At 41.5% G+C, this 72,089-nt stretch overlaps 1 protein-coding gene across 2 annotated transcripts; it reads right to left on the reverse strand.

The window, feature by feature from the left end:
- Positions 1-5,687: 5,687 nt before the first annotated feature.
- Positions 5,688-53,508, reverse strand: ppm1h (protein phosphatase, Mg2+/Mn2+ dependent, 1H). Of its 2 annotated transcripts, XM_004563837.5 has the most exons (11): positions 53,386-53,508; positions 52,887-53,294; positions 43,204-43,369; positions 41,053-41,409; positions 32,386-32,498; positions 31,301-31,385; positions 30,961-31,079; positions 18,471-18,534; positions 16,546-16,653; positions 8,165-8,316; positions 5,688-7,824 (listed from the first exon to the last, which is right to left on the reverse strand). In XM_004563837.5, the coding sequence occupies exons 2-11, from the start codon at positions 53,117-53,119 to the stop codon at positions 7,677-7,679; spliced, it is 1,545 nt and encodes a 514-aa protein (XP_004563894.1). In that variant the 5' UTR covers positions 53,120-53,294; positions 53,386-53,508; the 3' UTR covers positions 5,688-7,676. The 2 variants fall into 2 exon arrangements, with proteins under 2 accessions (XP_004563894.1, XP_076742148.1); XM_076886033.1 differs by having other exon boundaries at positions 52,887-53,486.
- Between the last annotated feature and the right edge of the window lie 18,581 nt (positions 53,509-72,089).

The raw sequence follows: 72,089 nt of genomic DNA on the forward strand, positions 1-72,089 counted from the left end.
GATAACGTCATGAAGCCTGTGATGGAAATCGTCAACTATATCTGCACACATGCGCTTAACCACAGGCAATTCAAGAATCTCATCGCTGAGCTGGACCAAGGGCTTCCAGGTGACCTGCCGCTGCACTGCACTGTGAGGTGGCTGTCAAAAGGCCAGGTACTCTCTCGCTTCTTTGAGCTTTTGGATGCCGTGAAACTGTTTACGGAAGAGAAGGACAAGGACTATCCCGAGCTCTCGGACCTCAAGTGGATTATGGATCTGGCCTTTTTGGTCGACATGCTGTGTCACTTGGACAGACTGAACCTGACCCTGCAGGGTAAGGTAAAAATGCTGCCTGACCTGGTGCAAAGTGTGTTTGCGTTTGTCAACAAACTGAAGCTGTTCAAGACACATATTCAAAAGGGAGATATAACGCATTTTCCCACTGCTAAAAGCCAGCGGGCAAGTCTCCAGCGCTGCCCTGAGTAAGCAAAGAGCCAGATATGCAATGCTGATTGAAAACTTGCACGAAAGCTTTGTGACCCGGTTCCGTGATCTACAACTGAAAAGGCCACAGATTACGTTCCTCATCGACCCATTTAATGCAGAGACCGGCTGTTTGAAAGTCCCGCTAGTCACAGATGAAGCTGCGGCTGAGTTGGAGATGATCGATCTTTGAGAGGAGGACCAATTGAAACCTGCTTTAAGGGAAGGGACCATTGAGTTCTGGAAAAGTGCGCCAATGGAAAAATACCCCAATGTCAAACGGGCTGCGCTTAAGATACTGTCAATGTTTGGGTCAACATATGTCTGCGAGTCTGTGTTCTCATGTGAAATCAAAGCATCGATCTGTTGTGACTGACACTCGTGAAAGAATTGCTCCGAGTGGCAACAACGGAATACAAGCCAGATTTGAAGAGGATTGTTCAAGGCAAGGGATGCCAGAAGTCCCACTAAACAACATGCATTGTAAAAGTAAATGCTATTGTAGATTATTATATTTTTGTTTCTGGACTTGGTTGAACTGAGAGTTTGTGTGTGTGAGACAGTGCACACAATGTTCATTGTTGAAAATGACTGGCCTGTGGTTTTAGTACTGTAGGAGTCCATTTCTGTCATCACGTTGGTGTGTGACATTTACAATAAATCTGGCTGAGCAGAGATGTGTGTGTGTGTGTGTGTGTGTGTGTGTGTGTGTGTGTGTGTGTGTGTGTGATAGAGAGGGAGGAAAGGATGGGTGATGTTCATGTGTGCCCATGCGTATGATGTGGCTCTTTGCGGTAACACAGTAAAAAAAAAAGTGGCTCTTGGTCTCTGACTGGTTGGCCACCCCTGTTTTACTTATTTAACATATCAATACAAATGCTTTAAATATATTTTTTTCTTTTCTTTTTGAGCATTGAGAGTCGTGATGTGTGTATTCTGTACAGCAGGTGGGGTTATAGTTTCTTGCAGAGGCATCTTAGACACAAAAATACTAAAACTGTTTCAGTCACCCACGAATTTACAAACCAAACCACCATTACATTAAAGGTGGACTCCACTGCTGTCTCTCAACGTGCTCCTGGGGGACCTCGAGCCCTAGCTTGGGATTATGCAGTGGGTCATATGAGGGGAAAGGACCTTTTTGTGGTTTGCACTGAACACGCGGAGGAAAAAGGAGGAGGAGAGAAAGGGGGAGTAAGTCTGCTTGGGCGGGGTTTCCCTCTTATTTCAAGTCTGCACAGAAGAAGAGCGAAGCGGGAGAGAGGACGGAGCGTCTTCGGCTGCGTGGGAATGTTGCTTTCGTCGGCGAAGCGGGGCATTTCTGTCCCTTTACGGCATTTTTGTACTGTTTCTTTCTTCGTTTTCGTCTTATTACCACGTACTGGCTGAGGTAGTAGTTTGTGCTGTTGGTTGGGTTGAGACACTGCCCGCTATGGAGATGACTGCGCAAGCTACTGCCTTGCTAGTGCTGGTGCCTCCACTCCAGCCGAAGGAGAGAGGGAGAGGAAAAAAGCCCAGCTCCCAGCGCTGTTAGACGGTTTTTCCAGGTAATGCACACCTAGCTATGTAGGCTAGCCTCTCGTGGTGTATTTGAAGCTGTAATTTAAACAAGGACATCTGCTTACTGTTGATTTCTAAGCTGAAGCAGTTTAATTGCTGTATCATGTTGTTTTTTCTTCTTCTTCTTCTTCTTCTAATAAAATAGTCAATGACTGTGGGGAGGGGGGGCACTTTTGTCAATGTATTTTTAATTTTTATTGTGTGAGATTTGAATTATTTTTGGAGAATGGGTGAGAAAGCTGGCATGTGTAGTAATATAATTAGCGAGTTTAAAAAAGAAAAAAAGCAATTTTTTTCCTTTCTTTTTTTAAAGATGCACGAGGAAGTGTGTATGCTATAGATTTGCAGTTTTCCGCCACCTCGGGCGGAGAGGGCTATGTAGGAAGCATGTAGGTCAACAGTACTGTTGCTATGAGGAGAGCAGTGACGTGGCTGCTGCTGCCCACAGAGGTGTCCTACAGTACATCTGCTCTGATGCACACAAGCTGGCTGTATGGCTCTCCCCGGACTTCTTTGTTAATAAGAATGCATACCATCATGCTGTGTGTGCTTCTCCTGCACATGAACATCTCTCATATATAAAAGCAGGGCATAAACGTGCACTGTGTTCTCCCTGTATTCTGCCTATCATGCTAACTCTGAATGGTGAACCTCTGTGGTGTCCACACACAGTCACACCACATGATCCGGACCCCCCCCCCCCCCCACACACACACACACAGTCTGTTGAGCAGCGGTGTCCTCGCGGGTGTCGGTCATGCCTTGCGAGTTAACCTTTGAAATCCTCCCTCAGCTGCCCAGCAGCATCTGGCTCTGCTCTGTAACACATCACCATGAGCCGTCAGGGGTCTCGTGATTGGGGTGTGACCCAGAATGGGTAATGAGCTTTGATTGGCTTGCAGCCTGGGTCGATTAACCCCCACCACCCTCTCCACACATCCTGAGATGAGAGCGAGCCACTCATTCAGTCGGCTGTCTGACTTGAAGATTGAATTCTGCTTTGACCTTCCAAGAAGACTCCCCATGAAATATTTATGAGTTCATGCTGGATCGTGTGCTATGATAGAGTTATGTTCTTCCTGGGCCACAGTTCTGCCCACTAGCATCTGTGCTGACATTACACAATAAATTCTACGCCGGCTACTTGCTGTAGACACATGTAGGTAGGTTGTAAAGTAGGAGCGCCTTGTGTTTGCAAAAGCCTCTGACTGGTAAATGTAGCACAGTGGAGAGGTGTAGTTATCAGGCCCATGGAGCGGAGGTCCTACAGGCGTTGCATATATTCAAATAACTCCCCCATGTAAGAAATGCAAGTAATCCAGCCTGGAGGGCAAAACCAAACATCATTTATCATATCCTGACTGTAAAGGGAGCCGGTCTATGGATCACTGAGCAACACAGAGGCGGCCTATAGTGTGTCCTTCTCATCCATCTTATGCTGAAGCTCTCATTTGCTGCAGATAAATCATACTTCAGGCAGCCGAAACCCTAAAGCAGTAAATTACAGTCCCCTTTGTGGAAAGTCTGCCAGCTCAGATGGGTATCACAGCTGCACAGATGAAGCGGTGCACCGACAGGACGGCCAACCCTCGCGTGTCCTTTGTGTTATCAGATCCCTCTGCATGATTGTAAAAGAGAGGGGGGCAAGACTGAGAAAACCAGCAGTTTGGCACGTTTAAGAAGGTGACGGAAGTGTTTGGCACCTTTGTAGACGTGTTCAAAAATAACTGAAATCAACACTTTCTGAAAGCTTATCTGTGTTGGTGTGTAGAGGGCTCGCATGATTATTAGATGGATTGTGAACAATGTTTTAAAAAATTTTTTTAACTAATAAATATATAGTTTAATGTATAATGTTGAAGTAATAAACACGGATATTTAGCAAAAACTATCTCTCCTTTTGCCTTTCATTGACACAAACTGGTTACATTCAGGCCTCTTTGGAAGGCAGCACTTTTATTTTTTTTCCTAAGGGCTGGGTTAATAAATAAAACTGTTATTTACTACCTTTATCCTCCTCCAAAAGGAGTGTTTCAAGGCCGTGCCCTCGACTGTCCCATGCGGCACTGCAGCGAGGTAACGCATCACCTTCTATTACAGCAAATGAGTATCGCACTCCGAGCCCACTCAGCATCTCCCTCAGATCTGTCCATGGGTGGGGTGGGAGTGCTGTGACCTTGGAAAAAACAAGCCACCCACAGGAATGACTGTGTCATCATTGTCGTCATCCAATCTGGACCACACACGCACACACGTGTGGAGAGTAGGAGTGGAGTGCCAGATCCGAGCTGGCCTGACTGGAGGAGGATGCGGTGCTGGCCTGTGGGGACCAGATGGCCCTCCAGCTCCTGCAGAGGACCCAAGAGTGTGAGATTCCCACGACAGCGCTTAAAAAAATCTTCTGAGCGCGTTCCACATGCTTTCATAAAGGTGATCAAGTATGCAATATCTTAATATTGACATGTTGGAAGGATAACATTGGTTATAACAGCAATTACAGCTCCATAAACATAATCCTAGGTATTTATTTACTGTCGAATTACCGAGAAACTATAAAGTACAAATTTTACCAATAAAAATTGAACATGGAAAAAGAACAAGTTTAAATAACAGCAAAGACCTGGCTGCAGGACCTTGCTCAACATTCCACACCCGTGTTAAACAGCATTATGCAGCAGTGCTTGTGAAAGGATGTCAGGAACAAATGGTCTTACTGATCACCGTCAGTGATGCAACTCTGATGTCTGAGAACTAAACGAAATCCAATCTCTCCAACTTCCTGTGCACAAGAACACAGTTATTACTAATGCTTCATTTGACACGATCCTCCTTTCATATTCCTGAATGTATATTTAAAGGCAGTTGTTTTCTTTTGTTTGTTCGGAGGTTATTTTAGCTACACATTGGGGACTTTTGAGTGTCACAGCTGGGGAGTGGGGGAAGAGTGGGGTGGGGGCACTATTAACCAATCCAAAAACTAACACTTTCACTTTAAACATTTAATTAGTTTAGCCAGGTTTACTTTCCCTCCTGACTCATATTGGATGTTTTATTCTCCTGACATGTTAATTTAATTTACATCCATGGTCTCTCAGGTATTTCAAGTATTCAGTATGACATCACCGGAGAAGGACTCAGCAAAAATGTTGCAGATATTCCTTTTAGCTCCACAGATGTTTGACTTGCATTGACAGAATTTTTGGGTGAAAGAAAATGGCCCACATTCGTACCTTTTTTTGGTCAAGCAATCAAGTACGTGTACGTACGTGTTTTTCAAAAAGTCAAGATTACTTTCCTTGCAGCAGCCTCCACCAGGAAATCTTCATTGAGTTTGGCTATCGTGTGAACTAATACCCTTCATCCACATTTTTGCTTCTGGACTGTCTTGACACAGTTTGTCAGAGCGGTGATGGTCTTATGTGGTGCAGATGCTGTCTCCATTAAAGTCTAAGTTCCAAGAAAATTTCTTGTTTGATGCAGAATCAGTTATATCCAGTATTCGATCGTATTTGATGAGTCATTTACATCAGCGCTATATCAGTTCACGTTTTTAAAAAAATCTTTTCTTTCATAAAGTTCATTTGATACAGTTACCAAAGAGGCCAGGCCGCTACTTTTCCCAATACTCTGAGCTGTCTGCCAAGTGCATTCCAGAGCCAGGATCAATCAACACCATTTATTTATTTTTTAAATCACTGAGGCAGCAGAGAATTGTCACAATTGTTGATCAACTACTTTAATAGAGCAGAAAAATGAACTTCTTCACATTTATTTTTTTTTTATTGTTCCTATGGGATTCTAAAACAGTACAAATCATGTGTGTTTTGGTTTCGGTAAGATATGCGTGACTTACAGTAAAAGGAAGGGAGAGTTTGTCTGCTGGAAAAGGTTATTTACATTTTTACATTTAAATAAATTTACTCAGTTTCACCATTTTCACCTTCAAAATAAAAAAAAAAAAAAGTACAATTTGAAATAAAATATGGAAACCCACTCCGTAACGTAAGAACTGTGTTGACTGCTCAGACACAAGTTTAGCAATGACGGGCCAGATTTATGCTCTGAGGGACATCTGTAACATCAGCGTCGTTACAGGTACCTGTTATTTATACATTTTGATGTATTTTTTTTTAAAATGAGAACAATAAATCTGAGAAAAGGTTCTATGAGGTAAAGCAGGGATGTCAAACTCCTTTTACATCATGGGCCACATGCGGCCCACTTTGATGTTAAGTTGGTCCGAACCAGCGATACTCCTCTCCTTCTGTCAGTGTAAAGACATTTGACTACACATTTAATCCCAATTACTATAAGAAAAAGAAGTGCAATTTTTAATTTTTCTACGTGATAAAGAACTGTAGCTGTTGGAAATGAGAGAAATCGGTCAGTGCAAATAAATAAATGTGTAAAAATTACAGAAAAAGCTTCTGGTGGCTCATTTACCCCCCGCGCCCTTGTAATTACAAAACTGAAGGTTTTTGTTAATTCATAGAAAATGCCTTGTTTTATTTTTATTTTTACTCATTTAAAAAAAAAAAGTTGAGTGAGAAAACAGGAACCTTTTTGTTTTGATCTTTGTTTATCTGTTACATTATTACCAGTGTCTTATAATTGGCAATAAGGGAGATCTTCATAAGGGGAAATACTATGTCCTCTTTCACATATCCCAAAGCCATCCAGTGGGCCAGATTGAGTCTTTGCTAGGCCAATTCTGGCCCCAGAGCCTTATATTTGATGCCCCTGCTGTAAAGGATGACTACGTAGCTTAATGATGGCACATGCAGCAGGTGAACGACAGCTTAAGGAGGAACATGTCTGAAACATGTTTGTTTTTCTTTGTAGATCTCAACTGATGTTCAAATAAATACAATAGTAAAGAAATAAGGAGTGTGAAATGTATTGGGCCAAAATCTTTTAAGTGTCACTCCACCTGGTAGTGTAGTCTTCATTTAAAAAAAATCTCTCCTTAATAGCAAACGCAGTATCGCAATGGTACAAATGAGCAAAAAAATGGCAACTGCAGTATTAGAAGTAACAGCCGAAAGTCAGCAGAAGGAAACCCATTTTTCCCACCCATTTCACTGGGAGGTGTGGAAAAGTGAATGGCTGAGTCTGGCTAAGTTAAAAGCGTGCGTGGAACAGAGCTGGAATGATTCATATTTACAGCAGCCTTTAGGTTTGGAGGGGGGGGGGGGGGGTAAACACTGTACAGGTGTTCAGCCAAACACACTTAACCAATGTCTTGTGTTTCAGATTATTTACATTTTCACATTATTAAATATTGTGCATTAGTTAGTAACAGCAGTCCTGAGATGTCGTCATCTCATTCGAGAGTCCAGGTTTACAGGGTTTGCCCCCCGAAACACAGCTAAGGATGGCTTCCACGAGAATTAAAAAAACAATAATAACAGTAATCATTAACAGCTACTCTTATGATTGTTTCCTTTTCAATATTTAAAAAAAGGGAGAGAGAGAGATCACCCTGATTGAGGATAATCAGGGTGAAACTGAGACAGATCAGGTTTTGATCTGAGCAGAAACAAAAGCACTTTTAAAAGGAGAACAAGGAATGAGGTAAAACTGCACATGTGAAGTTTTAAAAGGTCAAGGCAGGGTTGTGTTTCAGCGATGGCTGCGGTTTCGTAGCTTGGCTAGTTCTGCTTGTTTCCATACATGAGGGGAATGATGTAGACAGAGATGTCATCTCCGGAGCCTAATCTGTCGTTGGCTATCCTCCAGCCTCGATCCTTCAGCACCCCCCTCGCTCTCATTATGAGGTCTTGAGCTGCCATCGTGTACCTGAGGGAACGAAAGTGAGAAGTAGTTACGGTGTCAGCATCACACGGCGATATTCAATTAGATAATGATCAGAACAGGGAATAATGGCAACGTGCAGCCATTGAATAAATGCCTCTGCCCACAGTCAGAAGAAAACAAACAAAAATTAAAAAAGTAAAACCATTGAGGAAATAATCAGGGAATCCTGTTAATGAGCTGCTCTTTGACATCATTATCTGAATGTTTGGAAATTTGCGTAATCGTGAGAAGATAACCACGTTCACCCTCTCCAAACAAGACAGAGGTGAGAGGAAGTTCAGGCCTGTCTGCGACTGCAGCTGTGTGGGATGGGTGAACATGCCTGTGCTGATCGTCAGGGTCGCAGTTTGCCAGGAAACAGCCGACCGATTCAGCCACTTCCTGGTTGGAGAGGACGTCCCACAGTCCGTCAGTTCCCAGCACCAGAACGTCATCGGCTCCATGCTCACACTGTGCTAAAGGATAAACTCTGACCTGAAGTTAGAAAAAAAAAAAAGAGAAGCAAGAATTGTAAAACTTTGCTGTTTGTACAAACCTTGTACACCCGTTACATATTTATAGACAGAAAATATTGTATAGATGGATTGTGCATTTTAGCCGTGTTTAACCTGAAAAAGCTGCTGCAACGCACTTTATAATGTGCTGCACATTCATCTGTTCAACATGCTCACTCTGTAATTAATGGACAGCAGTCTTAAGCCTTAGCCATGGCCTCCTAGTGGTTATCTTTAATCTTGAAAGGGTACCGTATTTTTGCAACTATAAGGCGCACATAAAAGCCTTAGATTTTCTTTAAAAAGTGCGGCGCGCCCTATAGTGCAGTGCGCCCTGTGTGTTGTAAGGAGGACGTAGTAGAGAACACCATGAGAACGCTAAAGGGTGAAGTGTGGGCGTTGATCGTATATACCGGACAATCGCACATACCTGTATAAAAGGTCAGGTATGTGCGATTATGTGGAACATCGTTGTTTTAACAACCCTGAAAATGGCAAAGAGACACGCTTATGAAGCATAGTTTAAACTGAAGGCCATCAGCTACGCGGAGGAACATGGAAATCGAGCAGCCGCGAGAGAATTTAAGATTAATGAATCGATGGTTCGCAAGTGGAGGAAGCTGGAAAACAAGCTCCGACAGGTCAAGAAGACGCAGCTGAGTTTCCGCAGACATAAGGCGAGGTGGCCTGAGTTGGAGGAAAGACTCGAGCGGTGGATCATCGAGCAAAGAACGAGCGGGAGAAGCGTTTCGACGGTCACCATTCGACTAAAAGCAGTTTCGCTAGCAGAAGAAATGAAAATTGAACATTTCCGAGGAGGTCCGTCTTGGTGCTTTCGTTTTATGAAACGGTGCCATTTTTCCATCCGGACCAGGACTACGGTAGCGCAGCAACTTCCAGCGGATTATACCGGTAATGAAAAGCTGGCCATCTTCCGCTCCTACTGCAGCAAACACATCGCCGACAAAAACATCCAGTCCAGCCACATCACAAACATGGACGAGGTCCCGCTCACTTTTGACATCCCGGTGAGTCACACTGTGGAGAAGAAGGGGACCAGCACGCTAGCGATACGCACAACGGGGCACGAAAAGTCTTCTTTTACTGTTGTGCTTGGCTGCCATGCTAATGGACAGAAACTGCCGCCTATGGTGATTTTTAAGAGAAAGACTTTGCCTAAAGAGAAGTTTCCAGCAGGAATCATCATTAAGGCAAATGAAAAGGGCTGGATGGATGAGGAAATGATGAAAGACTGGCTGAGGGAGGTGTATGTAAGGAGACCAGGTGGTTTTTTCCACGCATCACCATCGCTGTTGATCTGTGACTCTATGCGTGCCCATCTCACAGCCAATGTGAAAAAGCTAGTGAAACAAATGAACTGTGAGCTTGCTGTCATTCCGGGAGGCCTGACAAAGGAACTCCAGCCGCTGGACATCGGTGTGAACCGCCCGTTCAAAGTAAGGCTGCGAGCGGCGTGGGAGCGATGGATGACCGATGGAGACCACAGTTTCACCAAGAGTGGAAGGCAGCGCCGGGCGATTTACGCCACAATTTGCCAATGGATTGTAGATGCTTGGGCTAACATGTCTGCTGGCACTGTTGTTCGAGCTTTCGCAAAAGCCGGCATCATTTCCGAGGAGCCGCACGGCACGGAAAGTGACTCTGACAGTGAAGAAAGTGAACTTGGCATGTTTGATGGAGATTTAGCGCAGCTGTTCAATTCAGACACAGAGGATGAGGACTTCGATGGGTTTGATTGATGACAATTACCGGTAATAAAAATGTGAGTACCAAACTCAGTTTTGCTCCCGCTTTATTTTTAAACACGCATACTTGTATGCGCCCTATAATCAGGTGCGCCTTATGTGTGTGTTAAATACAGTAATGGCACACATAACTGAGACTGCGCCTTTTAGTACGGTGAGTCTTATGGTCGTGAAAATACGGTAAACTGATCCAGATTATATTCTAATACCAGGGTGGTGAATCTGAATTACAGCAATAAGAGCATTTAATAATTTCAAGACGGGATGCAAGTTTAATACTTCAAAACTAACAGAGCAGAGGATTTGCTCTGTACACAAGGCTCAGAGTGAATCCTGGAAGTTCATCTCTGTAACTGATGGCTCAGCTGATACTCTATCACACAACATACTGCCTGTCAGAGGTGGGAAGCAATGAAGCACAGACACTTTATTACTGTACTCGAGCAAAATTGTCAGGTAACTGTATTTCAGTGTTTATTTTTCTGACAACTTTTTACTTTTACTCCCCACATTTTAACACAATTACCTCTGTTTTTTACTCCTTGCATATTCATGTACAGGCATGTTATTTTTTGGTTCATGCATTTTCGGGGAGTCATTGTTTTGTATTTGTCATTGGTGCTTATTGCATAGGATTCACTGCAAATCTTACTGTGCACATGATTCATTACATTATACTCAGGGGTTAATATGTTATAATATGTTAATAAGTTGTGATTGCAGAATACAGCACCTAAGTATGTATACTCCTGCTTAACTGACAAATGTATGTACTTCTGCCACCCGTCTTGGCTGTTTCATACAGGACATGTAGCTTCGGCACCTCTGCAGGCTGCTCTGCAACCCGCCTCAATCCCAGCTGTTTTTCTTTCTTCCTGTATCTGATTTAATCTGGGTTGTATCTGTTGTCACTGACGCCTCTCCTTTTCTGTGCTGCTACTCTCCCTGCTCCTGGCTTTCAGTGTTACAATGCTTTCCCACAATGCAATACAGAAGGCAAGCAGAGGAGAAGCTGGAAATGGCGTAATAATGAAACATCCGATTAAAGTACACCATCTTAGTGGTAAATGGACTGGTTTATCTATAGCACTTTTCTACTTTACTTGAGCACTCAAAGTGCTTCTTGCTTCAAGCCTCATCCACCCGCATTCATACAAGCAATTTTTCTACGCCTAAGTGCTTTCTATGTCTAACATTAACACTCAGAGGGTAACTCAGGATTTACTACCTTGCCCAAGGGTACTTTTTCCATGCAGAGTGGAGGAGTCAGGGATCAAACCACTAACCTTCTGATTAGAAGATGACCTGCTCCATCTCCTGAGTATACTATAATGTTTGCTAATGGGTCACTAACCAGTGACTTAAGAAAAAATGGATTACTGAACTGCTCCCGAGTGGAGCCACGCTGGCCATCTTTTACACAGTCACTGGTACTGTTCAAAGATTTGACAGCTTAGAAACCAAAATTTTCATCTATCATTAGCGCTACATGCCAAGTCAAGGAATTTCCAATTTCATTGTTGTGCTTCAAGCAATTCTGGACCAGAGTGCTGGACCACCCAACATTTTTATTGACATAAGCTACTGAGATTATAAGAAGAAGAAAAAAAAAATCAATGGCAGCCACAGAACACAATGTAAACTGTTTTGTGGATTACCTGTACTGTAACAAGTCTCTTAGTGTGGATATCTCTACATGAATCTCTCAAAATATCAGAAGAAAAATTACTAGGATGATCTTTCCATTTAATCTCTACTTTCTTAACACATCCGCCTCCATATACTTGTCTAAACAATGTTGATGGTCTCAATCCTTCAAAGATATTCTGAAGCAGGGAAACTCGTGTTACTGTGGCAACTCTGGTGAGGCACAGTCTTTTAAATTACTATGGGCGAACAGAAGCATACTCTGAAACAGCAGGCAAAAATAATACCCAGTGGCCTTGGATGGCTTTTGTTTGGTTGCTTCAAGTAATTCTTTTGCTACTGTGGAGGCGTTGCCTATTCACAGCAGGCACACCAACTTAGGCTACTTTAAAAACAGAACACCACACGCAAGCAGGGAGAGTCACTGTAAGATTATCAAAATGAGTTGTGTGTGGATCACAAGGCTCCATGTTGTGGGGAACCTTGAGATGAACAGTAAGTCAGGCTTTGAAAGAGAGAAACACAGCGAGACTATCAATCTATGAGGCAGCATTCCTATAGTATGTCAAGAAAAGGGAAGGACCTGATCCTCTGATTTTTACTCAAATACCCAAATTCTATGTCAAAATGACTCAAACTGCCAAGGTCAGCCTGTTTTATTTATTTTTTATTCACAACCTGAGAGAAGTCTGTAATTCTAACTTGACAGTGTGCAGGGAAAACATGTCCCCGCAGGACGTTTTCACATTCCCTGCAGGGCACTCTCCCACACATTTCTTTGAACATATAAACTAGTGGATGTCAAAATAAGTCAATATCAGGAAAAAATTCTTCTTTTTGAATGCTTGTATATCTCCTGTGAGAGGCCAGTGGTCTATCCAAGGTGTACCCTGCCTCTCACCCTATGACTGGGATAGGCTACCCTGAATTAGCTGAAAAACCTGAAGACGGCGAATGGGTTTATTAAAGCCTAAGTTACTTTGACAGTGACCTTCAGTTTGTGTGTATTTTGGGGTTCATCTTCCTATAATACACCACAGATTCTCTATGGGGTTGGGGGTCAGGTGATTTGGTTGGCCAGTCAAACGCAGTAATAATTAGTAGTAGTCCTGGCACTTTGGCAGAAACTTCACACTGGAGTTTAAACACCTTTTTTCTCCTCAAGACTGTAGGACCTTGATTTTCCCATAAAATGCTAATTTTACTTTCATCTGAAGAGACTTTGGACCTCTGAGCTACTGAAACGCTTCTTGCTTTCCTCAGCTCATGTCAGATGCTTCTCCGGTTCAGGCATGGCTTTTTATTAGCGTTTCAGTAGCCTCTTTCCTGAAGACCATCTGTATGTGGTGGCTCTTGATCCACTGACACCATTCACTCCTTGTGAAACTCTCCCAGTTTGTTGAATTTACTTTTCTTAACAATTCTCTGAAGGCTGCAGTCATCACTGTTCTTTGTGCACAGCACTCTGACAACAGTCATGCCTTTCATAGTGACCCTCTGTGACTTCACCCTTAAGCCGATGTTTAATTGTATTGTTATTATTTTTCTTCAAAAGAGGCTATTATGGCCCCTTAATGCTCAGGAATACCACGTCTTTCATATAGAAATCATGTTTTTATGCTCTATCTGGAAAAACCTTGACTTCACTCATCTTATAGGAACATCAAAAAAAGGAGGCTGAACTATGACTGAACTTTGAGTGCAATGAATTAAAGATCAAGAGAATGTGCAGGTTTTCATGACTACTGCAATCATTTGCAGTGGATTCCTTCTTGCAATCCACTGCACTGCAGGGACCATCAACGCACACGTTGACCACACAGTTCACAGTCCCTCCTGTTACTGGCTATCAGCGGTTACCTCTGCGCTCTCGTTATATCAGGCGGCTGACACAACGAGGGTAATATAAAACTAAAGAGCCCCTCTAAAACACTAATGTTAACATACTGCCACTCTTGTTCTGACTTTTCCTTTTATTCCGTTTTCTCTCCTCCCCTCCTGACACATGCTCAAATGCAAAGGATTTTAAACCCTAACCCAGACTTTGGCTCCCTTCCCCAGAATAACTTAACATATCTCTCAGATTTTAGTCATTCAGCAGCTACGCAGCAACAAGGCCAAAAAGGAGTAGGCACAGATTTCCTCACTAACAGTCCAAGCGATGTATGTGCCACAAGAGTGCTCTGCTTTCATCATTCTGTATTTGTGTACCCACACACCCACTGTTTTATAGCAACAACTTTATGTAACCTGACGGAGGATAGATGCTGTGAAGTGACCGATGAAGGTGACTCTTTGAGAAGAGTGAGAAGGTAAAAAACAATTACATTACAACTGCTAACATCCAGGTTTTTCTTCTTCTGCTTTGTGACAGACGATGTAATCATTGCATTTGATGCAGTCATGTGAAAAAGTGTAACCCACAGAAATTGTTCCTATTAAGGCAGGTTATAAACTCAAGTGAATAGCACACAAAATTCATATTTTGTAGACGATTTAGATTTTTTAAGTGGCTTTAAAAATAAGTAGGTACATTTTCAGATTTGTTGCCATAGATTCAAACATCCTAAAGTGTGGTAGATGAATCCAAGATACTGTCTGGCCACAGTAACATTAGACCTGATTGGTGAGACATGGGCAGCTCTGTGGGAGAAAAACCTCATACAAGCTATAAAGGACACTGACAGAAATGTTGTATTTTGGAAGTTGCTTCGCTGCCTCAGATACTGGGCACATTGCAGTCATTGATTCAAATATGTATTCCGCACCATATCTAAGAGTGTTAGGAGTAGGGGTGGGTTTTTATAATGATTCATCGATTAAAATCGATTCTGCCTTGGATGACGTAAAATCGATTCATTAAAATCCTGAATCGATTTTTTAATCTAAATTTATTTTGCCCAAAATGCCAGAATCTCTGGTGACATCTCACAAAATTTCAAGAACCACCAAACAGTTAAGACAGTAAATGAGAGCAGGAACACGGATTCTGCACATAGACTTAAACACACAGCGCAACCCGCGGATCAGAATCAGTTAGATGTCACCTTTCTCACGGTCGGGGCTGAAAGCCGACAGCTCGCTGATTCTGATCTGTCGGCGGGTCGGCGCTTTGTGTTCACGCCCTTTATGCGCCGATTCTAAAGCTGTTAGTTTGATCTCTCTCCAAACAATACTGACCGAACCAGCAGCAAAAGAAGATCCAAACGGTTCACATAAAATCGTCATGAATTCACTCTGACTTTTACTGTTTTGCTTCCACCGCGATGCACAGCTCTCTCTCTCTCTCTCTCTCTGTACTTCAAGAACAGTTTCCCTTTCTTCATTATTCGCTTGCTTGTTACGCACAAGTCTACTGTTGTTTACAGCGCTGTCGCACACAGTTTTTTCCCTTTTACATTCTTCCGAAAAGAAAACCTCATTTCTGCTGTTCAATACTGAACAAATTTAAACTTTTTAAAATTATTCAAAATGCAAAACGCTTAACGTGTCTCTAATAAAACTGCTGTAACTTCAGAGGTAATGTTCATATGTTGATTAATGGTTTTCTTTCGTTTTTGATGTACTGCAGAATATTTTTATAAATCCCAGGCCAGGAAAACCTTCATGTTTTTCTGTTTTATCTTCAGCTACTTTGACACAAAGGCATCTGCTGTGACGCTCACACCTTTGATAAAGTCTTGCGTGTGTCAGCTTCCTTTTTATTGATACAAAAATATGTAAATGTACTGATCTGAATTATAATATTTCTGACTGTCAAAATTTCCCAGATTTAAATCGAATCGAATTAAATCGAATCGTGGATCGAATCGATTCGGGACCTTGTGAATCGGAATTGAATCGATTCTAGAAATCAGTGACGATACCCAGCCCTAGTTAGGAGATAACACAAGGCCATGTGAAGAGCAAGGTTTGCAATTTCATTAAAAGAGCACCTCTCTAACTGTTGAGCACAAGGAGTGAGGATCGATAAAGCCTTCAACTTGTGCTGAGGCCAGTGGCCGGGGGAAGCGTTTTAGTTTAGGGAAGAATAGATTCAACTGAATAGCAGCTGTTTCAAAAAGAAAACCACCTGTGAAAAAAAGAGAGAAACTGAAGATGAAAGAGGATATGATGATGCAAAACAAACCTCAAATGCCACAAAAGCTTAAGGCATTCAAGTTTGAAGGTTTCACTGTGGCCCCATAGTCCTCCAAAACGCACATTATCGGAAACCTTTATATATGTCGTACATACAAAACGGCCCAAGAGTTTCAGAGAATTAGTATCCTATAGATAAGAACTGCAGGAGAAAATCCACAGAAAGAACTGAAAGACTGCTGTTTACAAAATGCTTTTGTAATCTGTAATAGTTTGCCAAAGGAGGCCGTGCAGTGTGTGGCCAGTCTTTGCTCTTACTTTCTTATTTTGAAACTAAAAACGATGGAAACAAAAGTAGTGCGCTCACCGTCTCGGCTATTTTTGCATATTTGCTGTGGTTGTGTTTGTTAATATCATCGTTATCTATAGTCAGTATTTCAACGATTGTCAAATGTCTGGTTGCTCAGACAAGCCATAAAAGCCAACAACCTCCCATGGGATGTACTTATTTTTTCACATGACTGCATATCCTTGAGAGCCTAGAGGGTGGTAGAGCCTGTTCTTGTCAATACTTGGCGAGAGGCCCAAACCCACTGGACAGGTCGAACAGAAAAGACTCTGAATCCTTTTTCCTTCTTTGCTGTAAGGCAAAAATTCTAACAACATGACCAAGGCAGACATAGAGAAGGACACAAAAATGTAAAACTGGAGCGTACCTCTGGGCAGCAGGACAGGAAGGGCTTAATGTAAATGTTGGAGTCGTGCACTTTGAGACTGTGGTCTCCGAGGCCTCTCGTTACCCCGATGGTCGCCAGCACGCGAGCCTGGAAAAGATCAGAGGCATTTAAAGCACAGCCTCCGTATGAGTCAAACAAAGCAGCAACAAACTCTACGAAAGGCATTTTCATTTCTGCCCATGACTGATCGTCTTATAATGAGTGAGAGCTTATGTAGATGTTATCTAGAAGGCCACCGTGGAAGCCTTTTTAAACTCGGGTCTCCATTTTGAAGCTTGGTCATCATTTCTGCTCTTCGTCACAGACTGCAGAGATCGGAGAACCTGACGACACCATGACTGGTGAACAGTTTAGAAACGAGCCAGAGGTTTTGATTATTTGAATCGCTTTGCTTTTAGGAAAATCTTACATCTAAAATCTTGCATAAACCACCATGTGTAGAGCAGGTCGCACATAAACCAGGAAGATAGATGTCAACAACATCAGCCTGTGGTAATAATTCTACCATTCATTTTAATTTTTCCAAATATTTGGAACATGTGGTTAACATTTGGGTTTGTTTAATTATGTCTGTGGGTTTTAGACTTCAGGCACTGACTGCAAAGTATTAAAAACAGCCCTTAGATTTTAAATTATGTTAGTTTGCTAAATTACTTTTGAGCCTCTGAAAATGTGGGATTCTGTATAAAAAGAGTAAATGTAGCACTTTGGATCAATCCACTGAGAGACAGACAGCCATTAGGCATCTAGAGCCAATTCAGAAAAACTAGTTAAACTAACTACATGTCAGAGAGAACATGCCTCACAGCAACAGATGGTGGGTTCAAACCCAGGACCTTGTTGCTGTGAGGTATCAGTGCTAACCACTGTACCACCGTGCTACGCTTTTCCCCCCCCTCTTTAAATCCTGCAATTAAAGCTGAAAGTCTGCACTTCAATCACATACTGATTGTTTGATCCTCCCTGAAGCTGATTCATATTGTCTGGAAATCTCTACTGTACAGAGAAAGAACTTTTAGGCACGAGCACAAGAGGAGCCGAGTAGGACTGAGCTTGGATCAGTATGCAGAACGACGCAGGGAGAGTGTTTTAAAGTGGTGGAAAGGTTCCTCCAGCAGAGAAAGGGGTAAAACATCCTGGGATTAATTGTAGAGTGCCGGTGCCCAGAGGGCGGCGCACCAGGGGCTTTGAAGTGTTCTGGCGTTCCTCTCTCTCACTCTATCTAGCCATCCATCTCCGCTCCTCACTTCAAAGGGAGAGGACACGACGTGGGCACCGGCAGCTGCGCCGGGGTGAGTCTGAATGTGGTTGTGGGCACATAGAATACTGTAGGGGTGACATCTTTCCCCTGCTGTCAGTCAAACTCAAATCTATTTTCTGTACGTATGGAAGTGAAAACTGGGGAAGAGCACGGCGAGAGCATATTCGGGTCTATCACACTGCTCCATTGACCTTTTCAAGTCAAAAAAAGAGAGAAAGGCTCCTACACACCACTGCATGTACAGTGTAACTGAACGAGGGGGAAACTCTTGACCTTTTGTTTTGTGTCATTTCCCTTTTTTCAGCGTTGACAAGATTTTGTTAGTACAAGTCAGTGTTTCAGTATTGATATATTCAGTTAGCATATGTTACCTTTCATCAGATCCATCTAACACACGACTCAGATAGGACCATCACATTAGACCTCTGCCTATTTTTTTTTTGTTTTTGTTTTTTAAATTGGCTGAAAAACATAATAATAAGTCCTTGGAGAGCTCGTTTGTGCTACAGGTTGTGCAGGATTCAAAAAGGCCAGGAATGTCTCTACACAGCGATTTGGGTGATGTGAGGTCGGGTGTACCAATGATGCCCCGGTGACCTTTGATTACATGCATGGCACATGAGGCTGTGGAAGCACTTCTTACCTTCTTCCCTTCACCGTAGATCAGGGGAAACTTTAGGTCATCTTCCTCTATGGTTTTATATGCCCTGTGCAAAGAATACAGAACACGTTAATGTTTTTTTTTCTTCCTGTTTATAGCAGGCTGCATACACACATACCCTAGAGATACTTCACTTCCATACCCCCACCCCCTCTCCTTCCCACAGGCCCTGCTGCTGACATGAGGGGACTGGCACAGAGAGAGAAAAGGCAGAGTTAAAAATTCACACAAACACACAGAGATCCTTAGCTTAATTCTCTCACTTTCTTTTCCCCCCCCCGTTTCTAACTGATCCTGTGAAGGTATCCCTAGCGACAAAGAAGACGCCTGCACGAGACAGTCTAGGTGCACTGTTGGTTTTCTGCAACTGTCTGTGGCGCCTGCGCATGTACGCCTCTGAAGGTCTGAAAGTAAAGCAGCTAAAATGATGCAAGAGAATCCACACTTTCCATTCTCCTGTTCTCAGAGCACTCTTTAAACTCCCCACGCGAACTAATGAATAATTTACCATCTTCACACTGGGACTAGACAGAGCTGCGCTGTGAGGAGGAAGACTGTACAATGCTCGCTGTATTCATCTCAGATCTAAGCGATACACTTTTCACCTTTACAATTCGGAAAGTCGAAGTGAAGAAACCCAGCACTCTTGCTCCTGGTGCGTGTGCTCCTATTCATCTGCGAGCAGCTGTACTTCACAGGAGCAGCTGTGTAACTTTACTGTACCAGATACATAACAAAACCCAGCCAATTTCCACGAGAGCTGCCAGGTCAGAGTTTTCCATTCAGAACTCGCACCAGGTGCTGTGAATAAAATTCTGGCTCTTGAGCGAGCGCTGACTTGGTTGAAAATACAATTAGAAACACAGGTTTCTCTTTATTTTAGCTGTCAGATCACAGGGAGCGAGGAAAAGAATATTCAGAATGGTCATAAAAGTGGCCTAACGTGGATCGGGGGATGCTTTTCATGTAGGGAAATTTCCTGAAAATAAATGTTTAGTTTGAAAAGCTGCTAAAAAGACAAATGTTTCATTTGTGAATGTGACCCAAGTCTGCCCAGCACACCACAGTCCATGTACTTCAGATTAGCGGGGACCAGGATGGTTTCTACATTACTGCTGGTTTCACTCAGAGAGACCATATGTTTCCACCTTAGGCGAGCGCTACACTGCTGCACTCAGCACTTTTTTTTTTTTTTTTTTTAACTGTGAAAGCAAGAACTATCACAGAGAACACAGCCCACAAACACAGGAATACAGTCTAGAGCCTCATCTAAGCGAGGAGAGCTGTATTACCAAATAAGAGCCTTCAGAAGGATTTCCTCATCAGTTTCTTAGATCTAAAATAGCACGACCGATGATACGAAACTTAAAACCATCTACCAAGACAGGGTTCACTGTTTTTGTTAGGAAAAAAAAAGAAAGAAAGAAGAAGAGGTGCTACTTCTGCTGAGAAGAGGGACGGGGGAGAAGGGCAAAAGACAAAAACCAACAGAACGGGCAGAGAAAAAAAATGCATATATCAATCACCTGGATCACCTGCTGAGAAAGAAAAAAGAAAGCAAGCAGAAGAGAACAAGAGTAATAGAATAAACAACATCACAATGATATATGGGAATATGACAGTAAATACTAAATATTAAACATTATTGTGCAGCACATAAGATCAACAGAACACAGTGTGCTTTGAGGTAGGAGCCAAAAAGGGTGTAGTTTGTGGGTGTGATCACCCGTGTGTACACCTGTGAGCATGGACGCGCTTGTTTTTTGTTTTTTTAAAAGGTTCCTTCATGTAATAATCTGCTAGAGGGTGTGGGGGGGCCACAGCCCCGTCCTCCAGGGCGTGAAGCAGGTGTGGAGGAGATCAAAACTCCAGACATCCAGAGGCCCCCAGAACACAAGAGACCAAGGAAGACCAACAGAGGGGCAGCCGCGCCACTGTCCCGGAAAGAGCTGAGGAGAGTCCCAGATGAGAGCTCACTCAGCAGCCGCGGAGCAGAAGCCAGGGGGAGTTGCAGTGACGCGCCCGTGAGCTCCGCCGGCAGCCAGCTGCGCCTGAGTGACCGAGCCCCAGGCCGAGAGGCCAGGGGCACCCCACCTCCGAAGTGGCCCGAGCGAGCCCCAGGCTCCAGGCCCCGATAAGCGGCCGCCAAGGAGTGAGCCGGTGTGTACCTGGACGCCCATCCCCGGACACAAAGAACCACCAACGCACCGATGTCTGAGGGGGTCCGCCACTGGCAGGGGAAGTGGTGGTAGGGGGAGATAGGCCTCCAAACCTTGGAGGGCCTGAGATGTCCCCAGAGAGGTGGCGTCTGATACCCAACCTGACATATAGACACAGACATACAGGCACACACAGACACAAACATCCATTCCCACCCTCATGCTCTCATATGCACTCACTCCACACTCAACCAACGTGGAGACAGACATAAAGAGACGCTGTACACACGATCACACTCCCCAAGCGTACTCTACAAACCGGGTCTAGGTGCCCTCGCCCCTGGAGGGGGGAACTGCACCCAGACCCAGGTGGTGTTTCCCTTTTCCCTGCGGTGGGGGGAGGCAGACCGCCCCGACTCCGCAGCAGCAGGAAGGCTCCACACTCCAGACCGCAGTCGGACGGCCAACTCCTCCTCCTAGCCCCCCTGCTCCAGCAGGTCGCAGAGAACGGGGGTGAGAGAAGACTCCAAACCTCCCTCCACCCGCTCATTGTAATGTTGATGCATGTGTGTTCTAAGGTGCATTTAAAACCCAGGAGGGCATGGAGCTACCTGCCAGAGAGCAGCAGGTAAGCGCATGGTCCCTCCTGCTAGCCCTCAATGTCTACGTGTATTTAAAATTGAGAGGTGGGCAACGATGCCAGGGGTGGGGTGTACACCCTGATGGTACTTTGGACTCCGTGTATCGTGCCCACCCCCAAGATCCTATATGTATGTGTAATGAGAGTGTGAGTAATGTGAATGTCTAAGTTGTGGGATAAAATTGAGGCAGAGGCAGCCAGAAGGGGACAGAGGGGGGGGGTAGCCTCCTCTGCACCCTGGTGACATACCCCTACTCCAAGGCCCTGCATGTGTGGGTGGTTGTGGTGGAGCGGGAAGAGGGAGGCAGCTGGAGATGGGGAGGGAAGGAAGGGAGGGGCAAGTGACCCCTCCCTGGGGCCAGCTCCCCCGCTGACCCCAGTAGGCACCCCCATACTCCGCGACCCGCCAGGGAAAGGGGGCCCAGGCCCATCCAGACCGGGCCCAGTGCAGCAGCGCCGCCCGGCCCCACAGAGCCCGGGACAGTCCACCCAACCCCACCACAGAGAAAACTGCACCCACCCCACCATCCACTCATCTTCCAGACTACATAAGACAATAAACACCCAGGCTGAGATCTTCCTCCACCTCTCCTGTATCTCCCCCTCCTGCAGAGGGAGCTCCTGAGGAGAGGAAAGCTCCTGCAAGATGTGACAATCTCCCCCACCAGTTGAAGAGCCCCCCAGGTGGCTCGACGCACCGGCGGCACCCTGCTCCAGGGCTGGGCCCCCATGCACCCACCCGCCCACAACCCCGGCAACACACCAACCAGGACCCAAGGCCCCGAGGCCCAGTCCGGGTCCCAGCCCAGAGACGGAGCGCCCCCAGAACCTCACGCCCATCCCGGACCCACCCAGGGCCAGCCAGGCTACCAGGTCAGTAACCCACGTCCGTCAGCACAGACCCTCCCCTAGCCCCGCTGCACGCAGCCGCGAGGAAACAGTCACCAGAGAGCCAACAGTGCCCCTAACCGGACATGACCGCTACCCCGGGTTGAGCCCCCCAAGGAAGATGCCTCCGGGGAACCCCCCGACGCCCTAAGCCTGTCCCTACCCCCACACCAATCACAACAGTGAAGGCGGGACCAAACTATGACCCCCCACCCCCACTAGGTGATGGAGCTGATCAAAGGAGCCCAGAGCAATTGATCTGATGTGGTGGCAGAGGCTGTATCAAGACTAATGTAATCTAATAGATAATTTCTATATTGGTTAGAATTAAGATTATTTTTATTTTTCCAGTTCATGAGGACTGTTTTCTTGGCTATGCATAGGGCAGTGAAAACCATATGGGCTATATTGTTTTCTGAAGTGACATTATCTAAGCTGCCCAACAAACACACTAAGGGGGAAGTTGGAATGTTACATTTCAGACACTTCGATAAGTCTTCACACATCTCGCGCCAAAACTTCTGAACTGGTGGACAGAACCAAAGAGCGTGGATATAATTGTCTGGTGAATTGGTTTGGCAGTGTGAGCAGTTGTTGGTAGACGTAAAGCCCATCTTGAACATCCGATGACCTGTATAGTGCACTCTATGTAATATTTTGTATTGAATTAATTGAAGACTGGGATTTCTAATTAGATGAAAGGTTTTTAAGCAAATCTGAGACCAGAAGTTTAGGTCTAAGTTAACTGATAAATCCGCTTCCCATTTTGCAATAGGAAGTGATATTGATTCATCTGTTTTAGAAAGCATTCTGTATATTTTGGATAGTAATTTGGGGGGTTTAAGAGTAAGAAATTGAACCACACTTGGTGGTGTTTGTAGTTCAACTTGACCCGGTTTAAATTTCTTTTTTACTATGGATTTAATTTGTTGATATTCTAAAAATCTTTTCTTGTTGATCCCATATTGTGTAACTAGTCCGTCAAATGAAATAAATTCTGTTCCTTCTAGTATATGTTCTAAATATTTGATTCCTTTATCACTCCAATCTGAAAAGTTTATCATATTATTGTTTTGTAATATGTCAGGGTTGTTCCAGATAGGTGTACGTTTGCATGGGATTAATGAAGACGCCGTCAATTTTAGAAACTCCCACCATGCTGTCAGAGAAGAGCTGATGTTGATGCTTTTAAAGCATTCATGTTGTTGGATGTTTGAGCTGATAAATGGTAGGTCTGAGATCTCTAGATTATTGCAGAGTGCTTGTTCTACATCTAGCCAAGGTTCATCTAAGAGGGTGTGTTTTAGCCATCCTGAGATAAACTGAAGCCTGTTGGCTAAGAAGTAGTGCTGAAAGTTAGGCAGTTCTAGTCCTCCTTTATCCTTGGTCTTTTGTAGTGTTTTTAAGCTTATACGTGGGGGTTTATTTTTCCAAAGGAATTTGGACATACATGAATCTAGAGATCTGAACCAATCTTGTGGCGGTTTAGTTGGGATCATTGAGAATAAATAATTTATTTTTGGTAAGACCATCATTTTTATAGCGGCAACCCTTCCCATGAGTGATATGGGTAGACATTTCCATCTAGCCAGATCATCTTCTACCTTCTTTAAAAGTGGGATATGGTTTAATTTAGTTAGATCTGCAAGCTTGGGAGAAACATTAATACCTAAATATTTTATATTTCCCGATTGCAGTGGTGTAGAAGAGGAATTATGGAAGGAGCAATTAATCGGTAGGACTGTAGATTTTGACCAGTTAATTGAGTAATCTGATATTCTTGCAAAAGAGTTTATCAATTCAATCACCCCAGAGATATTGGTTTGTGAATTTTGGAGAAAGAGTAACACATCATCCGCATAAAGGCTGATTTTATGTTCCACGTTCTTGCATTTTATGCCCTTAATTACTGAATTCTGTCTAATTGCTGCTGCTAGTGGTTCAATAAAAATTGCAAATAGTGAAGGGGAGAGTGGGCACCCCTGCCTGGTGCCCCTCAAGAGACAGAAGCTGGAGGATGTCTGGTCATTTGTTCTAACACAAGCTGTTGGGGAATTATATAATATTTTTAACCAGTTTATGAAAGAGGATCCAAAACCAAATTTGTGTAAAGTTGCAAATAGAAATTTCCAGTTAACTCTGTCGAATGCTTTTTCTGCGTCTAAAGAGAATATTGTAGTTTCTAGGTTTTTACTGTATGAGTAGTCTATCAAATTAAGTAATCTACATGTATTTGTTGATGAGTGCCTACCTTTTATGAAACCAGTTTGGTCAGGATGAATTAAGAGGGGGGTTATTTTCTCCAGTCTCTTTGAGAGAGCTTTGCAGATTATTTTAAGGTCTACATTTATAAGGGATATTGGACGATAGCTTGAGGGATATACAGGGTCTTTGCCTGGTTTTAGCAGGAGATTAATGTTTGCAGAATTCATATTTGATGGAAGTCTGCCCTTTTCTTTAATTTCCAACAACGTTCTGTAGAAAACTGGTTCTAGAATCGACCAGAATTCTTTGTAGAATTCTGCAGGAAAGCCGTCTGGACCTGGAGCCTTATTATTGTGCATACTTATCAGGGCTTCCTGGAGTTCACCTGGTGTCAGTGGTGAATCCAGTGCCATTGCTTGAGTGTCCAATAATTTTGGAAGAGTTATGTTGTCCAAAAACTGATCAATTTCTTTTTTAGATGGGTTTATTTGTGGTGAATACAACGTTTTATAGAAATCCCTGAAAATGTTGTTTATTTGTATCGGTTCATATAATGTGTTCCCAGATGAATCTTGAACAGCACATATAGTTGTTTTTTCTTTATTTATTTTTAGCTGGTTTGCTAGAAATTGACCGGATTTATTACCATGTTCATAATTTTGTAGGCGTAGTCTTTGTACTAAGAATTTTGTTTTTTTATCAATTATCTCATTTAATTCTAGTTTTGTTTTGCGTATTTTGTTCAATGTTTCCTGATCTTGGTGGGACGCGTAGGCTTCTTCTAGTGATTTGATGTTTTTTTCTAATTCCTGAATATTTTTGTTTTCTTTTTTCTTTTTATGTGATGAGAAAGAAATTATTTTACCTCTCATCACAGCTTTCCCTGCTTCCCATAGAACAGAAGCTGATGTTTCGGGAGTGTCATTATAGTTCAAATATGAAGTCCACTCTTTTTTAAAATATTTAATAAAGTCTTCATCTTTAAGTAGTGATATATTAAATCTCCAGTTTTTTCTTGGCGTAGTATTATTCTTGTGCATTAGTGTTAAAGATACAGGACCATGATCGCTGACAGCTATAGGGTGAATCTCAGTGTCTGAAATGTCGTTCAGCAGTGAGCTGCTGACCACAAAATAATCCAGACGAGAGTAGGAGTGATGGACATGTGAGAAAAAAGTATATTCCTTACTGGTGGGGTGAAGGGAGCGCCATGCATCGCAAAGACCAAAGTCGCTCATATATTGTTTGATTATATTTGTGGACTGCCAATTACGCTGAGTTCCCGCTGTATTGAGCCTATCCATGTCTTCATTTAGTCCAAGGTTGAGGTCACCTCCAAGAACAAGTGTGCCATCTAAGTGTTCAGAGAGTGCACTGAAAAAACCGTGAAAGAATGAGGGATCATCAACATTTGGACCATATACACTTGCAATACATAGCTTTTTATCACGTATAGATAGTTTAATGATTAAGAATCTGCCCTCTGGATCTATAACTGTATCGAGTACTGTGAAATTAATATTTTTATGTATTAAAATTGCTACTCCCCTTTGTCTAGAATTATAACAAGCTGAGAACACATTAGGAAACTCAGGTGTTTTAAGTTCATTCGAACCTCTAAGAGGTCTGTGGGTCTCTTGTAATAGGACAACATCTGCCTGTAGTTTTTTGAGTTGGTTAAATATTTTTAACCTCTTTTCTCTGGAGCCAGCTCCATTTATATTCCATGTAATGAACCTCAGTGTACCCATAGATGTTTGTGTATAACTAGGGATGTATGCTGTGTGCGTCGCTTAGACAGGTGGAGAGAATACGTCACTTGTTCATAAATAAAGAGAAGGAGAGAGAGAAAAAATGTGTGGCGAGATGCTCCCTGAGTCTGACTTTGTGTATGCATAGTTACTAATATGAGTAGGCTTGGCTTAAGTGTGTGTCATTATTTCAAAGATGTCTTGGATAAAATCCCCAGAGCCTGCTGTCAGGGACGGCCTCCCCCTCGAGACGAGTGTTTACAGCGAATCCAGCCTGTCTGACTCGAGATAACAAGAGTGTGACAGGATGAGAAAGATACACATTAATCCTGTTATGATACCTGCTCCTTGCTCTGGGACACTGAGTTCTAAAAACAGCAAAGAAAGTTGCTCAAGGGCCGCGCTGTTTCACCACACTTCTTTTTAAAGAAGTGTGGTCACATCCCTGTGGTCACATCCTCACATCCCCTGAGCTTCCCAGCTCAGGGGATGTTAGAGGTGGGCGAATGGAACCAGATATCGACATTATCAATACTACCGCTGGAATTGGTATCAGATCAATTGGGCACGTCTATTTTATTTATAACCTACAGTAAAGTGCTGTAGAGGCAGGTGCATTTACACTCCAGATCTTCAAAACCCCAAATCAAAATACATGAAACGTAAAGTAAAAATAAAAACAGGGATTTATTGGTGAAAATGGGTTCAGAATTGGCAAATTAATGATGATTCATCTCATAAATCTCCCCTAAATGACCTGCCTTTTATTGACCCTGTATTTACTTGGCATTGGTTCAGTATGAAACTTTGCAGTATTGTAAAGCACCGCAGGATGTTTGGTTGCTTGATACATTGCAGCATGTGACTAAAAGGGGGGCGGGTACACCAGGGAAAGAGGGCAGAAGGGGTTGTATCATGTTTTCCCTGCAGGTGACTAAAAGGTGGACAGGAGGGAAGAAGGTGGTGTCACCTCCGCCCGCTGCAAAGAGGGGGTGACAGAAAAACATTGGCAGTGCATGCACCGCGTCATAACTCGCTTGCACACTGCTATATATACACACCTGTCAACAGATACTGAGGTGACATTGTAACGGGCCGTGTCAGCACTGGATGAGTCACACAAATTAGTGCAATTGACAGTTGGTTTTTAAAAAAAAAACAATTTTTTTGGTCAACCTTGATAGATTGAGTGGTGCTTTCAAGAGCAAAGCAAGGCCAGAGAAAATGGCAGTGACCCAGCGACTCCTCTAATGCAAGCTGTAGGCATCAGTCATACCAATACAAAGCCATAATGGAAAAAGAAAGAAGGAGCAGATGGAGGGCTGGAAGACAGAGAGATTCCAGGCGGGCGAAATTAATACAGCACTTTGTGAAGTTTTCAGCACTATGGCTGTTTAGACGCATCGCACGCTATAATCAGGGAGATATCTAATCAGCCCCCAAATTCATTCATTCTGCAGCTTGACAACAACCCAAAACATGCATCCACAGTCATGAAGAACCATCTCTAGCAACAAGGAGGCCTGCAACAGATGGTCTGGCCCCCACAGAGCCCCGATCTCAGCGTCTTGGAGTCAGTGTGGGATTACATGAAGAGAGAGAAGCAGATGAGACGAGGCGTGTTTTCCCGAGATGCCTGGAAAAATCTATTTGCCAAGTACCTTGAAAAAAGTGTTTGCCCACAAGAACCTGGTATTGTTTTCAAGGCTGACCATGGTATTTTCTTTTTCTTCTTACATACAACACTCTGTAAGAAGAAAAGTATACCTTAAAGACTTTTGAGTGAATGCCACTGATACGACTGTTTGTGCTTCACAACCATTCACTGTCATCCATCCCTTCCCTCCTTTGTGACCAACACAACATACCAATCATCCTTCCTTCATCTGTTTATCAATTTTTACATCTTACCTCAATCCACTTACTTCTTTTTCCTTACTCCAGTCACCCACCCCTCTTCCCCAACCTCCTTCCCTCCCTCCACCTGCCCGCCTGCGTTACCGCAGCTTCTACATTACGGCGAACACGGCCGACTGCTCAACATCCATCATTCTGGGCAAATAACACAGCCTTCCATGCCGGCCAATGACCACTATTACAGCCGACAATGCCAACGCCAGAACCTCACTCTGGTCCAACTGGCCGAGGGAGGGGAGGTAAAGAAAGCAAGGGAGGGAGACAGAGAGGTGGGCTGCAGGCCTGTATGCCTTCATTAGACTGCAGCCTTGATCACGGATGCCTTTGAGGGAATTGGACGCCAGCGTACGCCTACGCGCTCACAGCATGTGGGCACACAGGCTGCACATACACATATACATGCACAGACAGAAAGCTGAAGAAAGATTAAAAAAAAAAAAAAAAAAAGATCCTCTCTCCCTATACAGCATATAATCTGCACCTATAGACGATGACACAGTTAAGTCAGAGCCATGCACTTCAGATCAATTAGCTACAGCAGCTGACAGGGTACTAATTTAAGACCCAGACTTAGTCCGGGTGAAATTGAGCCATAACTGGGTTATGGGTAGAACCTGATTAAAAATACATCACAGGCTGTCTCTGCTGCTCAGACAGTAAGCAGGCAGACTGAGTGAGAGTTTTGGGCCCAATAAGAAGTGCAGCCACTGACTGACCTACATCTGCTTGAACTGAGCAGAGCCATAAAACACAACTGCATGCAGGTGGAGTCAAAAAAATATATCCTGCTCAACTCTCGTCAGTCACCCACTTCATCCTCAGTTCACGCTTTCCTTCGATAGAAGTGTCTCTCCTGTAAATGCATCTGAATAGCAATACTTGTAGTTTTCTAGAAACAATACAAAACATAAAACACACAATAATTAGCTCTGCCAGTCATTGCATGGATTCTGCTTAGTATCTCAGCCAGCTCGGGATAGACTGCTGCCAACGTATGTCGCAGTGCAAGTGACACAAACGGCACTGAAATCCTATTTAAGAGCCCAGAGCATCCTGACTGAGATGCAGAAGTCTGATTAGAATCACATTAAAAAGCAGGCTTTCTAAACTGAAATGCCTTTTCCACTAGTTTGGGGATTTTTAATAAGGGATCATTCTACATATCAACTTAAATAATCTGTAATTATTAATAATGGATAAAAAACTGTTTTTAAAACTATATTTAACTATATTACACGCTCTCAGTGTCAGCACAGGTTACCAGTTCAATTTCCTAAAACAGTGAGTCTTTTCTAAGAATTAGTCACACCTCAAGTAGAGCACCAATACTGACTGTGGTCCACCACCACGAACCAGATACGTGAATAATAATAATAATAATGATAATAATAATACACCTGCACCTTCACTTCGAAACAAGCATCTGGTTTTGAGCGTTATATTTTTCTCATCCCCTCTCTCTTTACGTGTGTCTGTGTGTGCTTGCATGCATGAGTCATTAGTTAATAAGAATACAATCATATCCACAAACTTCATAAAAGGCTCTCTGAAGGTCTTTCAAAGATTTCCTTTGGATATTGGCTGCTTTGTCACTCGTTTTCAACCCCATCCTTGTACCTGAGCATTTTTGGAAGAATGTTTTTTTCCCCTTGTTAAACTGACTTATGAATTATTCAACCTTTAAAAGCGGTCAAATCGTTATCAGGATGTAAGGAGGAAGTCAGCTGAGAGGTACAACAGTGAGTGTCTGTAGCCAACTGTAAAACATGGCAGAGGCTCGGTCATGGTTTTTGACTTGTCTAGATTTTGATTCGCAATGCAACACCATTCGGAAAGCATCTGATTGGCTGAATTTATCAGCGTGGCAATGAACCCAAACACACCGTCAATGCTGTAAAATCATACATGAATAGCAAATCTCATAGGCTAGCCTAAGCAGAATGGAGAGCTCAATATTATTAATATAAGGAGTGTTGTGATTGCACGTATTTTTAATAAATCTGTAACCCAATTTCCTTTTTTTTTCCATTTATAGAGCTTTGCACTGTTCTATATGTTTAGTTTTGTAATCCATATTGTGTTAAGTTACCTGGGTAAATATGCTAAATTAGCTGTTTAATCGTAAAGGTAGCGATGAAGACCTTACTTTATTTCTGAGTGTTTTTGAATTGCGGTAATGCTAGTTTAATAGATTGCCATGGCTGGAAAAAGTAAAAAACAAAAGGTGAAGATTCAGCAACGATAACTAAAAGCTTTAGTGGTCCTACAAAATTAAATGATCTATCCTTGAACCCATTTCTACATAAAGAAAATGTAAACACAATGTTTATATAATATAACCTTCCCTGCCTCCGTTTCTCTGGTGCCCTGGTCTCAGCTTTTTCTGTTAGTCACTTCTTAGTTTTTATACATTTTTTTCTATTTCCCTCCTTTTCTCTCCATCTGTACACTTTTTATTTTTCTCTTTACTTTAGGACACAGGGCAAGGTCTTTGCTTTGCCCACTAACACACAAAAGAAGAAATACGAAGGACAGTTCCTGACCTCTTTATGACAACTGATGACTTGAATGACTTTTTAAAAGTAAAGTTTCTTCTCCCCATTGTGGCCATTGTGTTAATAGTTAAGTACTGACCTTACAATCTAAAGTTCCCAAGATGATTGTGGAGTGCTAATGAACTGAATTACTCGGTGAATGGGACACAGATGAATTTCTTTATAGGGTACATAAATGCATTCAACGAGATATGTGGCTAAATAACATCGACAGCATTTCTAACAAATGTGAAGGACTTGAGTGCAGAAACCAAAATGTTATCCTCCCAGGTGGATACTGGACACTGACATACATTCAACCAGCAGTAATTTAGTCAAGAAAAAAAAAAGAAAAAAAAAAAGTATTAGTTAACCCACCATCCTGACATGGTGAAGTCACGATACAGCATCCTCTTCCCCACCTCCTTCCTCTGGACTCTCCTTGGGAATTCCAGATGTGTAAACTCATTCCCTAATAAGTGGGGCTGCATGTAGGCCTGTGATATGAAAAGAAAAAAAAAACAGAAAGAGAAGAAGATTGACGCGCCCTAGGGATAGGAAAAACAATTCCATAGTCTATTAAGCTGGCACAGAGAGCAGGCCGTGTAAGAGAGACAGAGCTAAGCATAGCTGGTGTCTCAACAGGAGGGGAGGCCAGCTCTGCTAATATCTGACAGCTGTGCTTGCTAGAAAGGAGCTGAGAAAGGTTCTTTCTTACCAAGAACTGCAGTCGCTGCCTCTCTGACTCTGGTGTGAACTCTGCTGACATGGGAATGACTTCCCCAGACCGGATAATGATAGCTCTGAGGGAGAGGAGCAGACAAAGCAAAACTCTATTCATCCAGGAAGGGACACAGTTGTTCCTGTAGGCTAAAGGGCACGAGAAGGTGAGCGAGAAACACAGAGACGAAAACAAAGAAGATTCTACAGTCTGCTACAGCAGGGGAAATCACTATTTTTGAACCTCTTTCGAATTTGTTAGTTTTCTCACATACAAATAAACAACATTTTAATGAAGAGGGACGGAATATTAACCAAAAATCCAGAACAAATAAACACTTCACATAAAAGTTCTAAATTAATTTAAAATGTTATTAAGGGAAGTAAGTGTTTGATCCACTACGATCTGCTGCTACAGATTGGTTGTGCGCTTGTGTGCCACACAGATTACAATCAACCAAGCAATTAGAGATACTCCTGATTATAGCTCATTATGTCCACAGACACCTGTCCACAGAATCAGTTTAATTCATTAAAACCTCCCCTCCACTGTGGACAAGACCAATGAGCTGTTAGACCATTAACAAGAAGCTTCACGTGAAGCTGACCACTGTTGGTGTGATTATTCAGAAAAAACTCTCTCTCTCGGTCTGGAGCTCTTATGTAAGATATCACCTCATTGGGTGAAGATGATCATAAGAAAAGTGGTGGAACAGCCCAAAACTACACGGCAGGAGCTTGTAAATGAGCTGAAGGGAGTTGGACCGCAGTCACCAAAGATGACCCAAAGATTACCATCCCCATAGTCAAGCATAGAGGCGGAAGCGTTATGCTTTGTTCGTGTTTTGCTAGGGGATACTTATTTTAGTCAGTGACATACAAATCAATACGTATTTTTATGCAATGTGTTTTTTTCTGGATTTTTGGTTGATATTCTGTCTCTCCATTAAAATAAAACCAGCATAAACACCAGAGACTGTTCCTCACATCCAAGCGAGCAACCTCACAAACTCAGCAGGGGATCAAATAATCATCCCCCCCCCACTGTATCTTACATATACACTCATTGCATGTGTATCACACCTGCTGTCCCCGGCATTCCCCACATAGAGGTTGCCGAGTAAATAGACGACCACCAGCGCTGTGCAGCCACCTGAGATGTTGTAGACCGCCTTCTCCTTTTCTATCTGTAAATCCTAAAAAAAGACAAAACACACAGAGACACAGACAGATTATGATGACGAGGACACATAATCCACAACCGATCCTCTGCACACCGTCATGTTTCTAATCACCACAGCTTTGAAGAACTGTTTTTCCCCATACAGCTTAAAACTGATACTGAGAAAATATTGCCTTGATACTCAAATCCTGTCATGATGCCGTTATTAATTATAGCACCATAATGAATTCATTTATCAAGAGTGCCACAAGTCAAGGAGCAATAAAAAAAAATAATGGAAACCAAAAAGGACAGATGAGAAAGTTTGGAGGGGCCCACTGATTATTACACCAGCTAATTAGCCCAGATTAATTTGGTGCTAATTAAACCAAAAATGATTTGAAGAAAACCATGCCGTCAGTTCATTCATTAGATGAATAATTAACCTGTCACTGAATTAATCAAAGCACTAACGTAAATTTGAACCAAGCCGCTCAGACTGCATTTAACCCTTTTTTGTGCTCTCCGTCTGCTGGTAACGGCTCCTCTGTTTTTTTTTTTCCTTTCTTTTAAATCGCACTACAGAAGCGGGAAGATATTTCAGGGAAACGAGTGACCCCATCAGGCACCTCATTCCCATCCCGGCGTCACTATCAACAGACTGAGTGGGGCCGATAATGTTGGCAAACACATTTGCAGCAAGTCCACCCTAGCACGTTTTTCCCATGAGGGATGTCACCCCTTACTAAAGCGTATCGCCCTCTGCTCTGCCGCCGACGCCCTCCATCTGAATACAACTCTGTAAGCGTGCGAGCATTGCAGTGCGAGCAGTGTGGTTCTCTGACAGGAGACAGGAGTGGAATGCAGCGTGTGCGCACTCTGTGTGCATAACTATGTGTTCGTGTCCAGATGTAAGATGCATTAAGTGTGAATCTGAGTGCGCGTGTGTGTGGGTTGCACTCCAGCAGACACTCCTGGGGGTAGGGGGCTGAAGGAAGGGGTTGGAGGATAGGAGGGGTGAACAAATGTGTCCTTCACCCTGGATGAATTATGAATCCATAGCGAGCTATGCATATTTATCCTTGCTGTATCCAATACCTCTTGCTGCAGGCAAGTCTTCAATAATGAAAATGTCTGCATAAACATCTACACCTTTCTCCTGTGCGCCTGAGCCAGGAAGAAACAACTGAGCTTTAAACCAGAAGGCAGACCAAAAAAAGAAAGACGTAGAGCAGTTCAACGCTCATACATGCTCATCTCTTTATACCATACTACTATAAATGCTGAAGCGCTTTTTGCACAGCCCTGCATCTTTATTGTTTCCTGGAAGGAAGAAAAATACCATCAAGTAATACTGGTAGGTCTGACATCCCTGAGTGTCACATCAGTCGTGCAACATATCAACAAACTAGCCAACATACCAACAACTAAAGGGACATTAAGTGAATTAAAACAAATTTAATTGGACATTCTAACAAGGAGAGTCCAACCAGAATTAAGCAATTGTTTCCCACTTCAAAGTACAGCAAGTATACACAAAAGGTATCGTACGATTCACGCCTATATCGCATCAGACAGCTGAATCTCAACTCAGTGAAACACAACTGGGAAAACATTTCATAAAAAAAATCTTTTAGCTGTACCAACCCATCAACCAATCAGCCCATCAACCATGTTCGTTGCGGAAGATGACTAACTGGTTCTGCAGGATATCTTCCTATCCTAAGTTTTTCCTTCCCAGTGTCACCAATTGGCTGCACAGGAGGTCCTCTGACTGTTGGGGTTTTATCTGTATTATTGTCGGGTCTTTACATAAAGCAGGTTGAGGTCACTGTTGTTGTGATTTGGTGCTATATAAATAAAACTTAATTGAATTTGATATTTATGTATAGTGCGCCCATAAATAATTTGGATGTTGCTGTTTTAAAAAAAATCTTTAAGTTGCTCTAAAAGTCAAAAATAGACACGAGGTAGACTCACATTTTGTGTGACTGCATTTTCGAAGACCAAAAGTTTTTTGTGTGTTGTTCTTCCAGTCAGGAAGGCCACAGTACTGCTCAGACCAGCCTTATCATTTAGTGAGTTTACTGAATCAGTGAGAGAGCCCAAAGATATTAGGTCCAAAAGCAGGAAATGAAAAGAAATAACTCAGGACAGTCACAACAGGAAAAGAGGATTAATTTCAGGCAAGAGAGCTCTCATGATCGACAGTGTGGCAGGTAATTAACGGAATTAATCATTTTTGAACTAATTAGCGACAGCAGTAACTATCAGTTGATTTTGAATGCAGAAAAAGACCTTTGGGTGAAATCTTTTTGCAAATTAGAAAAACAATCCTAGCATCAAACACACACTCACACAGCCACAAGCCTATCTGACAGGACAGGTACTATTCACTACTGCTATACTATGGCCATATGAAAAACAATGTTTTCAAATGACTGTATGCAGGCCTGGTGGTGGGACTCAAGTGAATGATATGAGGATATGAGGGATGAGTCAAAACATTTGCACAGTCGACTACTGTGCAAATAAATACTAGTTTTGTGTCTGCATGATAAATATACTGATACAGTAAGCAGCTTGTTAGCTCAGTACAGGCTATAACTTTAAATCAAAATGTTACACTGTCACATGAGAGGTTATGTGCAAAACTATTTTAAAGCTCGGGCCACAACACTTTCAAATAACCTGTGATTATAACTCGTACGCATATTTCTCTCGTTCTGGCTCTTACGTATTTTTAACTGATGAGCTGGTATTTCAGCCAATTAAGCTAATTAAGCTAACCTTGGTTTGAGTCTCTCTCCTAAAGCTGCAAAGCTAATAGGCTAATTTAAAAAGTCAATAAGCATGTTGTAGCTTTTGAAAATGTAGTTCTAATGTAAGCTTACAAATCAGAGACCAAGCCCCACAGTTCAAAAATAGTGGTAAAATGTACAAAGACAATTATTATGGCTAAACTCGATTATACGATGTATACATAGTAAGAAGTGTATATATGATATGATCTAGTGAGTACTGACATATTTCCTGCCCTGGCTTTAGATACAGCTCAGGTGATACACCTCCGTCTATCAGCTAACACTGGTTTTGATATTTACACAGGGTTTATCAGGCCTCAACAGCCCCTCTATTTCCAATGGGGATGTGTGCCAGAACTGAAGGTGGAGCCTGCTGATAAGATACAGAGATTGAGTGAGATCTTTTTTGTGAGACCAAACCTTTCCAAGACTCCCTGACACTTTCCATTTTCTTTCTTTCTTGCTTGCTTTCTTTATGGGGGGGGGGGGGGGGGGGGGGGTAAAAACGAGCTTCCTTGAAGAAAAACAGGTCTACAGTGGGGCAAAAAAGTATTTAGTCAGCCACCGATTGTGCAAGTTCCCCCACCTAAAATGATGACAGAGGTCAGTAATTTGCACCAGAGGTACACTTCAACTGTGAGAGACAGAATGTGAAAAAAAAAAATCCATGAATCCACATGGTAGGATTTGTAAAGAATTTATTCATAAATCAGGGTGGAAAATAAGTATTTGGTCAATAACAAAAATATAACTCAATACTTTGAAACATAACCTTTGTTGGCAATAACAGAGGTCAAACGTTTCCTATAGGTCTTTACCAGGTTTGCACACACAGTCGCTGGTATTTTGGCCCATTCCTCCATGCAGATCTTCTCGAGAGCAGTGATGTTTTGGGGCTGTCGCCGAGCAACACGGACTTTCAACTCCCGCCACAGATTTTCTATGGGGTTGAGGTCTGGAGACTGGCTAGGCCACTCCAGGACTTTCAAATGCTTCTTACGGAGCCACTCCTTTGTTGCCCGGGCGGTGTGTTTTGGATCATTGTCATGTTGGAAGACCCAGGCTCGTTTCATCTTCAAAGTTCTCACTGATGGAAGGAGGTTTTGGCTCAAAATCTCACGATACATGGCCCCATTCATTCTGTCCTTAACACGGATCAGTCGTCCTGTCCCCTTGGCAGAAAAACAGCCCCATAGCATGATGTTTCCACCCCCATGCTTCACAGTAGGTATGGTGTTCTTGGGATGCAACTCAGTATTCTTCTTCCTCCAAACACGACGAGTTGAGTTTATACCAAAAAGTTCTACTTTGGTTTCATCTGACCACATGACATTCTCCCAATCCTCTGCTGTATCATCCATGTGCTCTCTGGCAAACTTCAGACGGGCCTGGACATGCACTGGCTTCAGCAGCGGAACACGTCTGGCACTGCGGGATTTGATTCCCTGCCGTTGTAGTGTGTTACTGATGGTGACCTTTGTTACTTTGGTCCCAGCTCTCTGCAGGTCATTCACCAGGTCCCCCTGTGTGGTTCTGGGATCTTTGCTCACCGTTCTCATGATCATTTTGACCCCACGGGATGAGATCTTGCGTGGAGCCCCAGATCGAGGGAGATTATCAGTGGTCTTGTATGTCTTCCATTTTCTGATGATTGCTCCCACAGTTGATTTTTTCACACCAAGCTGCTTGCCTATTGTAGATTCACTCTTCCCAGTCTGGTGCAGGTCTACAATACTTTTCCTGGTGTCCTTCGAAAGCTCTTTGGTCTTGGCCATGGCGGAGTTTGGAGTCTGACTGTTTGAGGCTGTGGACAGGTGTCTTTTATACAGATGATGAGTTCAAACAGGTGCCATTCATACAGGTAACGAGTGGGGGACAGAAAAGCTTCTTACAGAAGACGTTACAGGTCTGTGAGAGCCAGAGATTTTCCTTGTTTGAGGTGACCAAATACTTATTTTCCACCCTGATTTACGAATAAATTCTTTACAAATCCTACCATGTGAATTCATGGATTTTTTTTTCACATTCTGTCTCTCACAGTTGAAGTGTACCTCTGGTGCAAATTACTGACCTCTGTCATCATTTTAAGTGGGGGAACTTGCACAATCGGTGGCTGACTAAATACTTTTTTGCCCCACTGTAGATCCTTTGAGGGGTGAGACTCTGCCAAAATCAGCTTTTGGGTAGTTTCTCAGCAGGAGCAGAGCTGACAGTGTTTTGTTCCAAGAGGAAATGTGTGCCATTTGAACCAAACTGCATCTAATTTTACGGAAAAATGATTACTGAAATTAAAATAAGTGACAGCTCGGGAGGAGAGTAAGTACTGTAATTAGAACCCATTGTGTTGTAAGAAAAAACACACTGTGACCACCTGAAGAAACAAATTAGTGTAGCACTGAACAATGAACCTAAAATACACTGTATGTGCTTTAAAATATATGATTTAAAAATAGCTCTTTCAGGGGCAAGTTCGGGAGGAAAAGAAGCCAATGTTGGTTGCAAGTAGAAAAATAAAAGAGTAAGGAGGACTCCACCACAGAGAATGTGCTGCCTTTTCGGTGAAACACTGAATTGAACCCGAAACCTGATTTCTACTAATTAATGCCACAATGTTCAACAAATGTTAGCCTGACATTGTTTCAGTAATCACCCTGACTGTTTCTAAAAACATCCCTCACAACTTCGAATCAGCAGTTCAATAATCAACAATTCACAGTTGAACTTTTAGTTAACTAATCCTGCAAAAAGCATTGCTGTACCTACAAAGACAGACGAGCACCAGTCCACAATTTCTCTTTGGTTGGCAGTGCGGCTTCTTAAACATTACTAACCACACACTACCACCTAGTGGTCAACAAATGGAAGCACTAGACGGCATTAAGCACTGATTTCTCCGAGGAGACTGGTCCACACTGCCATTCACCAATATCTGACCCGTGTTACATTTTACAGTTAGAATTTATGATTTTGCAATCAAAAGGATAATTCAGTGTCAGGCCTAGCCTATTACAGGAGGGGGTTTACCTCCACCACACAGATATTAGTCTAAACATGGGGATGTGTGGTGTACACAAGTGTAGTGACACAAATTGTGTTGTGTTATAAAGAACATATCACCTAAAAATCTTCCAAATCAAACATGTGGCGATCCCTTGTGTATAACACAGCAGACGGAAGCAACGTTCCCAGGAAATGCACATTATGGGCTAAGGGACAAAAAGATTCCGGCTTTAATCATTAGTAAATTCCATGTTTGAGGTACAGGTGCATCAGCAGTTAGTTCTCACCTGTTTTACTGGAATTCTGAACATACCTAAAAACCTTTGCTTATGTAAACTGGCTGACAGGCATTATACTGTTTACATGGGAAACTGTGAATGACTGCAAATGAAACCCTCTTTGACTTAAGAATTTAATCTCCCTATACAAGCGTGCATAGGATAATTACAAACATAATCAAGAACAGAGAGCCTGAAGGTGAAACTGAAAAAGTGAACTTTGACCCCTCAATCACACAGGCTAGCACTGTTTTGATTAGCTCTGCTCTTGATCCCATGGCCTCTCCACGGGTTAAATCTCAAGCATCCACTTAGAGCGCAGCCAGATGCCGAGTGCTTGTGACCTGCAGCAGCTTATGGCGAAAGTACATTACTTCTCCTGGCTGTGCTACTTGCCGTCTGACTCAGGCTATCAGGCCTCTGGTAAAATTTACAGCGTGTGATCACGCCATAAGTACCTTATCACCTTTAACCAGCTGTCAGAGACACATAATCTCCTCTCTAAAGTGCTTGAGGTTGATGCTCAAGACAAGCCCATTAAAACCTGCAGTACTGTTAATACAGAGAAAGTCCATTTAAAAGGTACAATGTGGAAAATCTCACCACTGGATGGCAGCAGTTGGCTCTTTTTGCACCGATTACCTGTTGTTAGCCAGTGTTAGTGAAACTTCCTTTGATCTAACATCGCTGGACTCAGACACTCAGTAAAGAAACTCTCATACAATGTGAGAAACTGTTAATTAGAGGAGTACCAAAACCATCTCAGCCACTGTATTTAAGATGGTGGAGCAACATGGTAGTTTCCACAAGCCAAACCTGCTCCTGTGTTTTTTTTAATGGATTAATTCAAGTTTATGAAAATGCATCGATTTGTGGGAAGACATAGTTGGGCACTAATCAATGTATATTTATGAGTACAATATTCTTGTTTTCTTCTGTTTGTTGTCTTAAGGCCAAGAAAGATGCCAAGCGGATTTATTTTACCAAGTGGATCATCATGGCCTTGCCATATTGGTCCATTTGATTGACCTTTATTATGATTATGAATTTATTTTATTTTCAGTTGCTACAAACGGGACAGACATGACTGGGGGACAGGACAGGGAGAAAGAATGAAAGAAAGAGAGGGAGAGAAAGAAAACCAAAGGGGAGAAGAGACGGTGAGAAGGGGGGGAAGAAAGAAAAAACAAAACAAACAAACAAAAAAACAAAACACCTGGGTCACCTGTATGGAGAAAAAAAACAGAAGAGAAAGCAAACAACAAAGAGCAACATAATAAAAAAAACAGCACCATCACAATAAACTAGCTAGCAGTAGATATCAGTAGATACAAAATAAGAAACGATATTGTGCAGCACGCAAGATAGACAGCGCACAATGTGCTTTGAGGCAGCAGCCAAGAAAGCTGTAGTCCGCGTCTGTGAATACCCGTGTGTACACCTGTGTGCATACCTGTGTGGATCAGCATGCTTGTATTCCAAAGGTTTCTCCATGTAACGATCTGCTAGGGAGTGTGGGGAGCCACAGCCCCGTCCTCCAGGGTATGAAGCAGGTATGGAGGAGATCAAAACTCCAGACATCCAGAGGCCCCCAGAACACAAGAGACCAAGGAAGACCAACAGAGGGGCAGCCTGTTTTCTATTGTTTAATTTCAAACAGTGACTTACTGTACCTTTAAGTTTTGAAATACTAATGTAGGCTCTAATGGATAAAGTCATTTAATAGTGTAGCACATAATTATTTTACAGCTGTATAACTGAACATACTGAGCAAATTAGCAGCAGAAAGGGTAGCTCAGGTCATTTCTACACCGTAAACAACAGATTATATTGTGTGCTGTATGTGTGTACGCGCTCACCTTTACACACCAGCAGGAAGTTAGGAGGCTTATGTGCAATTGGCTTGACTGTCTAATCATGACAAATCAGCATTTACTGATAGCAACTAGAGGCTAACAGATGTGAAGATTATTAATTTTATAGTATGTGCGCAGGCAGTGATGAAGTGGAGCATGGGATGCAAAAGAACAGTAGTTTGGAAATTCCCTGTATGTGTATGACAGCTAAAGGTGTGTGCAGTGATCAAAAAGTATTATATGGTTATGGGTTTGTAACTTAGCTTAACAGAATACAGTTAATCTTTTCATTTCCAGCAACGCCCTGCTTCCAGGCAAAACAGCTGGAAAAGCGTCATTTTATGAAGAGCAGGAGAAGCTTTTCTTTGTATTCTTTTCATTGTTACAGCATTTTTTTTAACTAGCGGATAAAAACAGGTGTGGGTGTGGGCAGTAAAGTGCTCTGCTTAGAGATACACCACCTGACTTTAATGAAAGGCCCAAAAGTGCCATAGAATCAAAATGCTCCTCTCGAGCCTTGAAGATGGTATCCTGCAAATCAATCTATGACGCCACTGTGGCTAAATCCATCTTTTATATACAATCTATGCATTTGACATGGAACGTTTACAGGTCAAAAGACAACTACAGATCACGCACGTGCCTCTTACCATGTCTTTGAAGGCGTTCTCGATGGCTCCAATCACCAGGCTCTCCTGCGACACCTTCTTCTCTGTGAAGAAGCGTGTCGGTGGGGTACTGGGGGAACCCGGAGCCCCTGCGGCACCCCGGAGCGATGCAGCCCTTGTAAGGACACGCTGAGATGAAGGGGTGAGGTGGTGATTGATAGGTTCCTCACCCAGGCACGTGGGCGGCACAAGGTTAGGAGTACAGAGGATCTCCATCACTTCCTGTAGGTGCAGGGCAATGTGGTGGTGGAGAAGACGAGAGGCCATTACAGCTGCCCCGGAGCCAGCGTGGCCATCGAACAGTGCCCAGTAGTGTAAAGTTAGGTCTTCAGAGTTGTCCTGGAAACAGATAAGAATCAAAGTAAATAAAAATGTGTCAACATTAAGTATGCAAAATGCGAGAGGAGGAACTTCATCTGACTTTGCATTCATACTGATCTATGAACTGCACGCCGAAAATCCACTGAATATCAAAGGTGGAAGTATGTGAAGTACAGCCTGATGGGCAAAGAGTCGTGACATTTAGGAACCGCTGATGTACAATCATGGTAATGGTGCACAGAGCGAAAAGAGAGACCTTTTTAATACCAAATCAGAACCAGTTGAACTCAAGGTACAGCTCTCAAACACAAACAGGAAGCTGTACTATGTAAATTGCGCTGCTCACAGTTGGTGGATGAGAGCGCCTTTCTACACAGCATTCAAATTCATCCCATCGGTCTTCAGTGTGAAGACTTCGTAATCTGATCTGAGCTCAAACCTCCCCACAGATATGCACGATGCCCATAAGTGAATGAACCTGATGTTAATGTTTGCTTTCGCTTAAATCTGGAGGTATTAGTAGGTGCGGCATGATGCAGTTTGTGCTCTGAAACGTACACCGCGTCCTCTGTGTTGATCTACAAAGTCTCATCTCCCACATAAGATTCAAAATGTCTTGTGATCTGGCTGATTCATTGCTCACCTTTGAGTTTTTGGTCTTCACAAAAAACAACAAAAAAACAACAACAATGGCCTGATTTCTGTTTAAAGTCTGTTACATATCAGCACAGCTCCCCTATCAGTAATGAAGTCACATAGCCACAGAGTTGCTGTTGCATGCATCACATTTTGCTGCGCAAAGTAAGCCTCTGATTGTCTATATATGGCACAGGCAAATTCTACAGCGTGAGTCTACGAGGCAGGCAAAGAGCACTAAAAAGGCTACATCACTGCGAAAGTGAGTCATGAGATACTTGCATGAGTTTGCTGTAGGCTCCGGCTGGGCCTGAGTAAAGTACTGGTGAGCTGAGAGGAGATTTTATGAGCAGTATTAGTATACTGTAATGACAAAGGACTTTAAAAGAGCTGGTAAACATTTTGCGCTTTTCATCTTTTCTCTGCCTTGTAGGGAATGGGATAAATTGCAAGTGATTGAATTAAGTGTGTCAATATGTCGTGACAGTAGAGCAGTGACACTGCATTTTGGTATAATGATACACAGTTTTCTTTAGTACTCCATGACACAATGTTCTTGTGAAAGCAAACAAGGGTGACTTTAAGAGTCATTGAAGGTTACCGTGGAGTGTGAAGGACGCTAAGCTGTCCGCTCCAATAAACTGCTGGGTCTCACCAACAGGCCCCAGGGGAATTCACTGATGAACTCATTCTACCTGCATTACCTTCATCAGTAAAGCTAAAATGTAAAGGCTTCAGTCTGCCATGGCATTTTTCTAGAAAGAAAGGAGGCATTATGACCCTTAAGTCATGCATGATAATCTGCTAAATTCTGTAAAATGTTTGGTCTGCAAATATAAGACTGTCTCGTAGAACACCGTTTCACTTGCTCAGTGATCCTTTATTAACTTTCCACCCGATTTCACCAAAAGACTTTTCCTTTTTTCCATTCTTTTTACTTCAGTGCAAATAATTATTTTGGCTGCGCACATGTTTATCCATCCAGACAGCGTGCTATTTCTAAAGATAACAAATGGAGAAGAAATGCAATAGATCACAGCACAGTTTGTACTCTATCCTTCTCTGTTGTCCTTTCCTGTCGTGAAAATGCATCTGCAGAATGTCCGTGAAGGTGGATGTGATGGGGGGATGGGGGGGTTGGGGGGGTTGGGGCATGAACCCTCCATTTTGACTTACCGGGTTCTCCCGGAGGCCCAGACTCTCACCATTAGGCAGGGACGACCTCCTGCGGGTTGTGGGGGTTCGGTTAGGCGCGAGGCTTCCTGCAGGTCTCCCTTTAACAACCAGGACCTCACAGCAAGCCTGATCTTCATTTAATGTGCTTTTCCCTGCATTGATGACCCTGGACAGAGAGATATTTAAGAAATTCCATATATGAAACTATCATTTACACACTATACACATTGCAATGGCATAAGAATCTTTAAATTAATGTAAAAAATTAAATGTCTGTGTAAAAGAAATACAGAAATATAGTCTGGTACAGAACAAAAATGTTTAACAGACACGATATACTGTAGTTACAGTATGGTTATGTGGTATAGTATCATGTAGAATAGGTACTTTATTAAATTCAAATATCCAGCAGCTCCAAAACAAACATCCTTCCAAGAAATAAATACACTAATTGCATAATATTAAAAATAGGATTAGTAAACACATTTTTGAGGGAACTATATATAAGACATCAGTTGTCATCTTTGCTCAAATCACTTCAAGTACGTCCTTCTACCAGGACAAAAACAAATTTCAATAACAGCTGTGGTCTGTGACTGTGCCTTTAGCGCAGTCACATAGACATGAATGTTCTACATGTTTAATAGTCTTAAAGTTTCTTGGTCAGCACATGGCTGCAGATGTATGAGATGGAAGCTGTGTAGTCTGTCAACCCAGTGATGGTTTTTGGACTGTAAAACCATCCAAAAACACGATTTCTGTGAAACAGTTTACGTGACACCCATTTTGACAGCGAAACATTAAGAAATGACATCAACGAGTTCACTTTAAATACATATTTCAATTTAAGCCTTACACAAGCAGGCCAAAGGACAGCAAGACACATAAATACTGCATTATACAACACCTGGCAGATGGTGCGCTGCTGCTGCGAGCTGCTGTGTAGACATTGACAAGCACACGCTGCTTAACACCACTCCAGGCATTCTCATTTTAGCCACAGTGAAGTCTAGTCAAGTGAAGTGAAGTTGTCTACAGGGGGCTTTTCAAACTACGTGTATCATTTTTAAGATCAGACCACAAGAGAAAAAGAGCCAACATATGAAACTGGAATGTAAATTTATAAAAATTATGCCACTTTTTTTCCCTTTAGCCCGAACCATAACAAAGACCCTTTAATATTTCCTACTATCCTTAAAAGCATTAAGCTATTTTGGATCTTATGTGTCCAAAGGGAAATTAGACCAAATAAATGACAAGCGATATGGCTACATGTTGATATGAGAGGCAGTCACGATTATTTCCCAAAGGAGAATCCTTTGTAAACAAACCATGAGAATGAAAGCAGTGATCCTCTGTCTCCAGCTAAGAAAACACTGAGCCATAAAACTGACAGGATATTTATAGGATATTATTATTGCTGACCTACACAGTGAGCTATTCACTGCTTCCCCACCCCAAAAAACACAATAAGAGCAATGTGTGTCAAGGATACCAACAACCATTAGATGACATAGTCATGGGCCAGAACTCTTAATCTCTGAATTCAAGTTTTTTAAGCCTATTGCCACAGGTCTGTAAAATCAAGAACCTAGCCATGCAGGTCGTAAAGAGTTCCTACTATAATAGGATGCCACCACGGCAAAAATACAATACAATACAATACAATACAATACTACTTTATTTGTATAGCACATTTAAAAACCAGCGGTACACCAAAGTGCTTCACAGTAATACAATAAATTAGAGATAGGAACAATAACAATAAATACACCAGCAGGTGGAGAGCACTAATTAGCTGCAGCACAGTGTAAATAAGTAAAAGAAAATACAAAAAAACTCGACTAAGAGGTTATTCAGCAATAAAGTAAAATGATTAAAAGTACATAAGGGAACATTTGCAGGAAACAGGCACTAAAAGACTGAATCGATTCAGATGGACGAATAGCAGTAGGAAGATTATTCCAGAGGTTGGGTGCAGCTATAGCAAAAGCACGATCACCTCTGGTCTTCAGCCGTGACCTAGGTTGCACTAAGAGCAGTTGGCCCGTTGACCTCAGTGCTCTCCTAGGAGTGTACAAGCTGAGAAGTTCAGTAAGATAGCTAGGAGCCATGTTATTTATAATTTTAAAGGTAAGCAACAGAATTTTAAAATCAATGCGGTATTTGATGGGAAGCCAATGCAAGTCAGCGAGGATGGGGGTGATAGGATCAAACCTGCCAGTTCCCGTTAAGAGGCGTGCTGCCGCATTTTGAACGAGCTGCAGTCTGCAGAGAAGGGTAGATTGGAGGCCAATATAGAGAGTTACAGTAGTCTAATCTGGAGACGATAAAGGCATAGATACGTTTCTCAAGATCCTTACAGGGTATGTAAGGCTTGGTCTTGGCAATTTGGTGTAGTTGGTAAAAGCTAGATTTAACTACAGTGGTACTTGTTTGTCAAGTTGAAAAGAACTGTCCAAGAGAATGCCCAGGTAGCTTACAGTAAGAAAGTCAGAAAGAAAGGTAGCAAACAGCCCAAGTGAACCTGTTAGGTTCTAGGAATATGGCTAGTGAAAACTACAATTTCCGTTTTGTCGTTTACAATTTCCAATTCATCCTGTTAAATTTCTTCCCTCCAAGATATTCTACAATGAGCTGTAAGTGTTATTAATACAAAGTGAAAGCACAGCAATCAGCCACGAAGTTACAGAGGATACGACACATGGTGTGTAAAAGTCACCAATGCTCTGAAGACTCCATGATTGGACTGTTCCAAACTTCCTCTGGCATTAACATCAGCACACAAACGGTGCGCCAGGAGTTTCATGGCATGGATTTCCAAGGAGTTTGTATAGAAAGTGTATTGTATATTGTAGGTGTATTGCGTAGGGGGTTCAGAACTATTTTCCACAAAGTGTAGATAGAGAGAGAGACAGAATTATTATTTTTTTATTAATGTAGGTGACTCAAAAAGTTTCACCATTAGTTTTTTACATTTTCCAGCTACTACACACCATTTTTCTCTGCACTTTGAACAAACGGTTGGTAAATTAAGTTGTAGTTAAAAAAGAAATAGCTGAAGCAGCATTTGATCAGTTTTTAATGGCAACAGGTGAGTAACATGGCTGTGTATAAGAAGAGCATCTTAGAGAGGCAGTTACTCAGAAATGAAGATGAGCAGAAGTTACCCAAAAAGGTTCACCAGTCAAATTGTGGAATAGTTCCAGAACAATGTTCCTAAACAGAAAATTAAGACTACAGTACAATCTACAGTACATACTCACATCTCAGATTTAGAGAAATCTCTGTGCACAAGGGACAAGGGCAAAAAGTGGCACTCCATTAAAACGGGATCGATTCTATCATGAAAATCACTGCATGGGCCGAGCAACACTTTAAGAAGTCACTGTCTGTAAAAATAGTTCCCAGTGACATTCACAAATGCTGGCTGAAGCTATCACACGAAGAAAAAGGAGGGGATGCTAAACAGTGGTAAAAATGGCCCCGCCCCAACTTTTGAAATGCGCTGTTGCCATCAAATTTTTCCTTACAATCAAAATCACATTCACTCAGCGTTCACTCGCTTATCTTGGTTATCTCCAGCAGCTCTATTCCCCTTCAGTCCGGCTCGCCCTACAATTTCAGAAGCACACCACTCGAAGGCCGCTAACTCCAACTCTTCATACACCATCATGCATGACTGAGGCCAAAGCACTGCGACGCCCGACGGTCAATTGACCTTGTAAAATACACATAATCACAAGATTAACAACAGTTGAGGTTCCAATCCTTTCATCTCTTATATGACAGGAAAAACCATCCACACCCGGAGGCATGAACTGTGTCCGAGAAGAGGGCTGTCATATTCACTTACTTCATTTCAGTTCTTCATATTAGAGACAGTGTCATGGCCTTAATTATCCTGTCAGATGTGTGATCTACATAACTATATTCCTTCTTTGGTTTGAGGAACTTTTTTTTTTTTGGTCTTTTTTTTTTCTTGTTAACATAAATTTATTGTAGTTTTGTATCTATATAATTGGATACTGTAAAATTTTACATGTGGATTAGCAATAGCTATGAGCAGTAAGTCAGTTTCTTGTTTCTTGTTTTCTCCTACACTACAATGACCTGGATGACTAAGAACTTTCACAGATGAAAACAGATGATACTAATATAGAAAAATTAGACAAGGGAAGCAAAACTGAATATGTCACACAAAAGGCAGGAGACTATCAAAGTAACACCGGAAGTAAGATAAGCACAAAAACAAAGACTAAGACACACAGGCTTGACACTGGGACCGGGGAGGCAAAGAAACGAAACAGAGAGAACACTCAGAAACTAGGGTTAAATAATGGTATAAAGAACATAAACGGTCTGAGGCTCAATTGTAACACTCATGATAACCTAAAAAATAATATTCAGGAACCAGACATTATCAGTCTATCTCCTCCTTTCAAAAAATACAAGTCCAGACAAAAACTCACAGAAGTGATGCCAAGTTATAGAAAAAAAACAAAACTAACCTTGAGGCAATGAACACATAATTATAGCTTTTCATGTTAGCTAATAGATGCTGAACATCAACCCACCTATTTCAATTCTTTGTGTTTTTCAAAGTTTTATAATGTTACTATAATGATTGTAGGGTATCCATGTCTGCTCCCTAATTTCTCCTAGACACTTTAATAAGTCTGTTACTTGTACATGTATGTTTTTATCTGTATGCAAGTTTAGCATTGTTTAGTGAAATGGCACATGTCTGTATATTTGCTACAGTGGGGGTGGGCAGTGAATTCTCCCAAGAGACAACATAAGAAACTGGCACTGTTAGCTGGGAGGAGGAGGAGGAGAAGAAGGAGAAGGAGAAGAAGAACAAGAACAAGAAGAACAAGAACAAGAAGAACAAGAACAAGAAGAACAAGAACACCTCAGTTTGGCTCGATGTTGATCCTGAGGAAAATGAATTGCACATTCCTGTGCTTTACTGAAACTCCCACATTATTTCTGCTGATTGTTATAAATATTCACACTTAGATTCAAACTAACTTAAAGGACAAATATTCCTATGTTATGCATGTTTGGGTAATTTTTTCTACTTTTGTGGTTATATGCCGTTACAGCTTCCTGTCACTTCTTCTGCAGAATAATATTATCATGATATCAGTCATGATAACTTGATTAAGGAAGTGCAACACGTGTTTTGTTCAACAGTTACTCATACTTAAGATACAGATTCATCAGGATTATGTCATTCCCACCTCTGAGCGATGTGTATAAGCAACATAAGCAAAAAACCATGTGCTGCACCATGTGACAGAGCAAGCACTGGGAAACACTGTATGTATGAAGTGTGTATGTATGAAGTGCTGCTCATGCGCCTCCTCTCCACAGTTGGGACTGACATTTACTTTATGCATCTTCTTTCCCATGGGAATGATAAATTATGTAGGCTACCGGAAAGACAGTGCACTGATAATGCTTATCCACATTTACTATGCCACATGTTTGTGCTGCTTGAAAAAATGTTATCTTTTGTTACCTTGAAAATGTTAGCTGAACACACCCTAGCTGTCAAACACCTCGGAGCGCCCACTCTCTCACCTGTTAAAACAGATTTGATCATCTCACCGGCATGCCCTCACATATGAATGCCAGCAGACCTGCAGATAAAACATGCAGTGTGCAGTGGTGGGACTAGTTTTTACCTTACAGACACGCATATTGATTGAGAATTGATTGTACTGCTGAGGCTGCAGTGTCCACTGGGTCAGTGAGTGATTGAATGAGTGGGTGGAGGTCAACACAAGCATTTGGCCTCCCCAAAAAACAAATTTCAGTCATACTTTAGCAAATATTAGTAGGTAAGATTAACTGCCTTTACAAAAACCAAAAGCCAAAGTCTAAGAAATCTGTTTAATAAAGGTTAGAATCACCAGATTCCCCATAATACGATATTATCGTAATATTTCACTTACCATACAAAACTATTGCGATTTTTAACATTATGTGATATGCTGAGGATTGCAATGACATATCTTGTGATTTATCACTTTTTTCCAGCTGCAAATTAAATCTCAAAGTTACAATTTTTCATTGACTCTTTTATCCAATAAGATAACCTTATCTTACTTTATTTATTTATGCTGCTCAATTAGGTTGTCAAGCAGAACAACACTGACACTAAAACCTGCCAAAATGTTGCAATAAGCATTAGCTTGCTTTGAATTAGGAGGTCGTGTGTCCAGTGTTGGATGGTTTTTCACTTGATTTGATTTAATGTAAGTGCTTGGCTAACATTATTTCAGGATAGTGGCACATGAGATGTGCCCATAGTTTTCCTAGATTATTTTAACTTATTTAATAAAATATGGATATTTGGTGTCCCTGGATCAATACATATGCCATGCAATATATCATGATACTATATACTGATTTTTTCCCCCACCCCTACAATTTAACACGATTGACCACTCTCTATCACACATAGAAACCTGGTATGGCTTGCTAACTTGCATACTAGCTGCAAAAGTAAACTCCCCTGTTGTTCTGCGAGTACATTTCTGTTAAATAAGCCATGGACTCATTCCTTTCTTCCATACTGTTCTTTATATTTTGACCACATAAAAGACTAACTGAGTCTTTTAAGAGCTAGATAAGCTTGATTAAGGTGAGAGCAAGAGAAACTCCCCTCAGCTTCTCAAGTCTGGGAAAGTCAAGCAACACATAGCATGACAGTGCTACACCCAAACAATAGAATGAACAAGCGAAACGTTAGTGGTCTTTGTGTTTAGGGGAAGGAAAAATAAAACACTGGGGAAGAGCTGCTGTAAGTGTTACCTTTCTGCAAAAGTGAGGCATGCGAGTGTGCTGCAAAGAGACAGTGACACAATTGGAGTGAGCAATACTCAGTGATCCATTCAAATGTTCGCGTTCACTGGAGCAGACAGTGCACCCACTCAGAGACAGTGCATCAGAATCCTCCTTGTGAAGGCGAACTGCTCATTCTTTCTCTGCTGGAAGCCACGAAATAACCCAGGATAACCTCGGAAAGCTCAGCAAGGACTACTCAGAAGAGCAGGAGCAAGAAGGAGAAAAATGAGGCTGAGCCAGCCTAAGCCCAATCAGACTTTTACTTTCCATCGCCAGTGGTCAAATGTTTCAATCAAACCTACAAGAGGGATTAAATATTCATAATATTGAAAAAGCAAAAAGTGCAACAAACATTAGCCATTTGAGTAGAAAGAAAAAAACAAAAAAAGCAATAAATGTGGTCAGTACTATATGCTGGTATAGTACCTTCAAAGTCTTCATGTTTTTTGGTTTATCAAAGTGATCCATTGACTCCACTAATCCTTCTGAGTAGACCTGCAACGGATCACCACTTCTCAGATGGGCTCAGGTTTTCTCAGCTGGCAGTGATATTTCATGACAACAAAGCCTGCTGGTCAGCCAGCTGTTGACAAATCCCTGGTATGACGTATGTCTCGGTTTTGGTTGATTCTATGCCAAGCTAACACACACACACACACACACACACACACACACACACACACACACACACACACACACACACACACACACACACACACACACACACACACACACACACACACACACACACACACACACACTGCTGGCGGGAGTATCCGCTGGATGTGTTAAGCAGAACTGTTGAACTGATCCTGCAGAATTATGCATCTCATTTGAATATGTTGATTTTTATAGCCACAGAAACCTTGTGACACAATGATGATGAATAACAATGATCACAGTATCTACACAAAAATCTGAATTTTCATTTTAATGGAAACTTTGATCATAAAAATAGTCGATGGCTTCTAAAAACAAGCCAGTCCTAATCTGCTCTTTTATGTCTTGAGATTAAAAATTCACTATGGTAGATTAGTAAAAATAAATAAATAAATAAATAAATAAATAAGGGCGACTCCCACAATTTCTCTGTACTTCTTAAATCTACATGAAGAGACAGCAGATAGCTCTCCTAGTATTGAAACAGTCAATTTATCAACTAGCTGATCAGCAAAAAGTAATAATAATAATAATCTGCTGTATTTAAGCAAGACAGCAAGAAATGGTTTTTTTTAAATTCTCTTCTTCCAACTTCTAAAAATTCAGGATTTAGGAAGTAATGTTTTTACAAATAACCAGTATTAACAGATCACACTGAGCTCTTGGAAATGATTTGGATCATTTCCTGCTATAGTTTAATGTTTTTACTGCATAAAGCAAGAGGAAACATTAACAAAAGATCAGGTCAACTGATAAGCCAAAGTGCTCTTTCAGGTCCTTGTCTCTATGCTGCTCAAGCAGCTGTGTCTTAAGAAAAGAGTGCTACAGCAAGAAAGCCTCGACTTGAGATGACATTCGCTTGCACTACTAAACTGGCTTCCTAGCAGGACTGCTAAACTGGAAATATTAGATTTCCATCCTGGTGCTCTTACTAAATGTAATCGATCAATAAGGAAAGAGAAACTTCTTTATAGAGAAACGGCATGAAGATAAGACTGAACTGTGGCGTGGGGCAGTCACGCACTGTAAGTGTAGGTTTAGGATTTTTAGGACAGGACACAACCTCACTGACTTTTTGTGGGACTGCATGAGTAGGAGGGACTGTGACTCTGCACTCTCAGGAAGCAGATAATAATGAGACATCCCCAGATTACTTGAGCTGTGTACATCAAATGTAAATGGAACATAGTGATGAAGTAATTATTTTTAAGCATGTAAATCTCAATGACTCATTTGTTTCCTCTCCAGTGTGTAGGCTTTAGAAACAGGTTGAATAATTCACCCTGTATTTTATCATGTTCCGCCATTTTAATTCAGCTGTGTTCCTTGCTGACCAAACGCCAAGCCAGAAATTGGCTTTTTATGACTCCAGCAGCTGCACTAAGCGCTGTTTATAACACAGTACGTCCATTAAGAATACATTGCAGTTTTTATTGCACTTTACTGCAGCCTTGGAAGGAAGATTCGTGAGAGCCAAATGTATGCCTAAACAGAAGATGTGATATCAATAATACAGCAGATGATCTCAGGTCCAGTTGCAATTTTGGTCTCAAGTTATCATGTAAGAGGATCACGGGAGTGTAACATAAGCTACATTCGAGGTAATTCCCCAGCTTTAAACAGATTAACTGAGAAAAACTATTGAAATGAGATTTTTCACACAGGGAACGAGTGAACGGAGTACAGAGATGAACCTGGAGACAGTTATTCAGATCCTATCTGTGAGTGCACTGCTTATCTCATATAATATCAAAGGCCTGTGACCTTGTGTTATCCAGCTTAACTGGCCTCGTTATAACCTGCTTTATGGTATCTTTCCCTTTTCTACACCATTTGAAAAATAAAGCATTCTTATCTGGTTACAGGGGAGAGATCACAACGACCTTCAGCTTGGTGGAGGTATTTTTATGTCTTGGAAATACAGGAAACCTTGATGTTTATAATAATATTTGGCATGGTGCATTATAGAGCCATCAGCTGTACTTGAACCTGTTTATCATCTGAAACATATGTGAAGCAGATCATAATAAGTAGAAGAATAAAGAGAGGGGCTTGTGTTTTCTGTTTACGCCTGTGTGAGTGCTCTCAGTGGTCCAGGAAGACCGCGCTCACTTCCAAAGGATGCTGCGTGGAAGAAAAGATGGACGCATACAGGTTATACTCACTCTGCGTAGCCGGTGGACCACGGCAGCCGCTTGGTCTCCTTCAGGATGAGGATCGGTCTTGCGATGTGATCCGCCGAACACTCGATCTCGTCTGGCGACAGTCCCAGGAAGTCCGGTCGGGTGTACGGGAATTTCAGCGGCAGATCCGAGCCGCTGGGATGGTCTCCGTTGGAGCCACCGGCCATCATACCTCCCATGAAATTGGCTACCGCCGACTTCACCCGCGTGAGCATGGTCCTGCTGCGGCGTGGGTCCAGGCAATGCGATTGCGTGAATGCCACCCCACCCCACACGCACCCCCCTCTTCCAGTCTCCCTGGCAGATCCCCGCACGGCGACGCAGATTCGCGGCGTGGAAGAAAGCAAAACACTCAGGATCCGCGGAAAGTCATTCGGCACAGCGATCCCTCTGCGAACACGGAAATAAAAGCTGAACAGGCTCTCTCTCACACACACACACACAGAGCCAGACTGAGCTGCACAGCAGTCATGTGACAAACCGGTTGCTGCTGGTGGATTTGGTCGCTGGTAGCCTATCTCAGTGAGCCGCTTACTGTTGACAGTGCTGGAGGTCAAAGGTGCGTAATCCCGATGTGACGATTACCTCCCGAACAAGGTGCAACACAAGGCTTTGTAGCCTGAGAAAAAGGCGGTGACCCAAATACATACATATACATATAAATGGAGCCACACTGACTGAACAACACACAGTACAATAAACCAGCCGTGAGGGTTTCAGTGACTCTTTTATGGACATCTGCAGTCGTCTAGTCTTTGTTTTTTCTTGACAGGGTGTGGTGCCACAGCTGTGTTGAAAAAATTAAAACCAGCTGTTTTGTTTCCATCTTTCTACAATTTTCTTTATCAAAAGATTGGAAATACAGTCATTGGGGAAAGTGTGGTTATCAAAGGTCAAAGCTTACAACAGATCAAAGTTGTAGGCTATAACACAAATCAAGGCTACATGTGTAATATTCTTTTATCAAAAAGGCAGTTTTGTACTTTGAAGCTAATGTCCACAAGAAAGGGGTCCAGTCAACACAAATATGCAGTAAAAACCAGAACTGTTGTTTTAAATATGGCACTTACTGGGAGCCTTTCAGTGTCTAGTGGCATATTGCGTTACCACCTTCTGATTACATTTTTTCTTTCTCTTCCAAGAGTCAGTGCAAATCTTACTGACTGGGCATTAAGCCAACCCAGCAGGATGTCTGTCTAGAATTTATGGACTTACTCTGTCAACAAAGCTCCATTTTGGAGAAGTGAACCCTACTAAATGATATGTCATAAGTGAACCGCAGTCTGCAGAGCGACCAAACCACAGAATCGTACTCAGCTGTTTCTTCAGTGCTGAAAGGTGAGGGCGTTGCAACAAAATGACTTCAAATGATCTGCTCATGATCCATATTCAATCCCAAAAGTTCACTGAGGAAACAAAAAGCCGTGTGTCAGTTCTTTCAGCTTCGGTTTACTGAGCACAGACATGCCTTCAAATAGAAGTGTGAGCATTTCACGTCGGAGTCCCAAAATCCCCAGCCAAACTGACATACGGCATTATTTCTAGCCTTTACCTTCACTTTAAATGCAAATGGCAAAATCTGCTCTTAATCACTTCATCACCTATTATCTAAGTCATGCTCTTTATAATAAAATTCCACTTATTTGACAAACACTAATGTGGTTTGGGTTTCTTGTCAAGACACCAGAGGAACTTATTTTGTTACATAAGTGCAAAAGTTTGCTTCAACCTACCAGCATCCAAACTCAAACACGCGTGTCATCCAGTGCTGTAGGAAAGAAATTTGATTAAACTTACAGTTAACCTGCATATTTTTTTTCTTTTTTAAACAGAATGGTCCTCTTTCAGCACAAAACTAAAACTAGGTGTGGACGCAGGGCCGCTTTCTAAAACAGGTTCCAGTTCCCCAATCTCTTCACTGGTTTCACTGTGGCAACTGTATAGTTGCTTTCTGTTTTATTTTGAAAACCACTATGAAAGATATTTTTTGAACACTGTGCTTGTGATGTACAGTTTCTGTGTGGAGTTTGCATGTTCTTCTGGTCGGCGTGACTTTCTCTCATAGTATAAAGACATGTGATTTAGTAAGGGTTGGGTTAACTGGTAGTTCTGCAAATACAGCAGGATCGGTATTGCCGAAACCAACACAGATATTTTTAACCCATGAGGGCAGCTCATATAGGACAGAGCAATGTGTCATGATTTATGCAATTTATGAGCTTTATGAGATAAATCATCAGTTTGCCAATTCTCAATTCAGATTGTTGTGATTTTTACTTTCCACAATAATTGGTTACCTACCTTTCAGCTTTATTTTGAAACTGCTTCTTTTTTGTTGTTGTTTGGAGACCTGGAATGCAAATGTGCCTGTCTCTGCTGCACTTTGGGTCAAAAATGTGCTACAGACTAGAAATAAAATAGACACAAAAAGCTTTCGGACATTTTTTATAGTGCATGTTAAAAATGGAGTGCATGATTTTATTTTTTTTAATTTTTTGATGGGAGTGATTTTTTTTCTTGAGAATCCTGTAAAATACAGCATGAACTCTTGGGGTTTATATTGAGGAACACTCAGACACATTATCTCTTAAATCTTGCGGGCCAATTAAAATCGTGAGCACGCTTATTATACAGAATGTCTCCAGTGAAAATGAGTAAAGTCTGATGAAAGTGAAGTTGGGAATTTGGCAGACTATAGTAAATCAATAATTCATGAGCTTGCCAGCAAAGAGTTCTACTGACCTAATTACACAGGAAAAGCAACAGCCTGTGAGCAGGATGCAGAAGATGATATACTCTACCTGCGACTGGATTTTCAATCAGGGATAGCTGGTAAAAAATTAACCAGAACAATGAGTGTGGCTCTTGTCTTTTCTGTGCTAATTATACCCCATAAACTGACAACATGCACAAAGATAAGCTCATTTCCCAGGAGACCTCACATACATTCTTTTGAAGTGATAAACTATTCAAAGCTTCCAAATGACAACAATTATTTAATGGAAACCATGTGTTCAGCATGCGCACTTTTTAGCAACAGCTGAGGCAGACATTCGTTCATTTGATCTGTTGTTGCACAAGATGAAAAGTGAAGCATCACCAAAGTCATTAAGACTTCATCTGTGAAACATCTATGCAGTCTTAAGGCAGTTTATCTCATTGTTATTTTAACTTGATGCACTGTAGTATCAAAACAGGGCCCCACCTTGCTTGCCTTTCGTGAAATAAACTAATTATGTGTTTCACTAACGCATTTATAGTCAAATTCTGAAGTCTTGTTACTGTTTCATCTTCACAGATTGTACCATTGTGGTTCATGGAGGAGTGTACAGCCTTTATCATTTTCTAGGAAGATGGGAAATAGTTGCAGTGATTTATTACAGTATGTAAGGAAAAACAGTTTGTACACTTCTAAGAAGCTTGAAAGTCAATATTTGGTATGATTGTCCTTTATATTTCAACATGTTTTGGCTCTCTTTTGCTTCTGTTCTCTATCAAGATTAACCCACACTGCTTCAGTTATGTTGACATCTGAGCTCTGGGGAGGCCAATCCATGACCGATAATTTTCCTTGTGTGCTTTTCTATTTATATTTCTATATCAGCAGTGTGTTTGAAATTGTTGTTGTGCTAAAAAAATAAAGCTGTGGCCAATCAGGTGTTTTCCAGACGGTACTGGTCAAATAAAATCTGATGGTTTTTTCTGCATTCACAAATCTATCAATGTCATTTTCTTTTCTTTTTTTAACTGAATGTGTGGAGTAATTTAAAATAAAAATAAATAAATTAAATCTCATCTGGACTCCAATGTAAGTCTTAACTTTATGTTGTGGTTTTTGAACCATGTTGAATGTTGTTATCTGGCAGATTAAGACCTCCACGGGTTGAGATGCAGCATCAAATCATGACAGAGCCTCCACCGTGTTTTACACATGGCTGTAGTTGTGTTTGAATGATATGTTAAATATGTATGATGTGCAAACTGATATGTTTAGATCCACCACTCCATGAAATCCGTTTCCACTGATTTTCAGTCACATTAATGTGTAATCGGTCATACCTTGCCCCCCCCCCCCCTTCCTTCCTTAAGGAACTGCCTCTTGACAGTGAGCTTTCCACTGCGCCCATTTCTTATCAGGCTTCAGTGAACAATAGATGAATCAACTAAAGGATCAGATGAATCTCGCAGGTTTTTTTTGCTGGATTTTATCTGTCTTAAGTACGATTTTTCAGATGTTTGCCTGCAACAGAGATTTTACGCCTGTCATGATTTCTTTTGTCCTCCACTTGTCCAGTTTCTTCAAAATTTTAACCACACACTGCACATCATGTCAAGACATGCTGAGTTTACAGTAAATTGCTCTTTGGGAATCACCTTGTTGACTATTTTATGCCTGTCAAACTGTTATCTTTGGCGTTTTCATATATTCAACAAAAGAAATCGGAACAAACTCAGTTTTGTGACGGGCTGCTACAAAGTGCCTAAAGATACAAATTGAAAATTGGTTCTTTGCCAAGTTGTGTGTAGACATGTAGCTTGTTTATGCATGTCTTGAACTATTGCTCAAGATCTCCTTAAACAAAAGAAAAGTCTGGCTTGGAAGAAAAATATGACGAAAGGAAGGCTGGTTCAAGACCTTTGCACAGCACTCATTTTCCAGTTAAAGGGGTTGATTTGTCTGCAGAGAGACATCTTTAAGGCCTTATCTTGTAACATCAGTAGCTGACCTTACTAATAATCTTGTGGCCTTATGGGAGCAAAAATTCCTACTGCCAAAAGCAATAATGGAAACCACATCCAGAAGAGGGAAGGCTGCATAGTCCACAGATTTGAGATGAAATGTGTATCATATTGGTGCAAACCTCAGCTGATCCCCCAGAATAAAGCGTCATCAGAAAAAGAAGCCAGAAGAGATGCAAGCAATAAAATCAACCATATATCTCTCCCCTTGCTACATTGCATAATTTGCAATATTTATCCAGTGACTATTTGAAAACTACAGTTTTCAAATAATCTGTTAAGCGTTTCTCTTTGCTCTGTCTTCAGCTCCTTGTTATTCCTCCCAGGATAACGATGGTGATGGCAGGGTCAGGATAGCTTGAAGAATCTGTTTGCATTTCTGTAATCAGTCTGCTACTTGAACTGATGACTGACTCACAGATGGATAGAGATGGCACACATGCATACTTGCAGCATGGGGTAATGTGGAGACAGGGAACTCACATATAAGCATGGATCACGGCAAAGGCTTTTGTTAATCTGCAAAGTCAGCAATGAGTAAAATCTAATTTTGAAGTCAGGATAAAATAATTATTTTCAGATCCTGACTGCAATATTTGAGATCAGAATCAGTTAGGGCTGGATAAGGTGACCTTGAAGCATCACTTTTTTTATGCTGCATAGGCTGCTGTAGGACTGTCTGTGACGCACTAAGCATTTCTTCGATGCACCTCGTTTCACTCCAGGTGTTTCTGTAATATCGCTGTATGCAATTTTCTTCCTGTGTTTTGTCTCCATCTCCCTCTGCTCTCCTTTTGTTTCCCCTCACCCCCAACTGGTCGCAGCAGATGGCTGCCCCTCCCCGAACCTGTTTTTTCTTGAGGTTTCTTCCTGTTGAAAGGGATTGTTTTTTCCACTACCGATTTTGCAGTTTAGGCTACATCATATTAAGAACATATGCAAACATATCAGTTCCTGTTGAAAGGAAGGCATTTTCCATTGCTTATTGTGATTTTATCACCAATATCATTCGTTCTGTACCTTGCTGCATGGGACAACTGTTGTTGTGATTTGGAGCAATGTAAATAAAACTGAATGGAAAAATGATAAACTACTACTAGTGGTAATTAGTGTTATTGCTCCCAATAGAATGCAAGACCAAGCCAAAAATAAAGATTCTTTCCTCCGTTTCCTTTCCATTTTATTGCAAACATACAAACCCAATTTTAAGAATGCTGAGATGGCAGCAACATATCTCAAAAGCACGGGGATGAGAACAAAAAACAAAAAAACCCCAAAAAAAACAAAAACCTAGAGACGTGGTACTAACAAGAAACAGCTGGAGGAACACTTTGTAACCAATTAAACTAAGTTAACTGGCAACAGGACCGTAACATGACTGTGTATAAAAAGCATCTCAGAGAGGAAGACTTTCCTCAGAATTCGAGATGGGCAGAGGTTCAGTCTGCAATTTTGCAAACCAATTTCAGAATCATGGTCCTCAATGTGAAATTGCAAAGACTTTGAATATCTGGTCATCAACGTCACACAGCATCAGCATTCTGAGGTTCTGTTGAAATCTGTGTGCGAGGGAGAAGGCCAAAGTCATTATTGGATCCCTATGAGCTGAGGGCCATCAGAGAACACTGCATTAAAGACAGACGTGATTCTGACATGAAATCATGGCATGGGCTCAGGAGGTTAAAGCTCTGTCATGTAAAGAAGAAGCCAATATGTGAAAGTGACTTGCATCTCTGATGGTACATTAATGAAATTGAATTGGGAGCTTGCACATCTGGAAAGGTAGCATTAATACTTTAGAGGTTTAAGAGCAACATGTAGGCCCATCCATGGAATGTTGTTTTAGGGAATGACTTTCCATATCCAAGCAAGAAACTGTTCAACTCTGTCCATTTCAAAAATGACAAATATGAAAGACCCAGGACCAGCTAGAATCCTAAGACAAAGAGGCACAGGGAACATGGCCCTGTCCCAACTCTGCCATCAAATTCTAAACAAGTTAATATTTTTCTTAAGGTAGGTCAATTATCTCAGTTTAATCTGCCAGATAACAACATTAAACATACTTCAACATGGCTCCAAAACCACAACATTAAGTTAAGATTTACACTGGAGTCCACATAAGGTTTTACGTATTTTTTATTTTAAATTACTCCACACCTTTAGTTTAAAAAAAAAAAAAAAGAAAAGAAAAAGAAAGAAAAGACACTTGCCTTCATACAACATGATGGCAAGTGGTGACATCTCCCCTAGCCAGCCTTACTTTATCCACTCTGTAGACAGTTGGCAATTAAATCTTGGCAACACCCAGAGACTCTTTCACGAGTACAAGCTGAAGAGGACTTAAACAGTTCCCGTCAAAAGGGTCACTCCAAGAGCCCCAAATAGAACTTCTGGACTCGCCCAAATTTGAAAACCACTGGGGAAAGCAAGCCATCACATGTGCTTTCCAACAGGGAAAAGGTACTTATTTGTTAAAATTCTAATGAAACAATAAGCAACCCTGCACAGAATACTCAGTTGCTAAAGTGCATCATGCAGAGCAAAAACCCCATTTTAAGTGCACCATGCCAAGTATACATGGATACTCCAACATGAGTATGCCACAAGTTGCAATAATGGACAATCGTAACATCATAAGCACAAGAACCACAAACTGAAAGGATTAAACAAACAAAATTACTACCACACAACCAAAAATAACCACTAATCCCAACCAGAAGGTATCTTTTGTCCCCACAAAACAAAGTCACATACAAAATGACCCCATAACACAACAAGTTGCTGTTCACAAATGAGAACTATACCCACATAATTATCACAAGGTCGGCTCAGCACCGCAGTTAATGCCGTCACGTGGCCAGCAACATTCACAAGTCATCCACCACAAGTAGGCCGACATCGCCACAACACTGAAGGTCACTGCACAAAACACTCACCTTCTCATTAGTCATCCATAAACACTGCTGCAGATGTACGCGCGCACGCTTACCTGACACAACCAGTGGGCCATAACTAGTAAGGGATCTCAAACGGTTCAATTCAGTGTTACTGGTTTAACACACCAAAACAGCTTCTTCCCCAAACACTGCTGACCTCAGTCCGACAGTAACTATGAAGAAACCACCATGTGCAATATTCTTCTGCCTAATTCCACGTCCTACCCATCAGGACATAGCGCCTAATGTACGTCTTATAATATGTAGATTACACACGTTCAGTTTAAGTGTGCAATATTCTTACATCCCAGTGTTACTAGATGGGTAGGCATGGTATAAATGTTTAAACATTTTAATTCACATCAGGAAATTTTATTTAAATAGTGTATGTCATATTAAGGGTGACCGTGGCTCAGGGGGTTGGGAATCGCATCTGTAACCGGAAGGTCGCTGGTTTGATCCCCGGGCTCTCTGTCCTGGTCGTTGTGTCCTTGGGCAAGACACTTTACCCTACTTGCCTACTGGTGTTGGCCAGAGGGGCCGATGGCGCGATATGGCAGCCTCGCTTCTGTCAGTCTGCCCCAGGGCAGCTGTGGCTACAACTGTAGCTTGCCTCCACCAGTGTATGAATGTGAGAGTGAATGAATAGTGGTATTGTAAAGCGCTTTGGGTGCCTTGAAAAGTGCTATATAAATCCAATCCATTATTATTATAATATTTCAGTATGTTTATGTTATTTTAGATTATTGCATCACACAAGGGAGTATTGCTTTAATTTTGCTGTGCTTGCATAATGGCAAAGCATCTTGAATCTTGAACTTTGAGCAACTTTCAGCATAACACAAAGAAAACTGTGCATACCTGGTTTTCAATAGCGTGCCAGCCCTAAGGCACGTTTCAATGCTAAACTCAAACAGACCTATCACAGATGTCATTCACTGCCAAACTCCAAAGTATAACCACCACCTGAGGCAAGCTCCAAACACAAACTAAAACAAAACAAAATAAGAAACAAGTACTTCAGCGGAAGGGCAGCACAGACACCCAGCTGAAACTCTAAAGACAGTCTGCTCAGTCGCAGTGAACGCCTTAAGTAAACCATCACTCACCCCACCAAGACAACTGCTGATATTTAATCTCTTCTAAAGACTATTGATTGAGTTATGACCCTGCAGGAAAGCTACAAAATAAAGGAGAGTTTGTTGGAACATAAATGTTATTTTAAATCCTGTAATAACCCCAACTAAAAACAGCCCACACAGCATGAAGCCAAAAAGAAAAACCCTCAAATGTGCCTCAGGCATGCCTTTATCCACACTACGACAGGTGTAGACAATTGACAATTAAGCCATGGCAACCACTAGAGACTCTTGAACTGTCAACAGATAAACAATTACAATGGGCTCTTAACAGAAAGTGTACAAACAATAATCCAAAAACATGAACCAAGTACTATAGTAGGCCTGCAGATAGGGAACAAAAACTGTAACAAACACAAGCAGGAAGACAGGACTATTTATACAGAGTGCTGGTGAGGGAATGACTGATGACGTTACATCCCATAATTAGTAACAACATACAGGTAAAGCGGTGGTACGGTGGTTAGCACTGTTGCCTCACAGCACGAAGGTCCTGAGTTTGCGTGGGATCCTCCCAGGTACTCCAGCTTCCTTCCACAGTCCAAAGACATGCACTTAGTGGGGATAGGGTAATTAGAAACTCAGCACGGTTGTCTTTATGTGTTAACTGGAGGTAACCAGAAGGCAGATACTAAATGCAAACACTCACGTTAATACAGAGAGGAAAACAATGGAACAGAGAGAAAACAAAACATATGAGGAATCCAAACAGAGAATCATATAAACAGGTATCCATAACTCGGGAAAAACTAGACAGGAACCAAAGATGATATAGTATATTAAGAAAAGAATTCAAAGTACTAAGATAACAACCAAAACAGAAACTAACAGAGTCTAAAGCTCAGACTTTGGAGAAATGGAATAAAAGCTTCCAGGCTGTGTGTCATTCCAAGCTGTATTCTCATGTTTCACTTTAGTTTTGTTCTATATTGGATGAAATCTTGATTTCAAAATTTGTGTGTTACTAATTTTTATGTTAACAACCGACATCCCAAACCCTTTAATATTTTTCTTTTTTTTTTTTTTTACATATCTTTGCGAAGTCTCTACATAAATGTAAAATGCACCCTGTTAGTGAAGCTAATTAATTCTGTGTGTACCCTGTTGTTTTATTCTCTGACCAGTAGATGTCACCAGCTTACTGAAAAATGTGCGAGGGAGTTCCTTTGGCTTTTATTTTATGAAAACCACATATCACATGGCGTGTCTGGCTGCATGCTGTTGTTGTGCTTTCCTTACTAAAATACTGGAACGTATACTTTTTTTATGTGATACAAGGAGGGGACTAATATCACACCAGCCTCAGACTAGAAGAGATGAATGTGTGTTATTTATAGCAGTTATTGGACCCAAATTCTTTTCCCATCCCTGCAGTCACAAAGATAAGCTCGGGGTGGTCAGATTCCCCACAGGGTGAGCCTGGACTGAGCGGGCTGGGTTTGTGTGTGTTTCTGCCTTTTTTCACTCTTTCCTGAACAACATCTCCCCCATGCAGAGTTAACTGGAGAGACTGTCAAAAGAAAAAGAAGAAAAAGTCTGGGTTGCTGTTGTTTTTGGAGAGGTGTTAGGAACATATTCAGTGACTGTGCCATATCAGTGTTTAGTAATTAAGAATGACATCACATTAAAAAAAAACAACTCTCTTGCTTTAGTGTGCCAGAAAGATAATTTGTAGCCTCTAGCTAAATCTCATGTTACTCTGTGTGTAAACATATAAATAAACACATACAAGCAGAGGACATAATGTGAAATGGTGCTTTTTATTGCTTTATAAATACACGTCAATTACAATTGAAAAAAACTCTTTGACATGTGACTTACAACTAAATGGATCATGTTTTTTTCACTACTGATTTTGCAGTTTAGGCTACATCATATTAAGAAAATATGCAAACATATCAGTTGCATTTATTTCATACACTAATATTTGTATTCTATGTATTACACCATATTAATGGAAACTCATAACAACACATTGTTACGTTTTACTATAAAATTGTGCCCCAGGGATTGGTGCAATATCCCATAACAGTCATAATAAAACCTTAACTGCTTTTCTTCTTGTACATTTAGTGGAACAAACTGGTAGCCAGATGACCCACTGACATCATAATGCTGATGAGTCAATGTTTTAAAAGGGATGTGGCTTTAATGACACCATAAAATCAAATTTATGCAAAAATAACACGCTTGACGGGGCATGTGGTTTTATTGTATGTGACTAGCAGAAGTGGAGTTTTTAACCCCTCGTCTTACTATAAATCACTAGTTTAATAGGTCCAGGCATGAGAGTGAACAAAATACACGGACAAGATATTTACTTTCCTGCTGGCAGACTCAGGTACTCATCCAGACTGACTAACACAGGGCTGAACAATCCTGATCATGAAGGATCTCAAGGGTACAACAACATACAACTATCATCCAATTACATGCCTCTTCACAACATGGAACATGGAAGCTCCTATCAGGCATCATAACAGTTCATACATGAGCACAGCTCAGAAAGTCATTGGAAAAAACACCAGAGTGCCGAAGCACCAACTCGAAAGAGCAGTACAGTAGGTCTCCAAGAACAGATGGACCAATCTCAGCGCTGCAGGGATCACAAGAAAGCGCACGACTCCATACATGGATGGCACTGTACAAGGCTAATAGTGGACTAATAACATTGATCAAGAACTCAGTGGGACTATAGAAGACAGCACTGAAGGCCAACTCCAAGGCAATTACACGTCACCATCAAGTGAAGAATATACCAAGGTGCTACACTGATGTTCTGCATGGGCCTCATCCCCTTAGCTAACGCATAACTAAGTGTTTATGCGGATATAGATTCAGGAGTAGAGTGACCATCAGCCACCTTAATAGCTGAAATCCAAGACAGTACCTGGTTATCCCACAGACCAACAAAAACCCTGATGAAGATGATCAGATCAACCACCACCAGGTAAGGAAGATGTTGAGAAGATAGGTAAATGATATAAAAAAGATCGAAGCCATCAACACATATGCTCTACCAGTCATCAGAATCCCAGGCAGAATCAAAACTGGCCACGGGAGGAGATAGATGCCACTGATGTCAAAACACAAAAATTCTTCACAATACATGGAGGTCTCCGCCTGGAGTGTAGCAAGCAATGGAAAGAGGGAGGGTGAGGGCTGGTGAGTGTCAGAGCAATGATCCAGGAGGAAACACAGAGCATCCAAGAATACATAAAGAATGAGATGAGCTGCTCCCAGAATGCCTCAGCCAGCTCAAGACAGATGGTTATGCAGAACAGGAAGAGGAACTATCGTGGACCACCAACTGGCTGGAAAAGTATACAAGAACATCTGTACTGCATATGGACCAGAAGACCAAATATGCTGATGGGAGACACCACCAAATCTGCTTGAGAACAGTACTGTGAAATTTTCAGTTCCAGCTGCTGTCAAACCAATCAGACATAGTGGTGGTTAACAAAGAACACAATTTTGTGAAATGTCCTCACTCCTAAGTATTTCGCAGTTAACCACTGGTTAGTGGTATTATAACAAAGTGGAAGGGACTGGGAATGATAGCAACTTAGCCATGAAGTGGTAGACCATGTGAAATCACACAGCAGGTTGAACAGATGATAATAATAATAATAATAATAATGGATTGCATTTATATAGCGCTTTTCGGGTGATGATGAGGTGCATAGTGTGCCATGGTCATGACTTTCTGCAGAGTCAATCACTGCTGATGTCCAAACATCACGTGGCATTCAGATTATCTCAAAAACAGTGCTTAGAAAGCTTCATAGAATGAGTTTCCATGGGCAATGCAACCAAGCCTTACATTACTAAGTCCAGTGCAAAGCATTAGACTGCATTGTACCAAGTGTAAAGATCGGTGGTGGGGGGATTATGGTGTGTGGCTTTCAGGAGTTGGGCTCGGCCCCTCAGTTCCAGTGGAAAGGAACTGTTAATGCTTCAGCACACCAAGACATTTTGGACAATTTCGTGCTCTGAACTTTGTGGGAACAATTTGGAGATGGCCCGCTGTTCCAAAATGACTGCACACCAGTGCAAGAAGCAAGGTCCATAAATACAATACAATACAAAGCAATTTTATTTATATAGCACTTTTAAAAAATCAGAGGTGTGCCAAAGTGCTTCACAGAATCAAAAGACATAGAAGAGCGAGCTTGATGTGGAAGAACTTGACTCACAGAATCCTGACCTTAACCTGACAGAACACCTTTGGGATGAAATAGAGCCAAGACTGCAAGCCAGGTCTTCTCATCTGTGTCTGTGGAAATCTTTTCCCAGAAGAGATGAAGCTGTTATAGTGGAACATTAAAACCTATGGATTAAGAATGGTATATTTACAGCATATGAAAGTACATGATAAAGTGGGATTCATTGGTGCATTATAAAAGGAAAATGCAAACTTTACTACGTTTAAGCATGAATGCCCATCCTTGACCTTAGAGAGAGTCTCATTCAAAAAACAATGCTAACAATATGACAAGTTCTGGTATGGTCTCATAATGGGGCTTTTTTGGGATAAATATCTCAAACTGCTATTTATAAAGTCAACAATCAACTGTTATTGTACACTTACATTTAGGTATTTTGGTTATAACTTAACAGGCTGTCAAAAACACAATCATAATTATTGAATTTCTTTTTTATTCAGTAATATCCTGTCATATTTTGAAATCACAGACATTTGTGGGCACTTTACTTTTACTCTCTACATTTTGTCTAGTTTTGTTTGCTTTTCCAATTTTCTGCCTCACCTGTCCATAATCAAAGTATATTATCATCCCAGTATATGTTTAATTACCTTGCCAGTTGCCTTGTTGCATTTTGTAGATATCCAGGAAATTTCTCATATTTTTTGTAGTTCAAGTCTGTTTCTTTTCCTAATGTATGACCTATCCTATCTACCTACAGCCTTTCTTTAGCACAGGGGTGTCAAACATAAGGACTGGGGGCCAGAATCAGCCTGGTGAAGACTCCAATCTGGCCCACCGGATGACTTTGGAAAGTAAAAGTGGACATATACATTTCTGACTTTTAACTGTGTTTTAAAAAGTTTTTCCTATTGATAGAAAACTCCCCTATGGCTATGCACAATACACCAAAGTAATTTAAATATAGATTTCTGTAATTTTACACACATTTACCTTTTCTAATCTAAGCTCAAAGAGACATAGATATTGTCGAAATTGCACTAGATGTGTAGTTAAACTTCTTGAGCTTGGGAGCTAATATAGAAAAAAAAAGTTATAAAGCTACATGTTTTAAAGACTCTTGTCCCTCCTCCTTTTTATAATGTTCAGAAAAGTGAGCAGTACGCATTAACAAGTTTACATAAAGTCTGTTTTCATTTATAAAAGAAATATTGTGATTCCTCTGGTTTCGGTCCTCAACGTAGCCTAAAGATTCTCAGGAATTCTCAGGGAACACATTTCTAAGAACGTAACGGATTGTGCTTGTCAGCTACTGGAAAAGACATCGATCAAGCAGCCATGCAATACCTCATCTCTGTCCTTCTAGTGACCACAGAGAAGGCCTTCATAATTAACGAGGGTCAAGATTCTCTGACCTGTGTGCACAAGCAATGAAATCCATTGAGCTGACACTTTGTTAATCATTGTCCACAAAAACAGTTTGACCTGCTACTGGTGTCTAAGCAACAACTCTGCTATGAAGGTATCACTCTCCTCTCATGTTCTGGCCATTACATGCTCGACATTTTTGTGCAAAATATACCTCAGACTAGTAATAAACACATATAGAGCAATATACTGTGATGTTTTATCATCATAATTTAATTATGTTGCCAAATTCTTCAGTAAAGAATTTAATTATGTTTTGTATATTCTGTTTGTAAGACAGGCGCTGGTGAACTAATGAATAACATGTCCAGCAGCCTGTCATTTTGCCTCTCGTGCTCTGCCTTTGATTTCCACCTGGGTTCTGTTTTTACACAGCAAGTCTGTAATCTAAATGCAGACTATGTACAGCCCTGCGCTGTGATCCCACGACACATCAAAGCACCTGTTTTGATTAATAAAATCTAAACATGTGACCTTTCCTTCTGTTTGAGAAATGAGACGAAGCGGTTGCTTAGGTGCATGTTAAAAGCACAAAATGTCTATCCAGAAAAAAAAAACCTGTTGGCTGTATTAAAGTTTATTAATTTTTTAAAACATGTGATGTTTTTGGTGAAGTCATAGTTACTGCATTTCACTCATGTAGCAGTGGCAACAGAGAGAAGGTCACATTACTGAAAGGTCTCTGTATGAAACGTGTGACTCATAATGAATGTCTTAAACCTCCACCCTTATAAAAATGAAAATTTTGTACTGTAGTTTTTGGATCTTTCTCCAAGTAAAAAATAAACACATTGGGTCTGGGTGCGGAGCTCACGGGCACGTCACTGCAACCCCCACTGGCTTCTGCTCCGCGGCTGCTGAGTGACCCCTCATCTGGGGCTCCCCTCAGCTCTTTCCGGGACAGTGGCGCGGCTGCCCCTCTGTTGGTCTTCCTTGGTCTCCTTTGCTCTTGGGGCCTCTGGATGTCTGGAACCTTGATCTCCTGCTTCATGCCCTGGAGGACGGGGCTGTGGCCCCCCACACCCTCTAGCAGATCATTACATGAAGGAACCTTTTAAATACAAGCGCGTTCATGCTCACAGGTGTACACACGGGTGCTTACACACACAAACTACACCCTTTTTGGCTGCTACCTCAAAGCACACTGTGCGCTGTCGATATTACGTGCCGCACAATAATATTTAATATTTGGTATTTACTGTTATATTCACATAGATCATCGTGATGATGTTGTTTATTATATTGCTCTCTTTTTCTTTGCTTATTTTCTCTTTTTTCTTTCCCAACAGGTGATCCAGGTGATCGATGTATGTAGTTTCTGTCTGTTTGTTTTGCTGGTTTTTGGTTTTTGCCCTTTATCACTGTCCCTCTTCCCCGCTCTTTTTCTTTCCCTCTTTCTTTGTCCCTTTTCTTTTCCCCAGTCAATATATATATATATATATATATATATATATATATATATATATATATATATATATATATTTTTTTTTTTTTTTTTTTTTTAATTGATATTTGGTAATTGTACAAAAGGAGGAAGTCTGTGCTGTAATTTTACCAAATACTAATTAGCAGCTGTTCATTTATGTATGCAGTCTCTGAATGCATCTTGCTAACTAAGAATGCTCATATTAGCTGATAGGCTCTAGTCCCAATATGCCCGTGTTCTCCTTTTTATACAGTCTGTGGTTAATGAAGCAATGCACGTTCCCAGAGTGGTTTTAGAGCTTAAACCAGCTGAGCTACCCTCTATCACACAGTACATCTTGATTATCACCATATTAATTATTTGTAGTTTGTTTAGCTCATTGTCACCTACAAACATACTCAGCTTGTCAAGTCAGAACGGTCCCAACCAACCAGTCTAACTGGACTTTTTTTTTTTTTTTTTTTACCAAAAACACATCCAGATTCTTCATCTTTTTAATTTTTCTGTGGCAAACTATTTTTGTTGTGTTGTTGTGTACTATGTATTTGAGAATTTTTTTAAAATAATAAATTGATCATTACTACTATTAAGCTGTCCAGACCAGTTTTATTATTTTGATATCAAATTAATGCTGCTTCTTTATTTAATTTAGTTTAGTTTTACTTTAGTTTAATGTTATATTTCTTTAAGAAAATCCCACCTTAACATAATGATTTTATAAGTAATCAAATTCCACTCATTCAACGATCTGAACTAAATAAATTCTGTTGCAACTAGGAAACAATAACTTACAGTCGGTCAACTGGCCTAAGAAATTTGCTGACAGCTGAGACTAAAAGTAGACAATAGACATGCTGCCCACAATCTATGTGAAGGAAATTTGTTTGGTAACACAGAACATGAGTAACAGAAAAAAAGTTAGTTATGCAAGCCTTGTCTGGAAGAATGTGAATGCTTTATTTTCCAGATTTTGTGTACTAGCATTTTTTTTTTTTTTAGATCAACCTGTTTGAATAGATTGATTGATCTCTGGGGGGTGATTAAAGAACACAATGGTAAATAGAAATATGCGTTACTTTCATGGACAACAGAAGGAGAACAATGGAGCAGGAAGACAGAGGCTTGTATGTAACTGAGGCAAATATGCTGCCACTCTGACAGACCCTCTTCTCATTTAACTCTCATCAGAGAGCTGAAAGAACTTCCTGTGTTTGAGACTCTTTCAAGTCGGCTCCACTTAGAAGCAACACATCTGGTTTGTTATGTTACCATTAACCAATTGAAGTCTAATTCAGCCAAGAAAAGAAAGAAATCTGTATCCCTCATTTGTTAACATGAACACTTCTGTCAGATTATTGACTTTCTAAACATTTTGTAAAGCCTGTTTCGTTTACACTAGCATGCAAGCAAGAATCTCTGTACCGGGTTGAGGAAAGGCCAGGGTGTCAGGTGGAGGGAAGGCAGCTGTGGACACAATTGTCCAGATCATAACAGAAAACAGGACTTGGTTCCTGCTGGAAAAACACAAGTTGTTTAGTCATTAAGAAAGGGAGTATGAGTCTTCTTGGCATGATTCCCGAACAATGCGGGATCTTAATGTTTTTTAAGCTAAAGAATATGACAGATTGGATATCATTAGGAATTCTTGTGCTGAATTCTGTGGCATGAGCTTAAATGCTGAAGGAGAAGCTGAGGGATTTCCAAGAAAGAGCAAAGTGGTGCTTGAAAAATAATGTTTCATGGCGTTGAGATTTTGGAGCGAAGTCAGTGTGAAGTCGCTCTTCAGAAGGGTGCCAGCGAACAAAGACCTTCATATGCATCTGCAGCTCATATCTCTGCATTTTTCAGACCCCTTACTGACATCCCTCCAACTCTGTCTTTGCCTGAGGTATCCATACATGTGGCACACAAAAGATATAAAAGTCTTTGATGTTGTCGCTCTTCACAGACCCCTGCACTCCAGTGAGATCCATTTATCCTTTTTTTGTTCATCTCCCAAGCAGCTCGGGGTGAATAAATAACTGTATGCTGAAACTGATTTGCAAAAATAAGAAAGAAAAAGCCTTTCTTCACAAACTTCTATGTAAAAAGACCATCAGAATAAGGCATGATCACAGCCTGATACAAAATGCTCTGGTCTCTATAGGTAATATACTACTTCATAACAAATCTAGGGGATAAATATTTTTTAGCTATTTAATTTTTTTAAGGCTTCAAGTTACAGATGTATCCACTTTGACTGGCAGTTGGCTTTACCTAGACCACAGGTGTCAAACTCCAGGCCTTGATGGCTGCTGTCCTGCTGGTTTCCCAACTAACCTGCCCTTGTAGCTTCTTATTGGCAAAGCACACCTGATCCAGGTAATCAGTAGCAGGTAGGGCAGGGATATCTCAAAAACAAGTAGGATGCTGGCACTCAAGGACTGGAGTTTGACACCCCTGACTAGACGCTGTAGGGTTCACCTCTCCTAATAGAGATCTCTGGCCATCTCACCTGCATTTGTGGTTTTGGTTTTGTACAAATTGCATTGCCCTGTTTCATGTTTCCAATACAAAATATAGAAAATCTTGGGTTGTGCACATATTCTGTGGATATGCTCCTAATTTTGCAGTCCTTATAGTAAGATGTCTGTTTTCTGAATTTCTAAGTTGAGGTCCTAGTTGTTCAAAGTCTCTAATGAAGCTCAGTTATTATTTTCTCAGTCTAGACTCTGACTGCAGACCCTGTCCCCCTGTCCCCCTATCCCTGGCTCATGGCCAGCGTTTCGTAGGAATGCTTCTTCATGGTTGGCATTTTGTAATGAGATTCACAGTGTATGCTAGGTGAGGAATTTGAGCTATGTTCACCATATCTAAAACAACTGTCTCTCCAAAACCAGTCAGAACTTGATGTACTCAGCGCTATGTGAAGGAGTCATCATTTCCTGTAACGAGTTCCTCTGTCATCCATCTATGACACAGTCAACAGACCCCTGCATTCTTAAAATCACATGATTGGTGATAAATTGTACCTTAGAGGACATAGTGGGGTGGAAAGGTTTTAGATACTGCAAAGGGGAACTCCAAAAAAGCGTCATTATCAACAGATGCACTAAGCAACAGCAGATATCATTCTTGTTCCAAATGCTAAGCAGTGTGGCGTGGCTGCTAAAGTAAAGGACTAAGACATTTTTGCTATTGTGAAACAGAATAATGCAATAATATGATGTGTTACACAATCACACAGTATTATTATTATATTACAGTATTATCACTATTATTAAATTAAATGAAATTGCATTTCTGATGGAATCTAAAGGATGACTGAAGGGTCAGCTTAAATAGGAAACATGTTTTCTCACAAC

The sequence above is a fragment of the Maylandia zebra genome, linkage group LG7 (assembly GCF_041146795.1).
Source record: "Maylandia zebra isolate NMK-2024a linkage group LG7, Mzebra_GT3a, whole genome shotgun sequence".
NCBI lineage: Eukaryota > Metazoa > Chordata > Actinopteri > Cichliformes > Cichlidae > Maylandia > Maylandia zebra.

Coding starts and splice junctions, on each gene's coding strand:
- ppm1h (XM_004563837.5), bottom strand. CDS start 53,119: ATGCTCACGCGGGTGAAGTCGGCGGTAGCCAATTTCATGGGAGGTATG. Junction 32,499..41,052: donor AGAACGCCTTCAAAGACATG/GTAAGAGGCACG, acceptor GTCTTTTTTTAG/GATTTACAGATAGAAAAGGA. Junction 31,080..31,300: donor GGCAGCGACTGCAGTTCTTG/GTAAGAAAGAAC, acceptor TTCATATCACAG/GCCTACATGCAGCCCCACTT.